General features: G+C 43.9%; 1 protein-coding gene across 1 annotated transcript; it reads left to right on the top strand.

Moving 5' to 3' along the window:
* Positions 1–8,178: 8,178 nt before the first annotated feature.
* On the top strand, positions 8,179–50,517 carry ppfibp2b (PPFIA binding protein 2b). Its single transcript, XM_068738976.1, has 28 exons — positions 8,179–8,247; positions 11,940–12,044; positions 13,658–13,866; positions 23,825–23,911; positions 27,178–27,291; positions 30,134–30,286; positions 35,233–35,442; positions 36,434–36,526; positions 38,137–38,265; positions 39,581–39,692; positions 39,835–39,867; positions 40,484–40,545; positions 40,638–40,713; positions 41,414–41,496; positions 41,615–41,682; positions 41,768–41,833; positions 41,908–41,968; positions 42,981–43,128; positions 45,490–45,509; positions 45,763–45,881; positions 46,730–46,849; positions 46,943–47,093; positions 47,402–47,513; positions 47,592–47,680; positions 47,822–47,944; positions 48,714–48,839; positions 48,921–49,109; positions 49,346–50,517. Exons 2-28 carry the CDS (start codon positions 11,963–11,965, stop codon positions 49,583–49,585), a joined length of 3,075 nt encoding a protein of 1,024 aa, XP_068595077.1. The 5' UTR covers positions 8,179–8,247; positions 11,940–11,962; the 3' UTR covers positions 49,586–50,517.
* Positions 50,518–52,384: the final 1,867 nt, after the last annotated feature.

Below are 52,384 nucleotides of genomic sequence, written 5' to 3' on the forward strand. Positions count from 1 at the left end.
TCCACCGTTCCCCGAGGTGCATGAGAGAAGATGGAGAGATATAGGCAGAGGAATGGCAAGAAAAGAGCGATGAGAAGGAGCAACAAGGGAGCAAGGAGACAAAGTCAGACTGCTAATCTGGGAGGAATAATCCCTGTGCTTGCAGAGAAAAGTGGAGGAGAATGAAAAAAAATGAAGTGACTAGTTTATTAGAGGTTATCTTTGGTTTAATGTCAAGGGAGGGAAAAGGGTAGGAGAGGAAATGAGAAAGAGCAGATTATAGATGGCTTTAAGTCATATTCCTGTCTGAGAGAAAGATAAATTAAACGAGTGGAAAGGCGTAAGCAAGTAAGGAAAAGAAGGGATGAGGATTTGTTGTTAGTTCGTTCAGACATTCCTCAGTTTACATTACAGCAGTGCAGCATAAGCGTGGCGGGGGGGGGGGGGGGGGGGGAGCGAGGGTTTAATATGTGATAAAGAAAAGCTCTGAGTGGAGGGAAATGATCGCGCGTAGAAAACTGTAAATACTCTGTGCTTTCTTGGAACTTCACTACAAATGACCTTGTAACTGTCGTAACTGTGCAGTCTGTGATGTTTCTATGTGGGACATCCCATCAGGTGTTTGACTTGGTTTATAGAAAGCCTAGTTTTATTCATCATTATCATCATCATCATCACCTCGGCAGTAAGGAAGCCGTTTTTAACCTTTTGGTTGTATTTTAAAATAGCCCTAACGCTAACACATGATTATTTTCAACCCATAAACTGAAGATTCAGATTATTCGGTCGATAGGTCATTACAGGCAACACCTGACCAATCAGACGGTGTTTCCTGTGACAGACAGAGACAGGATGCTGCATCATCAGAGCCAAAGGAGAGCCTTTTAAATCAAATCAATTTGATCTGCAGTCACACTTGAAACAGATGCTCAGGTGGTGAATTCAAGAAAACATAACCTTGGTAAGAACAGTTATTAGACTCAATGGGAATCCAAATGTTTAACATTTGGCTTTTGGTTGTCATTCAGCAACTGCCAATTCTTTTTTTTTTTTTTATACATCCGGTTTTGAGACTGATGAATCTGACTCTGCTAAATTGTATTTTTTTATTTAGTTGTTACAATGTAATTAAACAATGACTTAAAAAAATATTTTTGTCTTTATACAATTTGATTAAGCAGTCAACTCTAAATCTTCTTGTTAAAGTCCACCAGGTTTTTTATTCTGCTAAGTCATATATTTTCTCCAGTCCTGTTTACACTAACATTGTTCCACAATCTTGTTATTTTGTGTTTGCTCATTTCTTATGTTGTGAAAGGATGATAAAAGCTTGTGTTACTTGATCTTGGTTTGGCAGTTCTCTGCCGTCTCAGAAAATTGTCTGTTGGATTGTGACACTTCTGGAGAAAAGCCGAACTTACATTAACGTACTGAAGCTGCCAATAACCGATCATTGTACCAGTATTCAAGCTGCAATATGAAAGTACATTTGGGACTGTGCACCTCTTTCTGACATGCAGCCCGTGTGGCTGTAACATCATCCTGTAAAGTGATCTGTCTCTGTTCTTGTCTCGTGAATTGGTTGGGACTCTATGTAACTCTAGTCTTCTCCGGCCTTTGAGCTCTCTTTTGACCTCCTCTACAAGATGCCACATCTCTGTGGCTGGAGATGTGGAAATTATCTCACAAGTTTCTAATCAATTCATCTATGAACCCAAGATTCTGATCAACTCGATCGGGCCTTTAAACACAGTTACATTATTTGATACACTAACATGTAAATGGTTTTGTAGGGTTGCTGTTGGCGCTACATACCAGTAGACAAATGCAAGATTAGAAGTAGATGAAGTACATTCTTACAATGATTCTATTTCCAGAAAACGTCCTGATGATGAAGGCTAACCTAATGTGTCAACACTTGTTTGGTCTCCTACCACTCCTCAGTGTGAGGGGACAATCTTTTTGTCTCTGCCGTTCATAGTTTCCCATATTGAACAACCAGCACTGTGTTTTTGTTGTGCATAATATAAACCGGCTCATGAGTGCACACACACACACACACACACACACACACACTCACACACTTCTGAAATCACACACGTGTGCGTGCCCTTCCTCAATGATGCTTTGCTTTGTCATCCCATCAGCTTCAGCACATTGGCAGAATGAGTTCACTATCTAACTGTCCAGTTCATTACCCACAGCGGCTCCCAATGCCCCCCCTGTTCCCAGCTAAGTGCTGATTGGTCCGTTCCAGCTGTCACATGGGCTGGTGACTGGTTTTAATGTGTATGTATTAAGTGGTGTTGACATGTTGTTTTTACAGCATTGGCTTGCTGACACTGGTCTCTGAGCTCTGCTGGTTTCTAGGCCATGTCAGCGCTTCAAAATGATCCGCTACAGAACGCTAACTCTGTCCTCTGCATAGCTGCACTTCCTATTCCAGGTGTTGTTCAGAACCACCTGACACTTTATTTGATTATTATTATTATTGTTATATTGTTGTTGTTACTTATTTATTAAGGTATTTATTTTGCAGCAACAGTTTGAAAGGAGAAGAAAAAAAGCAGGACTTGTATGAGACATTTAAAAAAGCAGGTTTATTGAGGCTAACAAAGTGCTGTTTCTCCAGGCAAGGAATTTATGCAACGACTCTATGCTCTTGTAATCACAGTCCTCGACTTGTTGAAAAAATAAATAAAAAACGCAAAACGACAACAAAAAATACCCAAACTGACAAAAACATAAAGCACAATATGGAACACCAATGCCCAGTGTAGAGGGAGGACAAAAGTTTGTCCTTGAGAACTCCAATATTACAGCAAAATTAAATGAGATAAGATTTCCTTTTGTCATCACGTCTCCTCCTCTTCTAAAAACACGTGGAGCCTCGGTTATCGAACATAATTTGTTCCCTAATACTGTGAAAACTGAAATATTGTTCCCATAAGAAATATTGGAAACTAGATTAATCCCCTCCTACGCACCAGATAAATGCCCATTTACATGCCTAGAGTTATATTAATATGCAACTATGTGTATCTAAACAACAGATAACACATACAAGTGTAAATAATATGTAAAATAAAAGCATAAAAAAGTTACCGGTACTTTAACACGCTTCTGTATCGCTGCGTTAATCAAAATTTGGACGTGATGTGTTACAAGAGAGATCTGTGAATAAAGTCAGTAACATATATTCTTAAATTGACTCTTCAATAGTTTATATTCATTTTCCAAGGCTTTCTCAGCTTTTGCCGGTCAGAGAAGTTGCCAGAGTCTGTCTCTGACCTAAATGTGAACAGCACCATCTTTTAGAATCGATTTACGTAATGAAACAAACATTAGCTTTGTGTGTGACAAAGCCGGGAAACTGCTCTTGTCAAAGAAAGATTTCTCTGGTTACACACATGGTTAAACACACACACACACACACCAAACTAACAATCATTTGCTATTAACCCTTTAAAGCCCGCCCCATGAGGTAATCGTCAGAACACTACTTTTTTGGAAAATAAGGTCTTAATGGAACCTTCTGACAAATTTGTCCAAAAAAACCCCAAACATAACTTTTTATTTAAGTGCTCTAATTAATGTAACTTTTGCAAAATCTGGATTTCTTTCATGGAAAATGCAGATGCATGTGTCGGCTTTTATCTATCAGATTTTCTTTTTTGGGGGGGGGAATCAAAATCCTGATAGGCCATGTGTATCAAGTAGGATACGTTTGGCAGTAAAGGGTTAAACTGGTGTGGCGAGGAAGAAGGGCTAAATATATCAACCATGAACGCTTCACAAACCTTTTCCATGTTAGCATCATGCATTAATAAACCAATGTTTTGGTCTATCTCAAGAGAGGCGATTATAAAGACTCGGACTTTAAGGAACCAGGAACATCCTCGTTTTAAATGTCAGTGGGTTCCGTCACATTGATTCTAATTGGTGAAGAATCTGGTGTTTCTTGTTGGCCTGGCTTTGCGTGTGCATGCACACACACACACACACACACCTATATGCAGAGTTGTATTTACCCTGTGTGACAGGAGGGCCTGGGGGGGGGTCTGGCCCCTAGCTGGTGACACTAATCCAAACAGGCTAAGCCAAATGAGGACGAACGGTAAACCCCCCCCCCCCTCCACCGTCACCAGTGTGTGCACGTGTGGGTTTCTGTGATAACGTTTAACCTTTCGTCACTGCTGTGCAGGTTCACACACATCTCTGCAGGCCCGATTCTGCTGATTGGAGCCTGTGAGAGTTTGAATGACGGATGGATTTCAGTTGAGGTTTCTCTCTCACGGAACAAAGGCCGCCTTCTGTAGATGCTCCACAAGTCTCTCCAGCTATTAGGCAACGCGGCGAAACCTCTGACGCGCTTGTTTACGCGCTATTGATCGATTAAATGCCAAGAGCCTTCATCAGTGAGCAAAAGGCTGGTTTCGGCTCAGCATTTTGCCTGATACACTTACATGATATTGAATACTTTTGAGGCACTTTCGTCATTTGCACATGTAATGTATGCACGTCCAAATGTCTCCTCCATATTGGATCGCGCTGCAGTATCGTTCTCAGCCTTCTGTTTCTGTCAGGCCGGTAAGAAAACAGCTGCAGATGGAACATTTTCTTGTATGTTAGAATCTGGTGTTTCTAACATACAGCGTGAAGCCAGCTGTTCATAAAATAAAATACACAGATTGCTTCTGACAAATTACCTCTCAATAAGTCGTGTTGTGGTTTTGGTCCAGGCAAGCTACAGTAACTGATGAGTTTACATTACAGTTGGATTATTTCTGTGAAACAATCAGATAAAGGCTTCGAACGACATTTCATCAGGAAATAATCAGGAATATATTAAGGAGGAGCTTTGTTTGATTGTCTTCCTGATGTGCGTTTGTTTGTGTTTGCTTGCCTGATGTGGCTCATGCTATTGTGATAGCGGGATTAAACTATCGGGCCGTAAAGCCACTTCAATGCCAGCATACTACAAATACTACAACTACTACTACTTTATTTCATAACAGAATACAACTCTCTAATAGACTAATATTCTTCAAATCTAACCTTTGTGTCCAGAACATATGTTATCATCATTTGTTTCCCCGTAAACATTGCATTTTGGGGCTTGTGCGTAGCGGAGCGTCATTCATTGTAGAAGACGACGCGAGCACGGCCTACGTGCATGGCCTACGTGCACGGCCTACGTGCACGGCCTACGTGCACGGCCTACGTGCACGGAGGTTGTGAACGAGAAACGTCTCTAGTATTAGAATATTATAGTATTTGTCCCTAAAGTCGTTGTTCAAACTTGCTTTTGTTCATTCAGACGGCCGCTGCAAAGATTCCGACTTGTTTTCCAGGCTTGACCTGATTATCTCAGCTGTTGGTGCCCTTGGGCCGGTTATCACGCCTACTTCACGCCCCCCCCCCCCCCCCCCCCACCTGAGGTTGCGTTCACAGGTGGTCGGTTGTTGTTGTTGTTTGTCTGCACTTTCCTCACTGTAATTAAGAACTGTGTGAAATGACAAGTTACCCTTTTACTGCAAAATAAAAATAATTACAGTTCACAGCGAGGGTTTCAGACGCTGTTATTATCTCTACTCACATTCTACAGAGGTTTCCTTTGCACTAGATCAGCAACAGAAACCTGCGGTGTATTTTCTTGTGTTGTTATTGTTTGAGCTCCGGACCGTGTTGTCATGCAGTGCAGGTTTTCAGAATTCTGGTTCTGGCTGCACTGGCTTGATTTTTCTGTGCGTCTTGTCAGCCCGTGTTATTTCAGACATGGGACGACCCTGATGTGCGCTCATTGTGCAGCGGTCTGTTGCTGTGTAACATTGTGTTTGAGGGTCCACTGGCCTTACCTCGGTTTACCCGGCTGACCTACTCCCAAACACGGCAGTACTAAATATCAAGCCGTCTCCACAGGAGAAGAGATGTTGAGATGTGTGCGCCTCGTCACATTGCTGTTTGCCTCGTGATGATATTAGTGACTGGAAGTCATGTGTTGTTTTGCTTTTTGGTTCATTAGCCTTACTTGGAGGACAAAATAGATTACAGCAGAGATGAGAGCAGAGATGACCAGAGAATAACACACAGTGCAGGCTAGGAGAAATCAGCGAATCAAATCATCTGTGGGGAAAAAAAGCCGTAAACAAGGCCTCATTTCCTTGAGAAAAGATGGATTGTGTGAACTAATATAAATGACTTGTAAAAGACATTACATGAAATGATTTGGCCTTTTACAGGTAGTATTACAGGGAAAAGGTAAAATGAATGAGGTGTAATTATAATATAATTTTATTTAATTATATAATTTGGACAATTCGGGGGGCCGGATTAAAAAAGCCCAACGGGCCGCAGTTTGCCCATGCCTGATCTAGCCAGTGTTTGAGCCCCGCAGAGCTCACAGAGCTCGCAGAGCGTGCTTTATTTCCCTCCAGTTCTATGTCTGTTTACTGGGCTGGCAGTGATCTAGAGGAGAAAGCCCCTACATGTATAATCATAAATAAAAAGTCATGCTTACTGCCATTTATAAAGCACATTGTGCAGTGAAAAAGAAAAGTTGCTTTCTGTTATTTAACCAATGTCGACATCGACCGGACCGCTGTGGTGTCCTACATGCATCCACTGCATGCATCCACTTTTGCATGCATTCCACTTTTAATTTCTCATATTAAGCTCACACCTGAAATGTAAAGCCTCAGTCTACATCTACAGTGGCCGTTGAATATAACCTTGACGAAATGTTTCCTGTAGTTGCAGACCAGACGTTCAGAAGGGATTTTGGACCATACTTCTCTAAGAAACTTGCAGTTCAGCAATGATCTTGGGGTGTCTGGTGTGAATCGCCCTCTTGAGGTCATGCCACAGCATCTCAACCGGGTTGAGGTCAGGACTTTGACTGGGCCTCCATCCTCCGTTGAGGTTCAACTGTCTGACAGATGTCCTCATGTTCTTCTGCGAAACATCTTGATAAACCCAATAATTCATTCTTCCACTGAGGATGATGGCAAATTGCACAGCTCCTGAGGCAGGAAAACTGCCCCCCCCCACCACCACGCACAATGATGCTCCCCCCACCATGCTTCACAGTGGGGAGGAGGTTTTGATGTTTGTAAGCTGTGCCGTTGGCTGTTCCTCCCAAACAATTCAACTTTGGCTTCATCTGTCCACAGAATATTTTCCCAGTAGTGCTGTGTGGGACGTCCAAGTGCTCTTTTAAACGTGCAGCGGTGTTTCTTCTAGACAGCAACGGCTTCCTTCGTGGCGTTCTCCCATGAACCCCATTCTTGTGTAATGTTTGCCATGTGCTAGATTTTCCAACGGATACGTTAACCTGTTGCCAGAGAAGCCTGGAAGTCTGTCGCAGACTCCTCATTGAGGATTCTGCGCCGGGCTCTTGCAAGTCATCTTTACAGGACGGCCGCTCCATGGAAGAGAAGCAACAGCCCCGAACTTCCTCCATTGGTATATTATTTGTCGAACCGTGGACTGGTGGACATCAAAAGCTTTTCGAGATGCTTCTTTAACCCTTTCCTGCCTTGTGCAAGTCGGTAATTCTTGATCATAGCTTGTCTGAAAGGTCTTTGCTGCGAGGCACACGGTGAGTGTTTTATAGAGCAAGGTGGCTTTCAGCACCCCCCCCCCCCCCCAAACTCTCTCCCAATGACTGGACCCTCCCGACTCTCAGAGAATCCAAGGGTTTTCTCTCTTCGGTGTCTTGTCAATGTTTTGCATGTTATGCTCAATAAAATACGAGAATATAAGAATGTCTCAGGGGCATTTTGCTCAAGCTCTGCTTGTTGAGTCTTGTGACTTCGATGATGCTCTGGCCAAATTTCATGACAAATTTGTGCAGAAATGTAATAACTCCCAGACGTTTGCCTTATTTCCAACACCCACTGTATCTTCATCCTATGAATTTAGAATCACACACGTCTACTTCGGTGTTTGTTGGTAGCGATGAAGCCTAGAAGGAATCGCCACTTGTTGCAGCCCCCCTCCAGCTCTAGAGAGGTTTCACATCTGCCGTAAAAAGGTTGTGAACTGTAGACGTTTGGGTGACAGTCCGATAGCCAAAGCTTCCCGTCGGAGCACCTCAGAGACGCTCACTGTCTAGCCGCTCCTCCCTCTCCATTCACCGCCTCCTCCCTTTTTTCATTCATGGATCTCTGTGCGCTGGAGCTGGACTGAAACTGGAGGTGAGGGGATGCAGGAAAGTTGGAGTAAATCCACAAGCACGCTGCGTTGGGTTCCTTTCTCCCGTGCAGGGTGAGTACACCGGCAATATCTCCTGATGTGATTTGTGTTTAATGCACGATTTCTACATGATGTGGTTTGAAGATATGAGAGAAGGCTCCAGCCGGTGTAATGAACTTTCCAACCTCGAAAAGGCTTTTAGTGTAATAAAGGGAAGGACGTTATTGTTCTGGAACCTGCTGCTCAATGAAACCGTGTGGCCGGACTGCAGGGCGGCGGTTTGAAGGCTCTTTGTCGGGGTTTATTGTGGGCTCTGCAGAAAGGTGTTGATGCATCATGCATTGTCGCTGACCTGCCCTGGCTACATGGAAACATAGGTGGCCTGCCTGTTTAACCGCTTCAGAGGTTGAGCAGTTTTACATGGTGCATATGACTTTTTAAAACTTTATCATCATTTAAATGCTGTTATTGAGAGCTCAGCCGAGTTGCATTCTGTTGCTTTATTTGACGGCCTGTTCAACAGTCTTCTTTCAGCCTTTCAAAGTTTCTGACTGTAGCTCTAACAGGTGTTAATACGTCGTGTCTGGACCTGGTGAAGCGTCGTCACCAGCGTGTTGTGTGAGAGCCAGCTTTGGCTGAGGAGTGCGAGCCGCCAACACTGTCGGCTGTTGTTTAAGCAACACATATTCTCATGTTCGACAAACGAGTTTGTCGAGAGTGTTTCTGTCTTCCTGGAAAAAAGGTGTGTCTGTGTCTGCATTCATCAAGACAGGAATGAGGAGTCGATCAGCAAAGGCAGCGTGTTTTATCCCCGAGAGGTGGCCTTCAACAGAAATACCTCTCTGAATGCAATGGGAGGAAAAGCATGACTCTTTTTCAGTGGTGTCATATTGAAAAATACAAAGTATTAACCCTAGAAATATAACCAGGAGCACTGTGGAGCTTTTATATAAACAGCACCATCAGCACATTTGCCTCACGCCATTGACATCGAAGAGCTGCTTCGTGCCTTGCTGTGCTGCTTGCAACAATGCAACTGTAAAGACTGTCGTTTGTTTATAAATAAAGAGACAATAGAGGATAGACAATACGAGTAGTATAGTACAATACAAGTAGTATAGTACAATATGATATCTGTAGATGTCTGTAAATGAAATAGTAGATCATTGTCTCTTGTCAAATGATAAATCTCTTCAAACCACACAAATCTGTGTGGTTTGATGAATCGTATTTTATCTGGATAGAGAGACGGATGGATAGAGGACTTTCTCGTCTTTATTTTACTTTTGGAGACGCTGGTTTTTAGCCTGACTACGAGCCTGATTTTGAACAAGGATTAACTGAATCAATGGGGACGAGTGGGCGCTGGCAGTTGAGAGTTAATGCTCATCTCCGATTGGTGAAGCTCCGCCTTTATTGACGGCATAACACACCTTGACACACTGCTGCCACCGTACTTTACAGTCAGGTGTCATTGCTGTCCCAAACTCTCTCTCTCTCTCTCTTATGGTGTCCCTGAAGTGCAAAACACAACAAATTGTAGCGCACACAATAAAAAGGAAAACACGCAATCAAGAAAAAACACACAAAAACGTTAATTGTCTATTTATTTTTGTGTGTGGTTTTTTTTTTTCTTGTTTGCGTGATTTTCTGTTTATTGTGTGCTCTACGATTTGTTGTGTTTTGCACTTGAGGGCCACCGCACTCTCTCTCTCTCTTGCTCTCTCTCCCCCCCATATTAATTTGTCTCATTTTTATCTTTCACCATTTATTTTTCTTCTTCTTTTGTTTGTTTTAAAAGCTATAGTGTGCAGTCATTTCTGTATTTGGTCCAAAAGTCTGAGCGATCCAACAAAGTGGTTTCAGTCTGTAAATGAACGGAACCATGGTTCAGCATGATCCGGAATGAGACTACTTTGTTGTTGCACCAAAGCCCGAGTCTTTGCAAAGGGAGCTTTCAGTCCTGCGACTTCGGTCATGGTCACACTATAACGTAACGAATGCAGCCTGACTGTTTGACTTAACAGAAACTTGCAAATATGCTGTTTAAAGAGCGTTTTGCCTTCATTTGGATGAGACTGGCTGGAATGTTTGATTAATACTATTTGTTGTGGTGTCCATGGAAACCTGTTTTAGGTGACTCTGGTTAGGTGGTCATCTTAACTGCATGGCGTCCATGAATTTATGCATAAACGGTAAGTGATAAGTAGTTTCTAGTGTCCAGTAATTTGAATTCTTAACACATTTGACTGTAAAAGGATGAGATTCGAAAAAGTCCGAAGGTTGGTCATCTTCTCTGTGGCATCTATCCAAAGTAATGCACGATGCGATGGCACGCTGAAGTCCTGATGCATTTGTTGTGCACTTATTTAGAGAAGTCAGAGCGGTGCATCAGCTTCTGATGACTCGTCTCCAAGTGCTGTGTCTGCAGAGACACAAGCAATGAATGTTCTCCAAGTCTCAGTGGAGCGCGGTGAAAAAGCACTGGTGTTCATGTCCGCGCTGCAAACCCTCCTCCCTCTGACATTTTAAGTATGAGAAGGAATCAATGCATTTTTTGCACACACACACACACACACACACACACGTACACACACACACACACACGCACACACACACACACACACGCACACACACACAGAAGAACAGACAGTAGCTTTAATTGAAAAAAGTGCACGGCCCTGGAGTCGTCATGGCAGCATGTTACTGTCCATTGGCTGTGCTCGATACAGATTGTCATTGTCAGCTTCCATGGTGAGCTGTGACTGTGAACATTAGTGTTAATGTAGATGAACATTAGGCTGCTCTGTGGGGGGGTGGGGGGGATCCCGAGGCATCAGTACATTACATCACTGTCCTTCCCCTTGATGTCTGTCTGTAAGTCAGGATGACAGCATGATAGAGGGAGGAGAGCCTTGAAGGAGAGATGACATGGGGGGGAGGGTTAGAAGCAGGAAGCATGGATGGAGGGAGATGGAGGGACAGCCAGAGGCGGAGAGGATGGATGAAAAGTCGATCCTGCTTTGGGGAATTAAGAATGTTTGTGTGTGTGTGTGTGTGTGTGTGTAATTGCTGCTGGTTGTATGTGCACATTATCCCTGCCTGCCATTACATTGTTTAAGGAATGCAGAGGTTACATATGTGTGCAGGAAAACACGCGAATAAATGCTTTGGTGTGGAAATCCACAAAAATCTAACAGACGGTAACTAAACGTTTTGCACTGAGCCGAGCTCGTTGGAAAGCTTTTAAACCTCGGTTGGTGGCAAACGCTAAATTCAATCGTGCCGTTTTTTAAAGTAACAGTTGAATCACAGATCAATAACTTTATTCTCGCTCCGTCAATAGTCTACGGCCATTTTATTACCTGAAAGGAACAGTAATGTCTTTTACTTCAGACCACTATCCACTGGGAAAAAAAGAAATCATCTCTGTGCAGAGGTCATTGTGTCGAAATTTGTGTTTGTTTCTGTGTTAGATTGTCAAAGCTCATAAATGTTACCAACCAGATGAGATGCGTGGTCTTAGATGGTTTGAGCATCCACATCGCTGCGCCTGAAGTGTCTTCCCATGCAGGACAGGACAGCACTCGGCATCCCGGCTCATTCTGTGCACGTTTCATGCACATCATTCTCTTACTTCACCGATGCTGTCGTTTCTCTTTTTGCCGTGCTTGCCTTAATATCCTACAGTGTGTCAAAAAACGGCGCTCATCTTAAAGAAAGTTCCAATAAATTCCGCTTGTCTCCCCCCCCCCCCCCCACAGGGCTTACGAATAACTGCGATCAGATGCTTCCTGCCACCGCCATGGAAACAGAGGCCAGTCAAATGCTGGAGGCTGCACTGGAACAAATGGATGACATCATTGCAGGTAAGAGATCAGCCATGCTCCTTCCATTATGGGGTTGTGACGTCGACCCAGAAATACAGTCTCTTGTAGAACTTCACTTTTATTACACGCATTTGTTTTCATTCTTCTCCCCCCAAGTATCCACCTGTTTTACAAAGTAAAACAGGTGGATACAAAGTAAAACAGGACATTATCAGCAGGTAGTGAATGATTTCCTTTGGAGTTCCATTCATAAGCAAGACAAAGATAGAATGTAAGACTGCTTTTCTAAAACAGCGGCCCCCAACCTTTTTCCTGCCATGGACCAGGGGGGATAATTAAATTTAAAAAGAGGAATATAATTTTACCAATAAACTTTTTATGCACTTGCAATAACTATTAAACAATTACTATACCAATATCTACTCACCATAAATTGTGGTCTCAATAACTGTTTCTGTCCTTCATGGTCATGTTTTTTTGTTGCATAAATTCCACATTCTGGTCTTTTATTCCAGGGTTCTTCTTTTTTAATCCAGGGCTCTTGTCTTTTATTCCAGGGTTCCTGTTTTTTATTCCAGGGTTCCTGTTTTTTAATCCAGGGTCCCTGTCTTTTATTCCAGGGTTCTTGTCTTTTAATCCAGGGTTCCTGTCTTTTATTCCAGGGTTCTTGTCTTTTAATCCAGGGCTCTTGGTCTCAGTTTTGAGAACTAGATGAACTGGACAAGCTCGGTTTATGCTAATGTATAGAGGTTATAACCTGTATCATAGCACATGAATAACAGACATGACACATGGCACTCTGGCAGTCCTGCAATCCCATATTATGTCTCACAGATTACATTGCTCTTTACAGCATGTTACTATATGATAGTAACGCAACAGCTAGTACTACTACTACTACTACTACTACTGTACATACACATACTCTTCTATCGGAAGCTGACCTCATCTGGTACTCTGACTTTGCTATTCCGGCTCTCAGTGACCACAAGTAGAAAGACATTAACAAATCCCATTAGTGATAACATCAGAAATTCACTAACAAGGAAATTAGAGACGCTTATCAAAAGAATGTTCATACGCTGGTCGTATTGCGTTCCGTGAGCCGCTCTTGTTCTTGTCTCGTGTTTGAATCCCCCTGTGTGGACGCTCGGGAAAGATCCACGCAGGCGGACGGCTTTGATTCAGGTCCTGCTTGAGAGTCATGCTTCTCTCTTCTATTGTGAGGACCTCTCACAAAGATGATGGGGGGGGGGGTGGCTAACGGAACCTGATGATGATGCTCTCTGCAGCTGCTCCTTGTGCTGTTCCTCCCATAGACGTATAAACAGCACTCAATAATTCAAGCTGATCCGATGTCAATGCGTCAGCCTTTGTTTCATTCTGCTGCGTGACGTTGCAGGTTGTGACCCTGAACTTCAGGTGGATTACTCCACCGGCCACACCAACTAGTCCTGATTTCAGATATCATGTCTGTACTATACATCTTACATTGGTGTCACATAAGTTGTTTTCCCTATCCTAACTGCATTGATCACCTGTCTTCCACGTGCACACTCATGTCTGTACTATACATCTTACATTGGTGTCACATAAGTTGTTTTCCCTATCCTAACTGCATTGATCACCTGTCTTCCACGTGCACACTCCAGGTTCAAAGGCAGCAGCGGTGGAATATTCTAACAGCATGCACGACATCGCTTCTCCCGTCAGCGCCGGTCCGCTGCAGGTCGTCCGGTTAGCCGAGGACCTCAAACACGCTTTGGAGCTCCAGCCGAGCCAGGAGGGGCGATACGGTCTCAGAGCGCTGCTGCCTGCAGGAACAGCGCAGGTTCTCATAGCCTGGCTGCAGCCCGGAGCCGTAAGTACAGCAGGAGCTTCTGTCTTAGCATTAGACGCCTTCGTCTAACTCTAATGTGTGCGGTCTTAAGAGGAGGTTTGCTTTAACTGCAGCCACATGAGCAGGCGATGTCGCAGCTTGTTCGCCTTCATCCCGTCGAGCTTCATCATCGTGTCTCCGTGAACTGATTCTGGAATCTTTTTTTTTTTTTTATGGGCAGTCACAAAGAATTTGATTCTAGTTCCTGAACAAATTATTTGAGCGTCATGGTTTCTTCTATCTCTGAGAGACATCCGATGATGAGCATCAGATTCTGCTCGGCTACTTTTGATGGAGAAGCAGAAGAATATATTTATTAAATAGGATGTTAGAGTACAAGTACAGTCAAACAGTAGCGTGTATTACAGTACAAGTACAGTCAAACATCCTGTCTAAGAGGAGCATTTCTAAAAAGCCCTTGCGGTCTTGTTGCAAAATAACAACAAATTAAAGACACATAATATGTACAACGTAGGTGGACCAAAAAAAGTTGGGGGGGTTGATCCGAAGAGAGTCGTGATGACTATCTCCATTTCTGCCCCCCTGAAAAGTGAATTTTTAGGGCCGTTTTGAATGAGGCCAAAGAGGTGCATGTTTTGAGGGCGGGAGTCAAACCGTTCCACCCTTGGGGGGCAGTATTGTGAAAGGATGATTTTTCAATCACAAGCGACTGGTCTTCTGGTTTATGCTCTTTAAATTCAAACCCTGAACAGACATCAAGATGCTTTTTAGACTTAATATTACATTTGCGGTGAAAGTCTCACTCCTCTGATATTACAAAGTTGTGTCAGACATTGCCTTGTGTGCTCAGTACACGTTCCTCTGTGAGCAAACATCAAACTCACCGGCACTGAGATCCGGATGCATCGCCTGGTTGTGGTTATGAAAAAGTTCTTTGAGTGCTGTATATTCATCAAATGCGCCATGTGGTTATAGCATTTTTGTATTTTCACTTTCTTTTTGCTGTGTCATGCAGCTCTTCAACCTTCTAACATTTTGGTCTATAAATAGATTTATTATATACTGTATATGACTTAATTTTAGTTGGTTTTGGATAACCCCCCTCCACACACACCTCACCTGAGAGGGTTTGTTACAGTTTGTCTTGATAAACATGCAACATGATGGCACACGCCGTCATGGCAACCACACACACACACATATATATACATACAGTGGAGTAAGTCAGCGATAAGAGCTGCTTTGTTGTTTGTCTTCAGTTCAGAGTTCATCCTAATGCAAAATAGAAGCTGGGCTGGGTGAGTGAAGTCAGAAGTGAGTCCTGGATCCCACTCAGAAATCGGATTTCATTCTATTTTTTTCTGTTGTTTTTCCGAAGGGTCAAAGTCAGTTGGTAATCTATCATTTATTAGACAGTTAAGGCATTCCAGTGGCAGAGGAGAGGGATTTAGCTGCTGAGCTACAGAACAGATACTCTTTCCTGCCGACAGACACCTCTCTGTGAGGATGAACTCAAGCCTCTTTCTTTCTTTTGCTGTACAGACAGGAGCACCTGTGGTACACCCGTACTATATCTCTTCAACACCTGTGGTACACCTGAAGTAGCACCTGTAGTAATTCTGTTCTACAGCTGTAATAGATCCTGTAGCATATCTGTATTACACATGCAGCACACTTTTAGCAAATCTGTAATACATCCAAAGTGCACCTGTTGTACATCCGTATTATACCTGTGGCGTATATGTAGTACACCTGTAGTACACCTGGAAATAACATCAAGTAACTTTAACAGCAAGTAACAACTGTAACTCCACACGTTTGTGCTGATCCAGACTTCCCACACTCACAGTTGACACAGAGATTATGGTCTCACAAACACATGTAAGACATTTATCAACATTACTTAAACTCATTTGCAACGTGCTGTGTGATCCAGTGAGCGGGTCGGTCGAGCCGCCTGCCCTGCAGCTGCAGAGGTAGGATCTATAATTGTGGCTTTGGAGACTCTCTCCATGCAGTGTCTCATCGAACACACCGTGCTGCATAAAGACTGACATGCCAACAGTCACATGTTTAAACTGTGTCATTCCTACGCCATAGTACTTCTACAGTCACAGTGTATTTAGAAGCAGGGGAGCGGTTCAGGATGGGTTTCATGTAGTTTTCCCTCAGAGACACTTTTGCAACTGGATCATTATCAACTTCCTGCACCGAGCTCCCTCCCTCCGCCTACCCCGCACGGCCGTTGAGCCGTCCTAACGGCTCTGTTTACAGAAGCCTACATGATGTTGCGTCGCTGTCTCTCCTCCTTCACTGCATATTGTTTTCCCTTCCCCTCTTTCTCCTTGTGGCTATTCTTCATGTCTGGACACCCTCCCTCCACTTTCTGACGCAAGCCTGCTTGTAAATGAGACACTTAGCGCAACGGCCAGGCGCTCCAGGCTGAAGCGAGAGGACAGGCTTGTCGAGGTATGTTCCAACGGCTGAAACATCCAACCGTTTCGCACCGTTCATACGGCCGATCCTGATGAGTCTGCGTCACCACGGGCGACGGGGAAGCCTTTTGTTTGCGTTATTGCCAGTGACTGAATGAATATTCTGCTGACCAGCAGCTGTCGTTCAGTTGGCCTCCTATCGCTGCTGCTGCAGAGTGTTGTCCTGCAGAGGCTGCTGTTTCCTGCTAAGGACTCAGGTTGAAGCAGGACGGTGATCTTGGCTGTAGTTCAGCGTGTGTTTAAGCTTCAACGTCAACAATAGGCGTCTCACCTGTTGCAGAGTCATTGCCCCACCCCCTCCTTCTTTGTTTCTGGCTTTAATTCTTCTCTCTGCCTTTCACTTTTTTTCTTCCTCCGTAATGTTCTAGTTTCTTTTCTCCAGGTTGTGTATTTTTACACCGCTGCGATTATACTTGTGGTGCAGCGTGGTAGAGAGGAGTCTTTATTTAGGTATTAATTTGCTTTGTTTGAGCTGTCATTGATTAAAGAATAGATCCTTTGGAATTTGTCACCTGGAGCGGCGTTAAATGTTTATTATCTGTTTCCCACGTTTTGACGGTTAATTATGCTCTCTGGCAAAAAAGCCTAGAAGCTAAAGAGTAAACTGTAGCAAAACTCACTACAGTATTTGAGTTACAGTACAGGATCTGTTTGTTATGGTCCCGAGTTGAAAGATGAGGATCGTTAGTTCTCTGCTACCACAGTGTGTGAATTCACTCACTGAATACATCTGAATACATCTGTGTGGCTGCTAAAGTATTGTTAAGTGTAGTGAAAGGTTGAGTTTACCGATCATAATTCCAGTTAATACAAATAAAAGGATCAATATTTTCAGCATTACAAACATTTTTCTTTTTAATTTTTTTTTATCAATGCTGTTCACAATCATTCATTTTCAAAGAGACACTTAATTTGAAGTGTGTTTCAGCCAAACTGATCCTGCAACTTGAATTCCTGCAGCAACAGATAAACCAAATCCTGGCAGATTATCGAAGTAGCTAAATTGTAACTTGCTCATCTTCATCCCGTCCACCTTCCTCCGCTTCCTCCTCCCCTCTGCCGACCCAGAGGAACAAGATCAGACTCCTACACACTGCAAATTAGTCTGCACCCTGTGGGCTTCTGTCCGGGGCGGGGGTGCACACACACACACACACACAGACACACACACAGATACACACTTGTAAACACAGGAAGCCTCATAAGTGTATTATTGGCAGGAAGCGCTGATGCCCTGCGAGTCGTTACTGCTGACCCAGAGACATTAGCTGGTCCTCTGATGAAGGTTTTGTGTGTCCGAGTTGATGACATTTGGAGAAAAGTTTCACAAACTGAGTCAAAAGGTTTCTGCTTGTATAACATACAGAAACTGGTTAACCCTTACACTGCCACTGTAAGTCTCATAGGCGGTGATTTTTATTATGTCAGACTCGGCATTCATTCACCCGGTGCAGCACAGCATTATCACAGTAGCCTTTCACAGTACATTTCTTAACAAATGGTATTTTGATTCTACTTTCGGCCGACATGATGCTACATTAACATTCGTTTGGAGCCGCACTTCAGCCACCTGCAAGAAGGAAAATAATTTTACTCAGTGAAGTTTGGGATAGATATAAAAGCCATCAATCTCTGTCCTCCAAACATTTTTAGGAGAGCACCTGGGAAATTGAGCATTGCCATGTCTGTAATGTCTGTAGCCTTCAGAAGGATGATGATCAATAAGGGGCTGCGAGTATATCGGGCCCCAGTGTGTCCCACATTACTGGCTCGAGTCAGCACTTGTCCAGATCTTCAGCCAACATATCGAATCACCAGTGAAGCCCAAAATCTGATTAAGAGAGATTAAGATTAAGATAATCTTTTATTGTCATTATAATGTTACACACTTTTTAGACTGTAAACACACAACGGAATTCCATTTACACCCTCGTATACAAGGGACCCCTTGGAACCACCACACACACGCATAGGGGCCCCAGAGCATGCAGAGAGGGTATAGGGTGAAGGCGCCACTAAGATTTTCTCCAACATAACAATCGCTTGTGTATCTTCTTGGTCAGGTGATACGTTATTCTAAAAAATAAAGCCGCAATCTAGCGAAAATGAGTAAAAAACAAACAAAAACACGTCTTTGGAGAGCTTCTTTATGAAGGGGAAAAGGCCAACTGAGGAGCCAGAAGAGGAGCCGACGCGCTCCAAGAAAATAAAGTTTATTTTAAAAGAGTTCTACCAAATATACGGATTTATCTTCAGGTGACTCATGTACAAAGTCCGCCTCTGCATAATATGTGGCGATAAGCTGGCAAACGAGGCAACAAAGCCTTCAAAACTGCTTCGACACATAGAGACCAAGAACCCTGGATTAAAAGACACACCCATGGAATTATTTTTAAAGAAAAAAACCTGACTATGAAGGACAGAAGCAATTATTGAGACCACAACTTCAACAAATATGGCGTGAGTAGATATTGGTTTAATAATTGTTTAATAGTTATTGCAGGTTGTGGGCCAGCAGGATGCGATGGCGACGCTTCCGAGGAGCCTCTCGCAGCAAGGCTCCGGCAAATCCCATGACCCGAAAAGCGGCGATGCGGCTACAAGAAAATGGATGTGTGTATATGGTTATTACAAGTACAGCAGTTTCCGGACTATAAGTCCCAACTTTTTTCATAGTTTGGCTGGTCCTGCGACTTGTACTCAGGTGCGACGTATAGTCCAGAAAATACGGTACATAATATATGGTTTAGTGGATGTTTTTACAGTAAAACAATGTCAGTGGGAAAAATTCCCCGACAGGAAACCGGCCTGTGACAGGAAGAAAGTTGGGGAGCGCTGCAGTAAAGTATATCCCTCATGTTCTTTGCCGACTTACGTTTATTCTGACTTACGACCAGGTGCATGGTTGGAACCAATCTCGGTCGGAACACGAATAGTACCTGACTGTATTTGAGGCCACACACAGGAGGCCCTCTCCAGTCTCTGATTCATGCTTACAATAAAGCAACTGGTTTGAAGCGCGTTCACACGCTTTGTGTGTCTTTGCAGTTTGCTGAAGTGTAACTGCTTAGCCCAGCCGCGGACGTTAGACGGCATAGCATCCCCAGGCCGTCCCCTCGATCCACAGAGCAGTTGCTACGTTAACCGTCAGTGTTGACAGGCTGGCACTCAGGACCTGCAGCCCACTAGGGCGTGCTGTTGGTTGGACATTGAACAGGATATCAGACTGGAGAGAAGAGAAACAGCTACAACAAAGACAAAGTCAATTCCTAGATCAATTCCAGTCTGTTTTCTTTTTTGCTGATTTCTCAAATAATCACTGATTCCGAACTGTGATGTGATCCAAACAATGAGCACGAGGACCTGTTGCACATCCGTTTTTAAAAAAACAGAGGCTTTAATAATCTTTTAAAAGTTCTGAAACACTTTGATGAACAACTTTGATGAAATATGAGTCAAAGTCAAAACCTGAGAAGAATTTGTCCAGCATTCCAAGCACTCGTTATCTGATTAAAACCTACGTGTGCATAAAGAACGCTCCACATTATCTGTTCTACGGATGAGAAGTCGATGTAGGCGGGAACAAGACATCACCTTCTCATGAGCATAGGACAACATGCACATCATACACCTCTACAGTTTAATGGGTTTAAACATGAAGATGATAAGCCACAGAAAACAGACAGATGGGGAATGTGAGAGAGAGAAGTAAAGAGACATAGAGAAAGAGTGCTCCGGCTTTAACTTAAGAGTGCATCAGCGAGGAGGAGAGATCTGGTGTGGTTCAAGTTTGCTGACTTTACAGCCTGCTGCTTTGTTCAAGTGTTTTATATTAGATTATGCTGGTGTGTGTGTGTGTGTGTGTGTGTGCGTGTTGGCATGCGTGTGTCTGAAAAGGAGAGCTAGGGAGAAAGACAGAGAGAAAGGGGGGGGGGGAACCCTCGCACAACGTCCTTTTGAGGCTTGGCCATTTGGCTATGAGACGGACCTCAGCAGGAAGAGAGAGGGAAAAAGACTGAGAGGAGAAGAAAAGAAAAGAGAGAGTGAAATAGGAAACGAGAGGGATGACTGGGGGGGGGGGCAAGGAAACAAAAACTGTAACCAGAATAAGAAGAGAGATGAGATAGCGAGAGACCAGTGAAAGGAGAGACACAAGCAGGAAAGAGAGAAAGTAAGAAAGGAGGGGGAAAAAAAAGGGTGCTCAAAAGGAATGGAAAGAGGGAAGTACTAAAGGAGGAGGGGGACAAAAAAAGGGGGAGTCATCCCACTAAGAGATCGTACAATGCCCTCCTCCACAGCTGTTAGCAATGCAGGCACACTCACATCCATAGACTTTACCCACATGCTGCAGCAAACTTGAGAATCCACTTTAACTTTGTGCACACACACACACACACACACACACACACACACACACAGAGTCAGACAAGCAGACAGAGGAGAGGGCAGCAATGGGCAGGAAGCATGGAGACTCCCATTGACTTCTACAGGCACTTCTCCTGGCTCAAAAAGGTGAGCAGCAAAGTTTCATTTGACTTTTTCCACATCTCCTTTACTTTATATCTTTTCATTAATTTGCCTGAAAGACATTTCAGTGTTCACTTTGGAAGAGCTGCCTGCGTAGGAAAAGGCGGGGGCGTCTCCGTCTCGGCTAGATCGTCTTCATGATCCGGCACAGATGACTTCTCGGTGTCCTGTCCGGACTGTTTTCGTTTGTCCTCTCCGTCCTGTCTGGACTGTGCCCCCCAGCCTTAGCGCTGCGCCGTGTCTCACCGTTGTGGAGGAGAGTTTGTCTGTTGAGGGGGGCACTGTCAGTTGTAAGTAGGGCTTTTAAATGGTGATACAGAATAACAAGATGAAGCTCTAAATTCTCTGACCCTAAAGTTCACTCCGCTAAAATATCCGAGTCAGACATTTGCATGATTTGAACGAAACATCCTTTCCTTGGCCTTGGTGCACATTCAACTAGCAAAAATACATTAAGAAACAGAAAACTATGAATGTATTATAGAAATGAATTCAATAGAACAGGATGAAACTAACGTAACTGTAAAGTTAGACCAGGGATAGGGAAACCTTTTGACTCGTGGGAAACGATAACGAGACAGAAATGACGGACGCTGTCCTGCAGCATCTGTTTGCTATTTTGACCAAAGACTGGGACAGATATTTCATATAAGTATTTGGGAACTGCATTAACTTGTGGGAAAAGGGGATAATGTGGGACCTTTAAGTCACTCGTATTTAGCTTTGTCCATATTTAAACAAAAAGACAAACAGTAGGTTTTGTCATTTATTCATTTACAGTGGGAGCACAGTGCTTGTCATCAGGGATACCGCCCACTCCACTGGCCACAGCTGTTTTCAGAAGCTGCAACAGTCAACCAGACTTCAGTGTACCTTTAACTCCTGCCCGTTCTTTTATTGACAGTCCACGCCGTCTGCTGCAGGAAACTTGGGGTACATGTTGGGGGCTTTTGTATGGAACCTAACTCTCCAGTCGGTGCAGACAGACAGGCAGAGAGCGCCGGATGGGCCTGGCTGTCTCCATCAGCCGCTCGGAGTGCTGCGTCACCACCCTGACACGCCCCTGCCTCTCTGCAGTCTGATGGGAATGTCTGTGATTACAGCATAGTTTGCATACTTCCTGGCTTCTCCCACTGGACAGCAGAAAGCAGCGTTCACAATGCAGCTTGTGTGATATATATTCCAAACATAGATTCAGCTCAGTCTTCTGGTCTCACGCACTCTTTGTGTCCCTCGTCTTGTCTTCTTGTCTCCGTGTTGAGTTTATGTTGATAGGTTTAGCGTGTCCATATGGTCAGTGTCCGTCTGAACCCGCTGACCTCAGCAGCAGACAGACGGTCAAGGATTGCATGGTGAAACATGTATATGGGTTGTGTCTTTAACCCTTTATTGCCAACCCTTTATATACATGGCCTTTCTGGATTTTGAGACTTCTACTTCAGAAGTTTGATTTCTTTTTCTCCCCAAAAAAGCTGATAGATACAAGCCGACACATGCATGTGCATTTTACATGAAAGAATTCTGGATTTTGCAAAAGTTACATAAATTAGAGCATTTGATAAAAATGCATGCATTTTCTTTTGAAAAAATTTGTCAGAAGGTTCCATTAAGACTTTATTTTCCCAAAATTAGAGTGTTCTGACGATTACTTCATGGAGCAGGCTTTAAAGGGTTAATGTTTAGGAATTCAAAGGCTGTGATCCATTGGTGAGCAAATGTGTTGCATATTACATTTAACAGCCATTAAGTCGCCACAGGGATTCGTCCTGATGATATTGCGTGATGTGACAGAAAATAAATTAGACAGTAACCCCCCCGAATTAGAAACTGGTATTCTGTGTGGATAAATGTTGTTCTAAGAACACAAAAAGTTTGTTCTTTTTTGCTCTAAAGACAATACTTCTCATTCGGTCCAGGCTGCGTAAACGGACGACGGTATTTCTGTTAACAGCTGAGCTGATGAGGATTCACCCGGACACTCAAAGAGAGGAAGATGTGAGAGAAATGGAAGTGTAGCGACGACATAGCTCTGCTGGATTTCATTTTATCCTCTGCAGAAAACTTGATTCTACTCTAACTTGAATAATTATGTCACAAAACTGGCATAAAAGCCGCTGCCCGTGCAGGGGAGCGATATTTACAGGGTTCGGCTAAATACACACATGAAAGCCTTTCTAATTCCAGATGTTCTGACACATCTTTTCCTCCTACTTAGCCATGTGAGTCTTTATCCTAGACATGGCTGCAGGACTTTTGCGGTTCTGTGAAACTCATCATGCAACCTTGACTATAAAGTGCTTTTTCTCGATTATTTGCTAAGTCCTGTGCTATTGTGTAAAATGCTCACCAGGATTCAACCGCTGTGTCACCTCCTCGTGTTGGAGTCAGCAGTTTAGCTCAGAGTTCAGGATGAAGTGAGCAATGATAAAATGCAGGTTTCACCCCTTTCACCCAGCTAGATCATGAGTGGCAGAGCCCATCATTTACTTTTTTTTGGAGATAATATGGGTCTAATCAAGGGATTTTAATGTCCCAGACAGACTCCATCCATCCATCCGTCCATTGAGAGGATAACCTGACTCTATAGGGGGGAAGGGAACGACAGTGTTACCATTTAAAGAGGATGTTGAAATATGTCTGCTTTAAGTGTGGTGAAATGTTGGTTCAACCTCCTGTCCCCTGGACGGGAGTTGATGAAGGTGACAAAAAGTAAAGCAAATAAGTATTTCCCCTTTAAATATTTAATTGGCTGTGGAGGCTGTGCAACAAACCTGTTTCACCAGTTTATTTTGCATTTCTTACAATGAAAGAAATGATATTAAGATGCATTTAAGCCACATATTGTGTCAATAGTTTTACTTTTTTTTTACTTCCAACCTTGCTTTGGCAAGTTTGAGCTAAATCACTTGTTGCTCTGCGCTTAGTTTGGGTTGATAAGGATTGTTGTTCTCCTCCAGGTGAACCTGTGTTCTCCAGCCAACGATGAGACCTACCAGGAACGATTGCTCCGCCTAGAAGGGGACAAGGAGTCTCTGGTGCTCCAGGTCAGAACTTATGACAATCGGCACTTAACTTTAAGGGCTGTGTTTCTGAAGGTGACCTTTATTTCCTAACACAAGTTTTTATGTGATCGCCGGCGTTTGTCCGTCCGTCTGTCTGTTAGTTAAAGTTCCAGATGGAATTTTCAGGAAATGTTGGGAATGTTACCAGGAACAGTTTGATTACATTTTGGTGACGATCCAAAAGAGTTCCTGGATTCAATTTGTATTTTTCGGTATCATTGCAGTCAATGGAGCTTCAGAATTTGTTCCTCAATTTCTATAGGACCAGAGTATGCAGAGAAAACCCCATTCAGACACGGAGAGAGCCACCGATTTGTCTGGAAGCATTGGTGCCACGCAGGATAAAAAGATCGCTTCCCACTCTGTAATCCAAGTTCCTTTGATATTTCGTGCTTCACAACAAAACATGTTGGGACATTTTCCAAATGTCTGAACATGTGTTAACTGAGGACTTTTACAGTAACTGTCAACATCATCAGCACTTTGTGGTAAAGCAGAAGATTATATATCTCTACAAACAGCTGGTTCAAACATCTGTCGTCTTACATTCATCCTACCGCAGGCCTTTACCTCAGGCCTCCTGACCTGCTCGAGTGTTTGGTTTCTACTCTGGTGAAGGTCATATGAGTGTTTTCTTCATTTTCTTAAAAGTTTCTAAAATGTTCTCTGGTTCAGAAAGTTCAGAAATTTCATAAAATATGTCATCCCTCACCACTCACACTCACACACACACACACACACACACACACACACACACACACACACACACACACACACACTCACACACACATACACACCCCTTCTTGTGTCACATTCCTCATCTGTCACCCACTGTGATTGGCTGACACAGAGCTGGCCGGGCTTAGTTTCCCTAACAGGAGATTTGACTGGCTGTTGTTTGTCCCTTTCCAGGTTTCTTACTTTACTTTCTCTTCTTTCTGTTGCCTGTCATTTCGGTATTGCCATGCAGACACACACACACACATACACACACACACACACACACACACACACACTGTGTTTATTGCTTACGTCCCTGTGGACTAATAGAGAACTAGTTGAATTTGTGGCTTAACGACGGCGCACAGGAGAGGTAAGAGCTTCATAGTCACATGACAGATTTGTCTTTTGATTGTGTCCTTGTTATGTAACATTAAAATCTTTTGGCAGATAGATGCTATATTTGTCTACGATGTTTCGATGTAACTCACATTCTCAGTCATCTTACATGGTCTAGTTTCCTTTGTAACCTTGACTTTTGCTGCACGTGAAGCCAGAAAGTCTGCAGGACAGTTGTGACAGGACGTGGCTGCAGGGGAATTAAAATGGAGACGTGAAGCAACAGAAAATCAGCTGCTGATTTGTCAGAGTTCAGAGTTAGGGGGGTGTGTGTGTGTGTGTGTGTGTGTGCATGTGCGTGTGTGTGTGTGTGTGTGTGTGTGTGTGTGATATTTGGCAACAGTTGAGTGCTTTGTCAGAGATTGTTGTAAATGTGCAACACATTCCTGAGTGACAAAAGATGCCTGTTGTTTTAGAGTTGAGCCATGCCAGAATGTGTGTGTGCGTGTGTGTGTGCATGCTCTTTGGAGTGAAGAGAGAGAGAGAGAGAGAGAGAGAGACCTGGTGTGGAGTTAGAAAATTTGCTTCCAACTAAGAAATCATTGCCACATCGTAACTGTGTGTGTATTTTTCTGTCATACAGCATGTGTGTATTCTGTACGTATCGTTGTACAGTAATACCTCGATATACGAGCGCGAGCACGCTTCCAGATGCTGACGCAAGGTGGTTGAGCGCTTCACTCGTTCAGTGAGAAGGAAAAGATACACAATGACGATGGAGATGAAGCATGAAATGATCGATCAACGTGTCCGTGGTGTCCGCGTAAGGGATTTGGAACGCCGGTACGAGCGAAGCACTTTGACGATATGTACAATCCTCAAACAGAAGGATGCTATCAAGAACACAAAGCCTTCCAAAGGAATAACTATTATGTCTAAGTTTATGTAAGCGTACGTGTAAAGTACAAATTACTGTATAACGTGTCTATGGTCCAACTCTCCCTCCCTCCTCCTCCTCCGCACTACACGCCGCCGTTAGCTGCTATCGTCTGTCCCAAAGTAACACATTCTATTTTATATTACAGTAATATATCATTTATTATATCATTTTGTATGTGTTTATGTCTATATGACAATTAAATACATGTTTTTTCCATTCTTATTAGCATTGATTTTGTTTTGTTTTTTTAGCCATCCAGAACAGAGGAAATTTTTATTCAGATATTTTATATGGGGAAAATGTACTATAGCTCGGTCCAGAAATGGATTATACTCGTATCTCAAGGTATTTTATTGCGTGTACTGTGTTATGTTTGTGTCTGTGTTCCGCAATGATTTCTTAATCGCTATTTACATGACGTGTGAGCTGACATTATCCAGTCAGAAACACATTGTGAGTCAGTCAGCACTTGCAGTCTGCGTTCGATGGACCTCGACCAGACTGAAATAAGAGTGAAGAGACCGTTTCAGGAGACAAAGCAGAGGCGCCAACGTCCTTGGCATCAATCTCATTGGACTTATTGGCAGGGCGTGAATGATCCTCTCTGGCAGGGCAGCGGTTTAGACAAAAAGTTCCATTTTGTTCTAAAGATTTTTTTTTGCTCAACCACCATCATCAACCAACTCGTTCCACCATATTTGTAGGAATTAGGACTCTGAATATGAAGCTTAGGAGCTTCATGGAATCTGATTTAACGTCATTCTGCAAAAAAAGAGACAAGAAAAAGCGACAACATACAAACACCATCAATAACTCTTTGGACGTCCATATCGCTAGCATTAGCATTTATAGATTTATATAGCACCTCTTTAGTGGTTTTCTCAGCAGCCTATATGTTACGTTATGTTTTTGTCTGCTCCTGCTCTCTGTCTCTCTATCACTCTCTCTCCATATCATTGTTTTTGACTCTCCTCCTACCTGTCATTGTCTCTGTCTTCTCTTCTTCTCAACCTAACCAGACAGATCGCCGTCCACTATGAGTCCTTGGTTCTGTCCAAGGTTTCTGCCTGGTAAAGCGAAGTTTTTCCTTGCCTCCGTCGCCAAAGTGCTTGCCCTTGTGGGTCAACTTGGGTTCTGTCTTTCTTGACGGAACCCACAGAGATGTCTCTGCATCTCAGACAGTTTTTTTGTGCATCATTTTCTTCATCTGTTTGATTCACTAATGGAGAATTACTGCTCCGCCCGTCAGGTGAGCGTTTTGACCGACCAGGTGGAGGCACAAGGAGAGAAGATCAGAGACCTAGAAAGTTCTCTGGAGGAACACCGACAGAAACTGGCCTCCACAGAAGAGATGCTGCAGCAGGTAAGACACACACACACACACCTACACACACCTACTCACACACACACACACACATACACACACACACACACAAAAATACAACCAGACTTGGAAAATAGAAAATGCTGTCTTTAAAGATTCCTGTTAAGTTAACAAAGTTACAATCACAGTTTTTTACTAATGGCGGTGCCATCAGCTGCTCCGAAAAGTCTCTTTCGGTTTATCCCAAGTGGGAAACGAGTCAGAGGAAATACTGAGAGACTTTCCGTTTGTCAAGCTCATTAGAAACGAGAACTAGTAATCACGCGGCTCTTGAAAACCTCGAGCTACAATATTCATTTCCTGTGGCAAGTGTGTATTTGCATTATGACAGTTATTTAAGTGTCATTTATTTAAATGTAATGAAAATATTTAAATATCATATCAGCGATATACAAAATGAAAAGATATTTTTGGAGTTCATCAGACTAAATGTACGCAGAGAGGAGAGCCTGACTTCTCATTAGACGTTAGAAGTGCGGCTGTATATGAATAAATAAAGGCGTGGCACAATGTTTCACGTCGGGTGTTTCAGTCTGACTCATCCTGCTTTGTTAAGTACGTGAAGACTTCAACAATAGCAACCTTAGATTTTACAGGTTAAAGGTCGGCGCTGCTGCTTTAGTCATTACCAAGTCAGATAAAGGCAAATTCGGAAACAAACTGAGGAGGAAGGCGACCAAATTCTTTTGGTGAAATGTCAAACAAGCGATGAGATTTGTTCTTTGATTTGAAGACGTTTTTGAAGAGACGAAGAAGAGGAGGAAGACGGGCGCATCACCAGCGAGAGAAGAGGGAATGGAAGAGTTTAGGACAGAGTAGGGACTTTGAATGTTGGGATGATGATGGGAAAAGCTAAAGAGATGGTGGACATGATGATGAGGAGAAAGGTTGATGTGTTGTGTGTCCAGGAGACCAGGTGGAAAGGAAGCAAGGCTAGAAGCTGAGGAGCAGGACTCAAGTTGTTTTATAATGGAGGAGAGGAAAGAGGAATGGAGGAGGGGTTATCTTGAAGGAAGAGTCGCTGCAGAGTGTTCTAGAGGTTTACAAGATGCGATTTTTTAAAAGAAAGTTTCATAACTAAAGGAAAGTGAATATCAGACATCCGCGCCGCCGGCCACGGCAGGATGAGACTGAAACTTATCCTGCTCTCAGGGATGCTAGTGTCAGATTTCACAGTCAAGCATCTTCTACACACAAGATACTTGTGTGCTCAACCGCCATCATCAATAGATGCGAGTTTAGTTGTCTCTGAAGGAGGGTGACCTCTGACCCCCCCCCATCCCTACCAGCTGCTTTCCTCATGTCGACTCTGCACAGGGTGGATCTGACCTGATGCCGGTGCAGGATCGATGTTGGTCGGTGGAAGTGGGCTAAGAGCAGGTTCAGTGGGAGCTCTCTGTGGAGTAGCCTTTGTAGTGAGTGAGTGTTTTTATCCCCGAGCTGCCACGTGTCTTTGGAGTTGTTGTTGAAATGTTCTTCAATATGCAGTCCAGGTTCATGATCCTCTGACCTTCCATCAGCTGATATAAACTTGAATGAATGTAGTTAGTGACTATAAACCTCTTATGCTCCGCCCTTTCCCGTCAGCGTCCCTGGTACAGAGGTGCTATTTGCTTGCATTTATGAAGGAATGGCAGGATCACTTGTCTGCTCACATGACTACAGACATTTATATAAGGTCTTGTTGAGTGTGATCTAGCATGCATTCTTAGAAAGCAACGGGAAAGCGTGATCTCACTGGTGCTATTTTCATGGAAGGGAAAACAGTGAAGCACAAATACGCTCAGTTCCAAGCAAGCAATAGCGACACTTCTTTTAGTCTTTTAGTGTAATGCATCATCATCATCATCTACAATCATTCTCAATAGTTGCATTCAAAATAGAATTCAAAATGTTTTTACATTGACTTCGGGAAACATTAAAATAAAAGCACCTCTAATGTAGCTTTGGTTTGGATCTTCCCTCTTCATCAGAAAGAAGTTCAAAGTGAATGAAAGAAAGGGCATCCCCTCGAATCATTATGTAATATATATATGTACATATAATGCACATTATCTTAGAGGTTTCTTTAGCGTGAGCCTGGGAAATAAATCAAGGCAGTCATATTTAGGAAGAGCCAAATCACAGCAAAAGTTATCTTCAGAAGAGCCAATTTAGATCTACCGAGCCCAGCAATCTCCAATGAGCCAGGGGTGAGGAATACCTGCACTTAACTTGCAGAAATCTTGCGCAGATCCCCAATCAAGTCTGTCCTGTAACAGACAAAAACACCAATGAGCACATCTTTGTCATTTGTTTCAGTTAAATCGTTTTTGTGGGTTGGAGGGAAGGAGGGAATTCACTGTAGCACTGTATGGAGGTTGGACGATAAACGACAATAGCAATTTCAGTATGAGACGAGAGAGGAAGAGGAAGTGAGTCTGAAAGTAGCTTAAATGAGGAAAGGAAAGCATCAGACGAATGTGCTTTATGTGAGTCAGCGAAAAAAAACACTTTGTTATGTACTCTCTATGTCTCCCTCTCTTTTAGACACACTTATGTTCCTCTGTCCTATACCAGAGGAGCTCAGCTATATTAATAGAGCCCCCAGCTCGCATGTGTGTGTGTGTATCAGTGTGTATATTTAGCTTTGTGGGGTCCGGGGCCCCAGCCTGTCCTGCACTGTTTGTGTGGGAGCAACATTGTACTGAGTGGAGCAGCATGCTAACTTCTCATCGTGGTGATCTCCGATATCCGTGGGTGTTTGACACGCAGCGTTAGTTTGTAAGAACTGCTCATGTGTGTGGATCTGTCTTACAGTACAGTCTGTTCGTTTGTCCAGGAGCTGATGAGCAGGACCGCTCTGGAGACTCAGAAGCTGGATCTGGTGGACGAGGTCTCGTACCTCAAACTGAAGCTTGTCGGCATGGAGGAGACGACGCACACCAACACAAGAGCACAAGAGCCTGGAAGTACAGAGCAGAACAAAGCCGAGGTACGGGACACAATTAAGAGTGTTATTGGAGGACATAAAAAAAAACTATTTATTTTTTACCATCTTTTAAAGACATTTCAATATCATGTGGAAAATCAAATGAACAAAAACAGTCACTTTCCTGATAAAAGGGGAAAATAGTATGAAAATAAGAGTTTTTGTTTTTTTTGTTTTGTAATATGTCCGTGGTTGTTGAAGCGAGATGCAGTAAGACAGTCCTCGCCCGTATATAAATGAGACGCATGCAGAAAATCCACCCTAACATGAGGACACAGATTGGTACGCAATGAATTGGCTTTTAAGTTGATGTAAGCGTGGCCTTGTTTTTTTTGCACAATGAAACTGTGTTTTATTTCTGATACTCGCCGTCATTGTTCCCGCTAACGTCTTCTGTTTGGGTCCAAACAGAGAATCGTTGTTACGGCTTGGGCTAAATTGCGTCACCGTTTGTGTGGCTGAGAATAATACAAGACACTGATGCGCTATAATACAAGACACTGACGCGCTAACAAATGACAAGTCCTTTTAAATTATAGGCAAAGTTTGGTGTCCACCAGTGACTTCAGCACAGGAAATGCACGGAGCACTTCACCTGAATCCTTCTGCGTGAGCCGTCTTGTGTGTTGGCTGATGAATCCCACGAAACCAGCATGCGATTGGTGGAACGTGTGCCTGATATGAGCCGGGTCTGTCTTATCAGCCTCACGGCTTTGTCAGCAAGTCATTTTAGAGGTGGCGACTCCTTCAAACAGGGCATGGGATTGTGTGGGAATGCCAATTCTGTGTAGTAACCAAATAGATCAATTTAATGAAAATGATCAATACTTTCTAAATAGTATCAAACACAGAGCAAAGCTACCCGCAGATCTCGATCAATCATTGGCTGAGATTTTGAGGTTAACCTCCTGAGTCTATTTGGGGTGATTCGGGACCTGATGAGTGTAAAACGATTATTATGTTCATCAATATATTATGAATATAATATTATTTAGTCATTACGTAGGTACTGAGAAAAATGATGACAACATTAAGAACATTCATTTTGACTTTTGATAGAACAAATAGTCAAAGCTGAGGAGTGATCTGCGAAACTAATTATGTGGTGCCAGAATTTGTTATTGGGGTCTGGAGGACTTCACACCCGATGTCCACGTATGTGGACACCAGGTCCCAAGAGGTTACGGTATTTTTTTACTTACCCTTGTCATCTCTCCATCTTTATTTAAGCATGCTTGTATGGATGCAACAGTTTAGTTTTTTTTTGTCATTCTCCTATTATCCTGCGGAGCAGACATTTTCCAGTAGCGGGAGCAACTGTGTCCTTGGACACGAACCTTTACCTCGACACGGAGGCTATGCCTTCAGTTCTGTCTGCAGGATCCTCGATGGTACATGACCTGAATGCATAGAATGGCTTGCGCTAACGGAGAGACTGAACTGGAGGAGGTTTGCGCTACAGATAAACATGTAGATTTGACTCAAAGACAGTTTTCAAGTCAAACGATCAAAAACTATAGGAGGGCAGCCAACAGGTCTGAAAGAAAGTCAATCCAAATCCTGTGGACAGAAGTGAAGGCCTGCTTGTCAGAGGTATGACCTTAAAAAATAAAATTCTGTTGGGGGGGGGGGGGGGGGGTATATGGCATTTTTCCTTCAGTTGAGTTGACACGACATGAAGCAACATTTTTGGGCTGCTGTTGTATTACAGAACTATTTTTTTTATGAACTTTTGAAAAACCTATTATGCTGACATCAGTCAAATAATCTCAGAACCGTCCCCCACCTGGAATTAGATGCCCTGAAAGGATGGGCTGAGAATTTCTTTCACTTCAGTACTTTGAACATCTGGCTACTCTTGATCATTCGCCATTCTTGATCATTTTCAATGATATGTTTCCAAGACGTTTCTTTTCCCCCGCGTTGCCCGACTTCCTCCTTTAGCAGGCTTTGAACTGCCACATGCCAGGGCTCAGTGGCCGCTCAGTAGAGGTTTGTTCAACAAAGAAACAGCTGAAGTCATTCTTGAGCTGGTTCAGGGATCACCAGGCTACTTCTGTGAGCACGCGGCTCAATGACCTCTCACCAGCACTCTAACACAGCTGTTTCGACGCTGACAGCTTTATGTGCAGTTAATGTAGATCTCACACAAAAAAGTCACCCAAATGCACTATACTAGGGGTGCAACGGTTCACATGATGTATTGCACCGTTTCGGTTCTGCATGTTCGGTTCTGTTTTCTGCATTTCCTTCTCATTAAATTTATTACTAGCGCAATCTAAGTGCTCCGTGCGGAATTACATTTTAGTGTTCCGTTACACCCCTACAATGTACCGTGTCTGATTTGCAGAGGTGTTGTTGTTGTTGTTTTTGCTTTTGTCAACTGGCATCGTCTACATTTTTGTCAATAAAGTGATCAAGGGAGCGCCTCTGCTGAAGCAACAGCTGCGAGGCTGCGGTCGGCTGGCAGCAAGAATGACAGGCACCTCGTTCTGAGCACCACTTTCACCGCAGGAAACCACTTCAGCCGCACACAACGTTATTGCTGTGTGTTGAACTCTTTGCTTTACCCTAACATCAACAGTCGAGGAAGAAGGTCTGCAATTAGAAAGAGTTTGATGCGCTTGTTTTTAATCTCTGGCTACGTTGGGAAGTATCGGACCACAGACACATTATCATTTGTGTATATGACCATGTACTCTCTTTCTACTTGCCATGAATCCTGATTCATGGAATAGTGCAGGGAGGGGTTCTTAAATAAAAACCCTTCCCCAAAGACAGACCCCATCATTTACTCTGCAGGAGACTTTGCTTTACATTTTAACATGATGCTGGTGTGTTTCTTTGAAGGGCACATCGCTACATGTTTTCTTTGAAAAATACCATTAGTGTGCAATGCGATGGATAAAAACAAAAAAGTAACTCAGAGTAGACAAGTTTATATGTGTGTATTTAAACAAGTCCTGAATTATCCCGCATCCCTTCCGAACATTGTTTGTGCACAGCTTCAGAAGTGAAAACTACACATATTTTTATCAGTTTTGTAATCATAAAAGAAAATATTCAGCCATCAGCCAGGAATCGTTCCACTTTCTCCTTACTGGATGTAAATAAAATGTTCCAGGATGTTGCACTGCATCCACGGCCCAGTTCTGCGGATGGAGCTTATGATATGTAACAATAATAAACTTTACCGAACTGAAAATCAAAGGATGCGCTATGGCAGGGGTGTCAAACTCATTTTCTCCAAGGGCCACATTAGCATTATGTTTGCCCTCCGAAGGCCAAATGTAATGTAACTAAATGTAATGTAATTTAATGTAAAATAAATGTAACTACTCCTTAACATGCTGGTAAATAACTATACTTTATTTAACTCTTTAGCCGCCACAGTAATTACAATAAAATATTCAGTTTTGATATCACTTTTTTAAAAGGTTGTAACTTAAAAATTGTTAGAGATAAAGCCATACTGTAAATGAGAAAAATCATAAGTATGAACCAAAGTTTGTGATGGGAATAAATGAACACATCTAATAATGTGGAAAAGTTCCATTCAAATGCAATCATCACGCAGGAACAAAGATAATCGATACAAAATCAAAGCAAAACCAAAAAGCCACCACCTTGTCTTGTCACGGACATGCACAAACCAAAAAAAACAACCGAAGTGGGAAAGAAGAAGAACATTCCCCGAGTCAAAGAAAGAAAAGACGTCACTTTCAGGGTCAGCACTGGACAGCTCCATATGTAGCCGACTAGCTATGGAGCTGTCCACTGCTGAACCAGAGCGCCATATGGAGCCGGGATCAACATGTCAGCACATGCTGGAACAAACAAAAAAGTTTAAATAACTTGCAATAGTCACCTCCAGCAGATTATTGATTTCCTGACTGCAGCGTGTTGCTATTGTTATTGCCATGCTGCTGAATTTGTCCGTTTGATCAGTTCACTACTTAAGTTACAATCATTGCATATTCAATTGTATAGTTGTAAAAATATATGGATAGATTATTACTGTTATTATAACATAAATCCTTTCAATTGATAAGAAAACCACACAACTCCATTGATCATTTGGCCCCCGGGCCTTGAGTTTGACACATGTGATTTAGGGACTATTGTTTTTGGTTATCCTTAGATAAATAAATATAAATACACACCAGAACAACCAATCATATGATTGTCTTACAAAATATCAACCAATCAATATGCATGAAAATAGACATGTGTGATTGGCCAATCAATCAACTGATTGGCCAGAGTGTCAACTGATTGGCCTATCAAAGGCCACAGTTACATGTAGTGCAGCCAGAGTGTCACGTTAATGCTGGATTCATTCACAAATCATACACAGAAGTCCTCTTTTAGAGTTTGACCTGGTGTCATTTGGAAGATTAGCCAAAATGTTTGTGTCAAACATTGAAAGATGAGCATTATATACAGAATGTTGAAGGAACAATGACATGACGTGTCTCTGTATCATGTTGCTGAGATGCTAACCAGTTGTTTAATAGCATGTTGTACCTCGAGAGCAGGGGTCGGCAACCTAAGGCACACGTGTAACGCACTGTCACTGTAAAAACAGGTAATTTACAAATTACTTTATTAAAGGAGTGTTTGTGTTCAGGGAATTTACTTGTAACTTCATTGATTTGGGTTGTGATTCATTTTTGCTGCTGATGTTTCATGTTTTCTGCCCTTCCTTGAGCTCAGGAGATTTGTCTTTGCAATTAATATTGGTTGTGACTTGTTAAGATTTCATCCTGCGTATCTCACAGGTCAAAATGGAAACAGGCCTTCACAAATCCTGGTTAGATCTGCCTGATTAGTTGAGCTCGTGTCTGATTCTCCTCACTTTAATGCCTTCCTCTTTCTCCTCTCCTCATTTCAACAAATCGTCTCGTCCGCTGCCCTTAACCTTTCCTCCCCTGCTCCTTCCCTCCCAGTGTGTGGTAAATCTCATCAGCGAGCTCCAGGAGCAGATGTGCAGGTTTCACGAGGAGATCAGCACTCGCATCCAGGAAAAACGGGCCTTAGAGGAGAAGGAAGCCCAGCGGGGGGAGCTCGGTGGCGACCAAGTTCAGGGCCACGGCCCTCAGATCGGGTCGGCCAGCTCAGACCTGAGCCTGTCTGACAATGGAAGCCAGACTGGACACGTAGGGAGACTTGGTGGATGAACTCGTCCTCCCTTCCTTCCCCATCATTTCTTCTCTTCTACCTCCTCTCTTTCTAACCAGTCCACACACCATCCGGTATCCGGAAGCTTCCACAGAATCCAACTAACAATCTCTTGTAGTGGGTCTGTGTGTGTGCAGTGCAGGATATTTGGGTCGCGCTGGGGTTTTTGGGTTTTTTCAAATATGGAAACTTTTTCAAATGCTTCCATACATTTGAGGGATGATTAAGGTTCTTGAATCATAAGGCTAAAGAAAGTCCCCTGGAATAAATTCATATGAAATGGCCTACCGGTACTTCATACGACGCACAGTAGGCGCATATTAACCCAAACACGTGTTAAATTTGGTAACCAGCTCCTCAAGTATGCAACGCATTTGGAAAAGCATATTTTAGGCCAATCAAACAAATATATTTCAGATTTTGTAATGGGCAAGGTGTTGTGTTTTAGCGATTTGACGTGGTTTGCTTGCATGCCACTGGTTCCTCCTTCAATCTGTCCGTTTCCTTCTGCACCGGCCGGGTGAATGGGTCATGTAGCTGTTCTATAATAACAGGGAATGTTCATTAACACGGTTTCCTGAGCGCTGCAGCAATGTGCGGTTGGCAGACGCGCAACCTAGATGGCTTTTGGTTTTGTTTCTGGTGTTCAAGTTCGTTCTTTTCCGGTTTGATAACTGCACCCTGCGGCATCTGTTTCAGGAGGACCCGGTTTCCTTTATTAACCGCTGTGTACCGTCCGTCACAGGCCTTTATAACTGCACTGAATGTCACCCTGATGTCTGGAAGCCCTTCTTCCATTTATATGTTGGCATGCGGACGCTTCGGAATGTTCGTAATGGGATTTGGGTCATTTTCAAGGCTTCAGAATAACTCACAAGCATGACTTTGCTGCTGGATCGGAATCTGTCGAATGCATGGGAAATAAAAGATGCTTTCATTTTGTTTGCTTCTTTGTTTGCTGTGTTGTAGGATTTGTTGCAAGAAGTGAAGCAGCTGAAGAAAAAAGTGGAGGCGCTGGAGGGTGAGAAGGGCCAGTATGAGAGGAAACTCAGAGGCACAAAGGTACGGACCTTTTAGACCTTAAGCCTCTTTGATCAACCTGAACTGGCCACTCGTACATGCATACATGTGTGTGTGTGTGTGTGTGTGTGCGTGTGTGTGTGCGTGTGTGTGTGTGCGTGTGTGTGTGTGTGTGCGTGTGAGACATATATTACTTTGTATCAGTGTTACACGGTTCAGCGATCTAGATGGAAAAGTGAGTTGGTTTAAAGCTCTAGAAAAATATGGGTGAATGCAGCTGCAGGGTTAATATCGGGTCATCATATCAAATTGTGACAGAGCTTACAAGTAAATCACTGGAACAATGTCCAGCATCCCTCCAATTTTCAAAAATTCATTTTCAATGAAATTTTATTTCTTTTGCACCACATCAGAAAATTACCTCAAGACACTTTACAGGTGTAGCAGGGAAAGACAGAACCCAACTTGACCCACAAGAGCAAGCACTTTGGCAACGGAGGCAAGGAAAAACTTCCCTTTAACAGGCAGAAACCTTGGACAGAACCTAAGATTCATGGTGGATGGCGATCTGTCTGTCTGGACCGGCTGGGTTGCTAAAGAGGGAGGGAGAGAGAGAGAGAGAGAGCAGGAGCAGAGAAAAACAAAATGCAACATATACGCTGCAGAACAAGATAATGTCTAAAGAGCTGCTATATAAAGCTATAAATGCTAATGCTAGCCACATGGACATCAGTGTTGAGGGACACAGGTCCAGGTTCTGCAGCACCACGGACAGAAGGACCTGCAGACAGGGAGACAGAAAGAGGGACAAACAGAGGGAGAGAGAGCAATGAAAGAAGAATGTTGTCAAAAATCATTTGAATGACAGAAAACAAGTATTGCTGATTGTTACAGTGTAACAATGGTCAAATGGTCAAGAATATTACATAGAAAATCTGAGAACTGCAACTTTAGTGCAGAGAAGAGTTCACTCCATGCAGGTCTGAGTGGACTCTGGTTCCCTCCAGAGGTTCCCTCAGGATCGCTGGCGCTCCGAGTCTCGCAGTCGTTTCTGGTGAAGCGAAGTAAAGTTTGAGAATAAGCTGAGCTGGAATGAATGAATGTAGCATTTAAAAAAAGACAAGCCACTTACGTTTTTTTTGCGCTTCGCGGGTCACGGGAGTTGCTGGAGCCTATCCCAGCATGCTACGGGCGAGAGGCGGGGTACACCCTGAATGCGTCGCCAGCGCATCACAGTCCCACAGACAGAGACAAGCAACCATTCAAGCGCACACTGAGGACCCTCTGGAGTCAACTACTCACCTAAATTGCATGTTTTTGGAGGTGGGAGGAACCCAGAGAAAGCCCACATGGACAGGGGGGAGAACATGCAAACTCCACACAGATAGGATTCGAACCCAGAACCTTTTTGCTGCGAGGCGACCGCGCTAACCACGAAAACTCCTTTCTCCTAACATTTCTAACTGTTGTTTGTCCTTGTTTCATTTGAAGGTTTTCAAATTGCCTTTGTCTTGCTTTCTGTTTACAGTGCTTCCTCTCCCTCCTTCACGCCTTAACCTCCCCCCCCCCCCCCTCTCTGTTGCGCGTCCTTCTTCGCTATCCTTCCTCATCACCCCACCCTTACCCTCCTCCTTTGTCTCTGCTCTTTCTAGCTCTCCATCTCTTATTCTCTTCATGCGTGTTACCAGTCGCTCGTGACCCAGCTGTCCGGCCTCAAGCTGACTGTGGAGCAGACGCAGCTGGAGAAGCAGCACTGTGAGGAGCGCTGGCGTAGCGCACAGGTGCCTCCTCTTCCTCCTCCTCCTCCTCTTCTGCTGCTTAACTGTGTCTGGGCCGTATTTGCCTCTGTCCTGTTCCTTTTCTACCTCTTCTAACCTGTTTTCTTTTTAACTTAAACCTCATTTCTGTACCCCCAACCGCCTCTCGTCTCTCACTTGAGTTGGCTGAAAGTTTGTTTATTTTATTTTTTTAATAAGCCACGTGTTCATGAAGAGAGGACCGTGAGTCGATAAAGAAACCGATATTACAACATTTATGAGAGTGCATGTTTTATATTAGTCAGGCTCATTATTTCGCCCTTTAAAACCATCGCCCCAAGTGTAGCAGACCTCAGCACCATAATGACATAATTAGGAGCATGCAGGAAGCATGACACCTTGGAGCCCTATCGGTTTCATATCGTGCACGAGGTGTTGTGTTTTCCTCCCTAACATGATATCACCACTAATGTCAGCATGTCGGTTCCATAGCAAGAAGGAGTGAAGGAGGGAAATGTAGGACTGACCTGCTACAGTTGTTGATGGTCAGAGGAAGACAGTGTGAACACATGAAGTGAATGCGGTGCCTGGCCATTTACCTTCTAGATACTGGTGCAAGTGTGAGAAAGCCTGTATGTTAAGCCACGGCAGGTTCATGTGAGGGTCATCGGTAGTTTTTGAAATATTCTAATATTTTGAGATACCAAATGTTTGTTTTTTATGAGTTATAAGCCAAAACAATTTTTTTTTATACCAATTTCAAATTATGTAAAAAAATATAGAATATATATATTGCATTTTAACTATTTGAAGTAAATTATGAAAAGACAATCGTTGATTTGTAATAATTTGATGAGATGCACGTGTGTATGTGAACTCATGGTGAATCTCTGGGATGATGCTTCCAGAGATTCATTCAGAACACGCTGTGTTTATTGGCCAGCATTTTGTGTGCACGTTGCTGCCATGGCAGATGATTTAGTTTAGTTTAGTTTAGTGTTGTGGTTCAATATAAATGGAAAACAAATGTTGAAAGTCGCATGGAGGTATGTCATCATCATCTGGCTCTTTAGTCACTTTGTCAATAACTCGTCCTCATTTGACTCCTGTTGGACGTGTCGTCATTACTGGAGGGAGAAGACAACAAGTCAAACTTCATTTCACATGGCAGCTCTCACATTAAAACAAAACATGTATTGTACAGACCGTTTCATCAGCCAGAAGATGTTTAATAAGAGACTGTACATGTAGTTGCCTTAAACTCTCTGGAACTCCAGATATCCACTGACCTGGAAGACTGACGCAGCTCACAGACATGCTCTCTGCCCTTCCTCCACAGGCAGAGATCTCTGAGATGCAGCAGCTACTGGCCTCCAAAGACGCTGAGATCGAATGCCTGCAGACCCAGTTGTTGGCCAGAGGGGGCTCAGCCAATGACGATGCAGAGAGAGGTACCCACAACTGACAGTCTGACCAATCGCTTGAAGTCCACATGTGTCTGAGTGGATGCATCTGTAACATCTAATCAACATGTCCTTCTCTCTTCTGCTGTGCACTTGACCTGTTTTGACTCTCTGCTGCCCTCTGCTGTAGAGGAGGTGTATGTCAAGCAGCTGATTAACAAATGTAAGCATGTTGTGCTTTTACTGTGGGTCTATTTTTCACTGTCTTAGTGTAATTATGTAGCAGTCCAGTTATTGACACCAGGACGTTTCTATTTTTGTAGGTGAAACTTAAAAGCAGTCTCTTTAATAGCATAGTTGTCTCTTTATCTGGTGTTTGGTGGCAGAATGGCACATTTAGAAACACGTTAAGGATAAAAGTCGTTCATTTTCACAAATAACTCATGATGGTCATTAACCTTTAACTTTTTACCTTTTATTTTGGTCACATTTATTCATTGTCCTTCTTGCCATATAGTTAAAAAAAAAAAAACTCTCCCTGCTCCACCACTACTTAAATCTGAGAAACATTTGAGCAAAACATTTGCATTGATGGAGTAAACAAGCAGCTGTTTATTTATTCATTCATCTTCATTAAAAATGTATTTCCGTCATTATGGGGTTTTTTTTTGACTTGTTGCTGAAGCCACTTCTCCCAGGTGACGTGCCAGCGGATATTTGTTTTGCTTATTTATCAAATTAGCACGTCTGTCACCAACGTGGCATCAAATGCTCACTCACTGCATTTTAGATTTAGACATGGTTGTCCAAAATAACCTTTTAATGTTTGTTTTTGTTAGACCAGGAATACCAAAGACTGAAAGTGGGCATGGAGTCTTTGTTAGCTTCAAATGACGAGAAGGTAAACCCGTTTGATGATAATGGACAATAAAATGCCTTAGAATTCCACTTGCTTTTCACATTGCTAAATGTTTCTGGCTTGCTTCTGAACAGGACCGGCGAATCGAGGAGCTGACCGTTCTCCTGGGTCAGTACACGAAGATGAGGGATGTCATGGCGCTCACACAGGGTAATCGCATTTTACTGGTTCCTGAAATGACCTACAACATTGACCTTACAAGAGTTTCTCCGAAACAGATGACGGGTTCGGTATATTCATTTAGCCTTAAAGGGGACTTATTATGAAAAACTCACTTTCCTCATGTTTCTACACTATTTTAGTGATTTTGGATCATTATTAACCCAAAAACATCAAAATAAAGCATCCAGTCAATCCTTTCTAGTTTGGGTAGGTCTGTAATCACCTCCTGACGTCTGGCAGAAATCTTTGTCAGTGTGACGTCACACTGTTAGGACGTGCACAAGATGTGTGTGCACATGCATGCACAACTTAGTTTCGTTTTCGTTTTCGTTTTCAGAGGCTTTTCTGACGGAGCTGTTTGAGACAGACAAGAGGGATGCTGTCCTGCAGCATCCGTTTGCTGTTTTGACAAAGGACTGTCACAGATATTTCATTTAAGTGTTTGGAAACTGCGTTAACTTGTGGAAAAAGGGTAGAATATGTGACCTTTAAGCAATAATAAAAGAAGAAACAATTATTTTCCTCCCCCGGCGGCCTCAAAATGCCTCGTCTTCCTCTCAGTATTTCAGGAGCTCTTCATCGCCCCCTTTGTCCTGGTCCAAAACCCCAGCCTCGTCTTCTCCTAGGCTTCTTTTTGTAATGTAATGCTTGTTTGTTTGTTTGTTTATTTGTTTGTTTTTGCCAACAGGGAGCAGTGAAGAGGAGCTAAGCAGCAGTTTGAGACTCCGAGCCATCACACACAAAGCTCACTGTGATTTCCTCAGGTCCGAGGTAAGACGGCAACCGAGCTGAACGTAATTTGAAGAAGTTGTCAGGATTCACCCAAGAGGAACAACGCCCCTAAAAAGTCCTTGTCCTTCAAGCACTATTCCCTTTTGTCTCTGCAAAGATGTCTTCCAGCAGGTCTTCTCCGCTCATGTTGTCCTCGTCTCCTTACCAGAGGGAACTGGAGTCGAGGTAAAAACTTCACACATACATACATTACAAAGAGACATTTCTGAATGTCCTGTTTGTGCTAGCTATTCTGTGACATCTGTTGTAGTATCCCAAACTCGATGGACACCTCGCTGATGTCTGCCGGGGACACGGGTGTCTTTAATGGATCGTGGTGAGCGGCTGTCTCTGCTTCTAGGGTTTCCCGTTGCACCATTCATTCATTCATTCATTATTCATTTATTCCAGGCACCAGCGCAGGTTGCTGTCCAGCAGTCTCGAAGAGTTGCAGAGTGGATCCTTGGAAAAGGTTCGCTGTTACAGGTTGACCTTTGTGATGCTGTCCCCCCCCCCCTCAAACTAACCACCTGCCAGGCCTGATTGACACGCATCTCATGCTGCTCTTTGGAAGTGAACTTTAACACTCTTTCCATCTGAATGTGTGACGGCTAACCCGCTAACGCTGGGTTTGTGTGTGTGCGTGTTCTCTCCCTCTCTCCTGTGTGTCTCGGTGCAAGACTGTAGCGATCCAGCCAGTTGAGACTGAATCAGACGTAGGGGCAGAGGTATTGATCTGATGCATGACCTCACATAGCATAACCTTCACCTTCACCACGACCAGAAACACGCCATAAGCACGACGGTGGATCGGGGAGAAAGATAATCACATTCCCACGATTAGATTTTGACATATAAGCTTCCTTTTTCCATTCACCAATATTATGGGCCAGTTTGAGTGTGTCCTTTAGGGTCTATGATCAGCTGACCACGGGCTGCTGTCATCGTACAATCAATCAGAATAGCGTTTTAATAAAGGTGTGCAGCGAGTGACACTCATTTGCACACAAAACTGCATATGAACATCCACAGACGCTCCTGCACATCATCACTCTCTTTCTGTACACACACACGGGGGGGGGGGGGGGGCAAGGCCCAAGACCCACCTGAGGTGGCTGTCAGTAGTGCTCGATATCATGGCTGTCTCCCAGCTGCTTCTTTCGGCTGGCCTTTCTCCTCTTACTCCTTGGATTCCTGTTAGATGCTGCATCAACAGACATTCATCCTCCAAAGGGACACAGTCAAATTATTACTCCTTCATCTGATGAAAGATGTCGAGGCCAGCATGTAGAGAAAGACACTGTATTATAAACACACACAGCAGCAATATAAATCAAAGCATGCCGAAGTACGATCACCTGGTTTCAATGTATTTAAGCAACAAGTTCCACGGGTCCAGAGCCAGAAAGATGAATGACCGAGTCATCTGTTCATCACACAGAACGGGCTGAGTCTCTGACATAGCTGTGATTTCTGCTCTACAGAATCCGTCCATGGAGCTGAGCAGGTACCAGACCCTGCCGGGGAAACTGAGGAAAAAGAAGGAGAGTAAAGCCGAGGTGAACGGAGATGGAGGAGGAGGTGGAGAGTGTTTATCTCCTGTCCACGGCCACAACCACGACTACAGTCTCAGTGAGCATCTTCGGGGTTACTCAACCATACATTTCACGTTGTTCTGCTGCTGCGTCTTTAACAGTTACACGCTGACAGTGGAGAACACTGTGCCTCAGGGAGGAACGCTGGAAACAACAAATAGAACTTGGACCACTGTTCTGCCTTCTTTCCCAAAGAGGCGGTGTGCAAAAGATGGAAAAGAAATTGCTCCACGTGGATGTGTATGAACCACAAACAAGGTTATGGTTGTAGAAATTAACGGATTTTTAATCTAAAAGGGATATCAATAATATTATAAATGAAATGCAGCAAACGATATGTAGAGAGTAACAAGGAGGAACAAATAGCTTCAGGCAGAGTAGCAAGCACAAGGAGCGTTCAAAACCACCTGCTCGATGGGAATTTAGGGAATTTAGTCCTCAGGTTGATATGTAGGATGAAAGCAGGTAATCTGTACATGGATCTACGTGGGATTAAAGCAGGTAATATGTGATCTGTACATAGATCTACGTGGGATTAAAGCAGGTAATTTGTAATCTGTACATAGATCTATGTAGGATTAAAGCAGGTAATCTGTACATGGATCTATGTGGGATTAAAGCAGGTAATTTGTACATGGATCTATGTGGGATTAAAGCAGGTAATTTGTACATGGATCTATGTGGGATTAAAGCAGGTAAACTGTACATGGATCTATGTAGGATTAAAGCAGGTAAACTGTACATGGATCTATGTGGGATTAAAGCAGGTAAACTGTAATCTGTACATGGATCTATGTGGGATTAAAGCAGGTAAACTGTAATCTGTACATGGATCTATGTGGGATTAAAGCAGGTAATCTGTACATGGATCTATGTGGGATTGAAGCAGGTAATCTGTACATGGATCTATGTGGGATTAAAGCAGGTAAACTGTACATGGATCTATGTGGGATTAAAGCAGGTCACCTACTGTAGGTCACAGTGTTCTCTGTCTACTGTCATATATTGGTCAGCGAGATCTTTGTCTAGCGAGGCCTGACTCATTAAATCAGTGCTAAATGGGTCCTGCGTCTGAAGGCAAAACGTTGTGTAATCTGAAACTGCTAACTGGCTCTTTGTCGACTAACTGGGCTCCAACCTCTTCCCTCTCTGCTCCCTTTTGCTCTTGGGTCTGGCTTGCTGTCTACTATTGTCTCTGCGTGTGTTCGGGCTGCAGTTCGCTGCAGGAGCGCCAGCGCTCCGGCTTTAGGTACCGTATGCTCACACACCAACCGACACTGGGAATGCCACTTCTGGTAGAGACGAGTCGGCGCTGTTGTTGCCGCGACTACATGAAATCAAAGCAAAAGAGTCTTCCGACAAACGCGTTCCGGATATCTCACTAGCCAAACAGGCCACCGCTCAGAGGCGGGCCCCTCCCTCGCTCGCAGCAGCATTCACTGAAACACACACACACACTTAAAGCTCATCTATGGGCCTCCACGGGGCCGGAGTAAAACAGGAGGGCTGTGGGAGGACGAGGAGCACAAGCTTAAAGATGCTCGCTTAGACATTTAAAATGTAGCCTGACGTCCTCCATTTGCTCTCAGCGTCAGGCTGAAGCAGGATGCGGCTGCGGAGTTAGCGTGTCGACGAAAGGAAGAGAATGCATCTATTTGAAGGCGGCGGCAGCAAAAGCAACACCCGATGTAACTAAATGGAGAGGACACTTCTTCTTTGAGGAAGAAGAGTAGAAGAAGGAGGAAGGATAGAGAGAGAGAGAAGGCGTGGGCTGACCTCATTTCACTTGCCAACGTTTTGGGCAACTTCTGCCCTTGTTTTAAATAATAAATTTTTAGGTTTAAATTTTTATTATGGATTTTTATTGTTTATTGTTTTATTTTATCAGTGAGTATTTTACGTGGCATTTTTTTGTCTGTCTTGTTCTGTAAACGTTGACAGTCTCACTTTGAGCTTCTTTTGTTGCACCCTTTTCCTGGTTTATACTGCAAATTAACTGAACTGAATTAAACTGAATTAAACTGAATTGAATGGAACTAAATTTAAATAAATTTAATTAAATGGAATTGAATTTAACTGAATTGAATTAAATTAAATTAAATTACATTACATTACATTACATTAAATTGAATTGAATTGAATTGAATTGAACTGAACTGAATTGAACTGAACTGAACTGCTCACCATATCTGTGCACACACAACTCATCTAGACAAGCAGACTGCATCTTGACTTCTCTCATCTGGCTGCACACTTTATACCATTTATTCTTGGCCATAACAAGGGTGTGACTAACGCTGGCTTCTGCTTCCTGTCTGCTTCACTAACCTCTGCCTCAGGATCTCCTGGGAAAGACGACCCCTACGATGTCGGTGGGTACTGCATCTCTACCCGCCAGCAAGTTGCACACATATTATTGTGTGTTGTTTGCTATTGATTTACTTCCTGACCTTTTGAAATCAGGCTTGTCGATGAGAACTCATTCAGGATTCATGGGAAAAACATGAACTCAGTTCTGGAGTAAATGCATTTATTCATTCAATATGAACATTATCGACAATTTACCCAGATTACCTATAGAAAGAGTATCATGGCACGATGATCTTTACCAGCGTGATACTCAAGTAGCCTGATGGAATTGTGTTTTTATTCTTAAGGGCAACCAGAGAAGTGGGAGTGCATCCTGGCTGATCAGTCCCCGCTGTCCTCTGGAGTGGACTCTGGACAGCAGTCCCTGCTCTCACCAGAAAATAGGAAGAGTCAGAGAGGCATCAAAAAACTGTGGGGGAAGTAAGCACTCACACGTGATTAATGTCCCTGCTACTACTAAACACAGTGGAACCTTGGTTCTCGAACATAACTCGTTCCGTAATAACTGTTTCAAAACTGAAAATATATTTCCCATAAGTAATAATGGAAACTAGATAAATACCTACATTTATACTAATATGTAACTACCTGTATCTAAACAACAGATAACACATACAAGTGTTAGTATAAAAAAAACAAAGGTATAATAAAAGTTAATTCAACAGAGAGAGCAAAGGGGAGTAGAGGCACCTGCTGTGGACCAGGAAGTGACAAAGATTAGCACGAGTGAAGTTAGAAAGGCGATGAAGAGGATGAAGGCAGTTGGGCTGGACAACATACCTGTGGAGGTTTGGAAGTGTCTATGAGAGGTAGCTGTATAGTTTATAACGGGGTTGTTTAATACAATCCTAGAGGGGAAGAAGATGCCAGAGGAATGGAGGAGAAGTGTGCTGGTGCCCATTTTCAAGAAGAAGGGAGACACATAGAGTTGTAGAAATTATAGCGGGATAAAGCCGATGAGTCCTACGATGAAGTTATGGGAAAAAGTAGTTGAGGCTGACTAAGGACAGAAGTAAGTATTTGTGAGCAGCAGTATGGCTTTATGCTGAGGAATAATAAGAATAAGCACAGAGAGATGCTGATGAATACCCAAAGTAGTGCTTTGAACTGTGGCTCATGGATCCTATTGGACAATCCAAGTAGCTGCCGTGCATTTTGGGAACAGGCAGTAATGAATAAACTCAAATCAAAGTCTGAGAATGGCCCAATGACCCAACAGAGATGCAGTCATTTCTCACACACTCATCTGTGCTTTGGTTTATCCCCAGGATCCGCCGCAGCCAGTCAGGAAGTCCTGGCCAGGGTCTCGACCCTGAGCTGGGTGAGTTCACGAGGGGGGGCTTCAGAGCGACCGCCGGACCGCGACTGGCCCGACCGGGGAACACGCGGTACAAAAGCACACCATAAAGTTCTCGTATGAATGGGAGGCATGTGCTTCCCTGCTAGATGATAATCTTCTGCACCTTTTGTCACCGTGCCAGAGACCTGAAGATGCCTTTTTCTAAATGGAACACTGACCAGGTGTGTGATTGGCTCGAGGAAATTGGGCTCGGTCAGTACGGCATCCTCGCTTGCCACTGGGTCAGCAGCGGTCAGACTCTCCTGTCGGCCTCTTCCCAGGACCTGGAGCGGGTAAGCGCACGTACGCCACCTCCTCGGTACAGAGTGCATCGGAGATATCTGTCAGGATCAGCTGACAAAATCATCTTCCATCCAGCCTGTCAGACATTTTTCAGTTCCGCCCGTCAGATCACACCCGGTTGTCTTCTCGCCGTTTAGCGACGCCTGCCTCTGCCTTTCAACTCTTAGTTAGTTAGTTTCACTCTCAGCATTGTCACGTCATCCACCTGACGTATCGGTTCTGTCTCAGGTGAACCTGTGATGTCATCTGAGAGATTTAAGTTACTATGACAACATGAAATGAGCACTGTCTCCTCCAGGAGCTGGCCGTGAAGAATCCGCTCCACAGGAAGAAGCTGCAGTTGGCCATCAAGGCGATCGGCAGCAGGCAGCCTGAGAAGTCTGCAGAGCTCGATCACATCTGGGTCACTCGTATGTACTGAAAGAAATCACTGGCTGACGTCTCCCTGAGGTTCCTCCATTAGAACGTCCATGTGTTATGTTCTGAAGGTTGGCTCGACGACATCGGCCTCCCGCAGTACAAAGACCAGTTCAATGACGGACGAGTGGACGGGCAGATGCTGCAGTACCTCACTGTGGTGCGTTTCACATTTAAGTCAGAGCTTTGTTTATTTTAATGAATGAATTTGTCTATTTTGGCAAAAAGCCTCCATTAGTTGCTCACTTCTTCTGCGTGCTGTTTTAGTTGCGCTCATCTTGCCGTCTGCTCTCAATCCTAGAATGACTTGTTATACCTTAAAGTGACCAGCCAGCTGCATCACCTCAGCATCAAGTGCGCCATTCATGTCCTCCAAGTCAACAAGTTCCACCCGAACTGCCTGAAACGCCGGCCCAGCAATGAGGTAAGAAGGTTTGCTTTAAAGGTCCCACATTATACTCTTTTTTTTTCACAATTTAACACAGTTCCCAGACATTTATAAGAAATATCTGAGACAGTCTTTGGTCAAAATAGCAAACAGATGCTGCAGGACAGCGTCCCTCTTGTCTGTCTCAAGCAGATGCTGCAGGACAGCGTCCCTCATTTCTGTCTCAAACAGATGCTGCAGGACAGCGTCCCTCTTGTCTGTCTCAAGCAGATGCTGCAAGACAGCGTCCCTCTTGTCTGTCTCAAACAGATGCTGCAGGACAGCGTCCCTCTTGTCTGTCTCAAGCAGCTCTGCCAGAAAAGCCTCTGAAAATGAAAACTAAACTAAATTATATGTGCAGACAATGAACGTGCATGCATGTGCACACACATGTTGTGCACGTTCTAACAATGTGACGTCACAGTAAGAGAGATTTCTTCCAGAAGCGTTTCTGTACTTGACTACAGAACTATACTCAGAGTACGCAGGATCGACTGGATGGTTTATTCAGACCAAACTCACCATAATATAGTAGAAACATGGAGAAAGTGAGTTTTTCATAATACGGGACCTTTAAAAGGTTTTACAAAGAAAGAAGGGTTTAGTGATCCTTCTTATTCCTACGTTTTTCACTCCTTGTGTGTGTTTTTATTTATTTATTGAGATGTGGATATGCTATTAGACTTTGTAAACCGGCTTGTCGGGTCAGATGCGATATGCACGGTTTGACCTACAGCAAGGCGGTCGCCTGTGTTTCCTGTTTTAGAGCCAGTTCGCTCCCAGTGAGGTGGTCCAGTGGTCCAACCACAGGGTGATGGAGTGGCTGAGATCTGTGGATCTGGCAGAGTACGCCCCAAACCTGAGGGGCAGTGGCGTCCACGGAGGCCTCGCAGTGAGTGTCCACAAGTAATCACCCGGCGCACAGGCTAAACACTCTCGCCGAAGTGCCTCACCTTTTCCACTCCTGTCGTAGATTCTGGAGCCCCGGTTTAACTCGGACACGCTGGCCATGCTGCTGAACATCCCCCCACAGAAAACGCTGCTCAGACGCCACCTGACGACCAACTTCAACAGCCTGGTGGGAGCGCGAGCTCAGCGAGAGAAGAAGGAGTACGCAGAAGCAGCGGGGTACTCCCCGCTCAGCATCACATCTAAAGTCAAGGTACGATAACACACGGAGACAACCATGCTGCATTAAGACCACACACACAGAAAACGTGACATTTCTATAAGGGGCTCTCTGTTGCTGCTCCCGACTTCACTCACATGCACTGAATCCAGGGTTAAAACGTGGACGCAGGAAAGCACTGCGCACAGGACGAAGGAGCTGCACCCGCCTCCCACTTGCTCTTACACCTGGCGTTACACCTAAAGTTTGCTCCTCTCCTCTCATTGCAGCCGAAGAAGTTGGGCTTCTCTAACTTGACTCACCTCAGGAGGAGGCGGCCGGATGAATCCACGGACTACGTCTGCCCTGTCCAGTCGTCCTCACCCGAGTCAGGACCGTCTGCAGTGAACGGGATGCAGGTGCGACCCTACGCAGGCTTTAGAGGCCTGAGCCCCATCCTAGACCGAGACTCTGACCGCAGCAGGGACCCGGTGGGGCTCGACGACAGCAGAGCGGATCCATCGGCGTGACAACTGTGACGACACGGCAGTATTTTGTTGCCACCAGCCAATCAGCTGTCACTGCTACTACTCTGCTTCCTTTGCTTGCAGCCCATAATACCTCAGCCCACCCCTGTCCCGCCTCTCTAAAGCTCGCCCAGCAGCCTGACCCTGTGCCTTAAGAGTGAAGCGATTCAGGGACGCCGCCCACTTCGGCCTGCTTGTCATGATGGGTTTACTGACCCCGGGAATTTACACACCCAAAAGATTTTCCTTTCATTTCCAGCCAGATGCCTAACGAACCTGACCTCGACTTCAAACCTGTGCCATGATCGAACTCTTCATGAGAGAACGCAGCATCTCTCTGGACTCCGCCTCCTGTCGCATCACTTCCTGTAATCACAGTATATATGGACGTCTGTTGTTATGCAGTGTGAAGCCTTTAGATGATTTGATGTGTGCGAGCGAGTCATTGCGTCATTCCCAACTCTATTTCAGTTCAATACAGTTTTGTCACTTGGTTGCGTTGAAATTGTGCAATGTTTGCACGACTTTACGGAGAGCTTTTAATTTAATATTTATGGGATTGCAGAGGAAAGGATGAAACGGCACATTTAGATTCAACCTGAGGTGGTGATTTTGTATTGTTACTTTCAGATTTTCTGTAATAGTATTTTTATAGTCGATAAATTCTTGCTCTGCAAAGGAAACTTACATGTAAATGTAAAAAGATGATCAAATCATTTAATGAATAAAATCATATGTGTGCAACGATGATTCCTTCTTTCTGAACAGAAGTAGGCATAAAGAACGCCATCCTGCATTTTCTTTATTCTTACTCATTTCATGTTTTAATTGATGAATGACTCATTAAATCAATGGTAACGCCACAGTCGACCGTCCTAACCTGCTTTTATCACCATCCTCACCATCATTGGTCCTCAGAGGGCCAAGCTGAGCCAAGAGCGCTACTGACCATTACCATGGTAACCTTGTGTAGGTGCATGATGTGGTATGAATCAGCGACTCTGTGTAGTTGAATTTAGCAGATGAATGAATGCACATTGTGTGTGTGTGTGTGTGTGTGTGTGTTGCAGATGGCGAACACAGAGGGTACCATGTTGCAAATAGAAGCTTTGTCTGAAAGCATCAGCAACCTCGCAGTAAGCACCAACACACAAGCTGCTCTTAATGATTCTTGCAGCTGATTGGCTCCCCAGCAGCTTCTTCTTCAGCTGCAGCAGAAGTCTGAGTCGCTCTGATGAACGATTCTATCCAAAGGACAAACATTTCTAATCACCACAGATCACTAGGAAGGAGTTCTCTGACTTCTGGAGTGAAACCTGTTCGCTGCTGCGACATTTATCTCTTCTCAGACGGATTCCAGTTTGGGCTCTCTTGCTCCTGTTCTGTTTGCTGAAGCGGATCTAAGTATAAAACAAATATGTAAATCCATGTCATGGGAGCCACCTTTATTTTTTCTTTTTCAAAGAGCAAACACTGTTTATTGGAATTGTCATGGAAACGTAGATACAATTCAAATTGTTACGCTTCCCATTAGACTCGGAGGGAAATGGCAGCTGTGGAAGGAGCTGAGATGGACTCACGCGGCGCTAGTTTGAACTTTGAAGGACACAGGAAATGCTAATGCTGTCAACCAACCCCAGAGACCTGCAGCAGACAACAGACTAACACGTCTAGCAGCAACTGATGCCTCATGTTATACCGAGTGGACGAGTCCACTAGTGTCACCTCTACCACGAAGAGCTGAACTGGTTCCCATCATTCGTCTGAGCATTTGTCGCTGTGCAGCAGAGAACGGGCCAGCGTTAGGTGTCTGTTGTCTGCGTGGAGCAGAATCCACAGTCAGCACGGCTCACCATGGTGTTGATGGAGAGAGCCGGGTTAAAGGCAGAGTCCTGAAATCCCCTGCAAGTTAGACCCAACCTCTAAAGTCGACGGCCCCTGCTACACTGGGACAGGCAACGGTCACAGGGTTCAATGGTAGTAAGATAAAACATGGCCTTCACATGGAACCCAGATGTCAGATGAGAATGAAAAGATTTCCCAAGGTTTTGGCGGCAAAGCTTTCAGAAATAGTCCAGTCCACACAGTTTCCATCAAATAACCAAGGATGCACTCATATCAACGGAATTCTGATTATAATTCGCATTACTTTCTTTTTCTTTTTCTTTGAATCACGTTAGCGAGTCCTCCCAGAATGAGTGCAGCACCAACATTTGCCCATAAGAGCAGTGACATTAGAAGACGTGCATATAATGTGAACGCACACACACACACACACACACACACAGACACACACAGCAGAGAGAGGTGGCAACAACAGTGCTGCTCATTGTTGATCATCCATGCCAAGCCCAGCTGTCATGCATATGCTCACTATTAGTATCCATTTGGGTTTGAATACCATCATTTGTCTCACAAAGATCTTTCCTTGTTGATAGTGATTAGTGACACAGATGTGCTGTGCAGTGTGTGCATGTTGCTGCTGCACATTACAGCTAGTTACAGATCACCTTAAAGAAAACCACAATCTGTCGGAAAAAAGAGCTTTGAAGAGTCCTCTCCAACGTAATAACCAGCGTTATAATGCCAGGATGTGTGCGGCCCCACGATGAGGTGGCGGCTTGTCCAGGGCGTGCCCCGCCTCTCGCCCGTTGACTGCCGGGATAGGCTCCCGCCTGATCCGCAACCCGGTAACGGACAAAGCGGTTCAGAATGACTGAAAGAATGACCGCCTCTGTCGTGTCCTAGTGTAGTTTGTGTGTGAACGCCTTCGCCAGCACGTCCCAAGCTGGGACTCGAGAC

The sequence above is a fragment of the Brachionichthys hirsutus genome, chromosome 5 (assembly GCF_040956055.1).
Source record: "Brachionichthys hirsutus isolate HB-005 chromosome 5, CSIRO-AGI_Bhir_v1, whole genome shotgun sequence".
Lineage (NCBI taxonomy): Eukaryota > Metazoa > Chordata > Actinopteri > Lophiiformes > Brachionichthyidae > Brachionichthys > Brachionichthys hirsutus.

Bases quoted from the DNA above. Each gene is read 5' to 3' on its own strand.
- ppfibp2b (XM_068738976.1), top strand. From the start codon at position 11,963: ATGCTTCCTGCCACCGCCATGGAAACAGAGGCCAGTCAAATGCTGGAG. The intron at 41,683-41,767 runs GTAAAAACTTCA...CATCTGTTGTAG, and splicing joins CAGAGGGAACTGGAGTCGAG to TATCCCAAACTCGATGGACA. The intron at 41,969-42,980 runs GTTCGCTGTTAC...TCTGCTCTACAG, and splicing joins AGAGTGGATCCTTGGAAAAG to AATCCGTCCATGGAGCTGAG.